Source organism: Sorex fumeus, unplaced genomic scaffold (assembly GCF_029834395.1).
Source record: "Sorex fumeus unplaced genomic scaffold, SorFum_2.1 ptg000047l, whole genome shotgun sequence".
Lineage (NCBI taxonomy): Eukaryota > Metazoa > Chordata > Mammalia > Eulipotyphla > Soricidae > Sorex > Sorex fumeus.
The window spans coordinates 14,905,438-14,970,779 of NW_026606104.1; the positions used below are offsets into that span (position 1 = coordinate 14,905,438).

Genomic DNA, 65,342 nt, shown 5'->3' on the forward strand with positions numbered 1-65,342 from the left:
AACATCAATTTATATTTTAATTTACCAAAACCAAGCCCATATTTTTCTCAAATATTTGCTATTGTTTTTTGACTATTCAAATAAACAATTTTAACTTCTTGATGATATTTTAATTACTATAAAATATTATAAAATATTTTGTATGACATTATATACAATGAGGTATCAGTATGAAAGGCAATCTTTGTTCATCATTTAAAATTTGTTATTATTTTAAATAGATTTATCATCATTTCATAATATTAAATAGTTTAGGGGTTTTAGCTTCCATTTTTCTCTATATCACAACTTATATCATATTTATCACATTTTATGGTGAATAGATAAAATTTTCAAAATTTAATTTTACTTTATAATTTCTCAAATACTCTTGGGTGTTTGAATTTAATAAAATTTTGCTTCAGTACTCTTAAAATTATTTTATGAGCTCAAGTTCAAAAGTGAATTCAGAAATTCATAAATATCCTTCACTTTTTTATTGTTGTTGCTGTTTTCTAAAACCCTGTACTGGGTCTATTTGAACTTCTTTTCCTGTTAATGATACAAATAGTGGTACTGACAATAATACTAATAGCTGCCAGAGTTCCAACCACCGCCAACACCACAGTAGAAATACTAATTCCAGAACTAGGATAATAATTTTCCTCTTGTTCATCATCTGCTTGAGAAATAAACAATGCTACTTGTGCAATGTTGAATATTTCAGATTGTTGACCGCTATCATCCACACTTTGAATGGCAAAGAACATATGAGTTGCATCTTCTCTTGCTACATTTTCTTGTTCAAATGCAAATGTTTCCTTGGAGTTGAAGTCCTTTGGTATCAGATTGTTAGTGCTTACTTGCATGGCACCATCAAAATTGTCTTTTAGATCAAGGATATTTCCACTTTTTCTTATGATATACTGTCGAACTAAAAAAAATGCATAAAAGTTAGAAACAGCATATAATACTAAATTCCCTTTTATTCATTCACCTCAAAAATGATCATTTAAGCAATGTTTAGTCCCCAAAGGCTAGGTTTTTTTATGAAAGATGAATTTTGATTTTATATCTTTGCCAGGTGATACTTCTGTGTATGAAAATTGCAGCTGTTAAAGTGTGCTCTGTTTTATTGATTCAAACATGAGTTTATATAGTAAATATTTAAAAAGATACCAATTAAAGACAGTTTTATTTCAGCTACTTTTACTCTTGTTTTTGAAATGATCATCATTCACTCCACATAATACTTCATCCTTACCTTTTCCAATATCTAAATCATCTCCTGGTGCGGTCCATGTTAAAGTGATCATATTCCCCTCACGCGTGGCCTCAAGATCTGTGATTTGACTTGGTGGGAAATAATATAAAGGGGAGCAATTGAAACTAGGTGGAATGCCTGAAAGTACAAATGTACCTCCAGCTGCCACTCTGCTGAAATTCTCCACCTCTGTTTGAATTTCCTTATCAGTCTCAGGTCTTGGTGTATTTCCTTGAATTTCCCCTGGAATAAGAAATTCCTGCTATTTTTTTTTTTAAATTTTTTTCCCTTTATTTTATTTTATTTTTTTTAAAGTTGTAGATTTACAATTTTTGTGCTTTGGTTTCAATTATACAATGATCAGATACCCATCCCTCCACCAGTGCCCATTTTCCACCACCATGGATAATATCCCTCCCACCCCCATCCCCCCATCCCCCCTGTCTCTGTGGCAGGGCAATCCCCTGTGTTCTCTCTCTCCTTTTGGGTGTTGTGGTCTGCAAAAGAGGCATTGAGTGGCAAACATGTTCAGTCCATAGTCTACTTTCGACATGCATCTCCCCTACTGGGAGGATCCTCCAAACATCCTTTATTTGGTGCTCCCTTCTCTATCTGAACTGCCCTTTCCTCTAGGATACCCGGCTGGCCTCTAAGTTATGGAGTAATCCTCCTGGTGCTGATCTCAGCTATTCTTGGGTATTAATCTCATACTTTGTTACTTTATATCCCCCAGATGAATGCAATCTTTCTATGTCTATCCCTCTCTTTCTGACTCATTTCGCTTAGCATGATACTTTCCATGTTGTACCACTTGTATGTAAATTTCATGACTTCATCTTTTCTAAGAGCTACATAGTACTCCATTGTGTAGATGTACCAAAGTTTCTTTAACCAGTCATCTGTTCTTGGGCATTCAGGTTTCTTCCAGTTTCTGGCTATTGTAAAGAGTGCTGCAATGAACAAACAAGTGCAGATGTCACTTCGACTATACATTTTTGCCTCTCTGGGATATATTCCCAGGAGTGGTATTGCTGGGTCAAATGGGATCTCAATTTCTAATTTTTTGAGAATCGTCCATACTGTTTTCCAGAAGGGCTGAACCAGTGGACATTCCCACCAACAGTGAAGGAGTGTCCCTTTCTCGCCACATCCACGCCAGCATCGGTTGCTTTTGTTCTTTTGAATGTGGGCCAGTCTCTGAGGTGTGAGATGGTATCTCATTGTGGTTTTGATCTGCATCTCCCTGATGATTAATGATGTAGAGCATTTTCTCATGTGCTTTTTTGCCATTCGGATTTCTTCTTTGAGAAAGTTTCTGTTCATTTCATTGCCCCATTTTTGGATGGGGTTGGATGTTTTCTTCTTGTGGAGTTTAACCAGTATTTTGTATATCCTGGATATCAACCCCTTGTCAGATGTGTATTCGGTGAATATCCTTTCCCATTCTGTAGACTGTCTTTGTATTTTGGTCACTGTTTCTTTGGAGGTGCAGAAGCTTCTTAGTTTAAGATAGTCCCATTTATCTATCTCTGTTTTCACTTGCTCGGCCAGTGGCGTGGCATCTTTGAAGATACCATTAGCTTCAATGTCATGGAGGGTTTTGCCAACTTTATCTTCAATGTACCTTATGGTTTCTGGTCTGATGTTGAGGTCTTTAATCCATTTTGATCTTACTTTTGTACATGGTGTTAGGCAGAGTTCTGAGCCTATTTTTTTTGCATGTAGCCGTCCAGTGATGCCAACACAATTTATTAAAGAGGCTTTCCTTACTCCACTTCACATTACTTGCACCTTTATCAAAGATTAGATGAGCATATGATTGAGGAGAGATGTCAGTGTATTCAACCCTGTTCCATTGGTCTGCAGTTCTGCCTTTGTTCCAGTACCATGCTGTTTTAATTATTACTGCTTTGTAGTACAGTTTGAAGTTCGGGAGGTTGATTCCTCCCATTTTCTTTTTCCCAAGAATTGCTTTAGCTATTCGTGGGGGCTTATTGTTCCATATAAATTTCAAGAGTGTTTGCTCCATTTCTTTGAAGAATGTCATGGGTATCCTTATAGGGATTGCATTGAATTTATACAATGCTTTCGGTAGTATTGCCATTTTGACAATGTGAAATTCCTGCTATTTAATGGATCAAATGTACAAGTATTTTTCAGAACCCAGTGAACTGAATTCCCTATTAATTCCACTTCCCTTTCATCCCAAATATACACAAGTAAAATTGTATTTGAGTTTGGTGACAAAATTGCAAATGTTTGTGGGTGGAAGAATCTTTCTTTAGTAATCTGACCAGGATTTTGTAGGAAGAAGTGCGACAGTGAATGTTGTCGCACTTTGGAATGAATGTTGCACTGAATCCCTACTGAATATATGCCTTTAAATTTTTCCTCCATGGTGCTTTCTATTACTTTTTCATTTGAGAAAGTTTTTCCTTGGAACCACTTGTGCCAGGCTCCTCTCTTCCTTCCTGTTACAAGTTTTAAGAAATAATTCTTGGTATTTTATTCTAATTGCTCTCAGAAATCCCCTAAAAGTCAGAAGATAAGGAACGAGAAATAGAAAAGCTAATAAAGAATGTATTCTGTGAGTTTTCAAGAAAACGCTGTGGCAGCATGCAGGATGCAAACAGGGACTCCAGTGTTCAGTGACCTAGAACAGCCTCCCCAGGCCGGCCCATGGTGGTGGATGGACGATGGGCAGAGAAATGGAGAAACAGGGACCTGAACTCCAGGCCAGTCAGTAGTCAGTTTATTTCTCTCTCCAATTGGCCTCGTCCGATCTCTCCCCTTTCTTCACGATCATGGTCATAGTTTGGTCATAGTCATCATTGTTCCATCATCATAGTCTCCTCGTAGACCTCAAAGTCCTCTAGTTCCAGTCTTCGTCATCACGTAGTCCTCCTTCTAGTTCCAAAGTCCCAAAGTCTCCAAAGTCTCCAAAGCCTAAGTTTTCATCCTCCTTCTAGTTATTGACTTTCTAGTCTTCAACATCTAGTCCTGACTTTCTAGTCCCCTCCTACCCCTTATAGCATTGTTATGTAGCAATCATGAAGGGTGGGTATATACAAAGGTGGGGTTGAACAGTATCATAATAACAAACAGAGGTAAAGTCATTCCTTCAGGAGATTAACTCAAGGGCAAAAACCTCATCTGAGGAGATTCATGGTATCGCTGTTATCCTGTTGTTCCTCAATTTACTGGAGCCAGTGCCAGTAATGTCTCTATTCCTCCCAGCCCTGAGATTTTAGCAGCCTCTTCTCACTCTTTTTCCCCCAGTGATTGGAGGCTCTTTCAGGATCAGGGAAATGAGAACTGTTGTTGTTACTGTTTTTGGCATATCGAATATGCCACAGCAAGCTTGTCAGGCTCTGCCCGTGAGGTCGGGATACTCTTGGTAGCTAGCCAGGCTCTCCAAGAGGCATTTTGTTGTCTACTGTCTGAACCCCATCAAATATGGTGTGGTAATTATGGAAAATGGGTAGGAAGTGTCTTATAATGTTTGTGAGGCCACTTTGTGGCTGCGTGGTCCGAAAAGTGGCCTGGAGCATCGTGGCTGTTGGGTAGTGGAGGTTGCTGCTTGGACTCGGTCCCTTGAGGCAGGGAGGGCTCTCACCTGGAGTCTGAGGAGATTACTCTAGTAGGAGATCTGCTCAAGGGCTGGATTCCATCCAGGGTATACTGCTTTTTCCTTTCCTCAACTAATAATCCATTTAAAGAACCCTAAAAAATTTACTTCTGGGGCATAGCGATACCACAGTGGGTAGGGTATTTGCCTTGCATGCGGCTGACCCAGGTTCGATTTCTCCATCCCTCTCAGAGAGCCTGGCAAGCTACCGAAAGTATCCCGCCTGCACAGCAGGCCTGGTAAGCTACCCAAGGGTATTAGATATTCCAAAAACTGTAACAAGAAGTCTCACAGTGGAGATGTTACTGGTGCCCACTTTAGCAAATCGATGAACACAGGGCAACAGTGCTACAGTGCTACAATAAATTCACTTATAATATTTCTAGTCATTTTGTATGAACACAGTAAGAGATATATTAAGCTTAAAGCTTGGCTCTTCCTGGGGACATGTTGCTATATATGCCAGACCACAGACCTTAGGCCAGGTAAGTCTTTCCTAAACCCAACAGGGTCCTTATTCAGTTGTTTCTTTTTAGGTCATGACAGAGTTTGTCCATGACCATGCTCTTAACTTATAGTTAAGTATTATGGTGCTAAGCCTGACCCATTTCGATGTCAGAGTAGCTCACAGCTTGCCCTGGGTCCATCCAGTCCCTCATCGGGACCCTGCTTTTGGAGGGCTGGGAGCTAAGGGCAGCTGAGGCTTAAGTCAAGTAAATATGGATGCTCAGGAGTAAGTATTATTTTGGAGTCAATTAACTTCCATGCTATAAAGCATAGCATGAACTGTCTTCCAGTGACCATACAAAAAGGACATTACTAAATAAACCATGCCAATGACATACAGGAAAGAGAAAAACAATATAGGATGATTAGTGCTTGATGGAATTGGGTGTGCCTCAAGGGCACTGTTATGGGAATGACTCAATAAAACTTAAGCTCCCTGGGGAAAAGCAAGGAAAACCCACTGTTATCCAACAGTATCCTTAATCTTTATCATAACCTTTCTCAATATATTTTTGTCCTGTAACTTAAAACACTCAAACTATGTTTATATTTCTGTATAATTATAGTATATTTAAGTGAAGTATAAATTTTGCATTGGTTTATATTTAAGCACATAATATAGTCCCCTGATTTCTTTACCTTGAACTGAAAATTAAGGACATTATTGATAATATAGTAGTATCCTTCAAACTAATGTAGCAATGGATTAGATTTATTCATTGATTACAAGATGTCATACAATTTTCCAATGATTATATCAAACTGGGAGGCAAATTCCTTTATGACTATGAACTTCATTATAGGAGATGAAAAACCTGCAGCTTAGTTATAAACTGTATGAAGCTATATTTATTTATTCCTTAAATTGTATTTTCTTTTTATAGTTTTTCATAATTTATTACAGTCAATACTGCAACACCAATCCTATCACCATTACAGCTTCCCACCACCATTACTTTGAATTTTTCCAAACACCACCAAAGACTGCCCCAATAGAGGGCTCTTAATAATTTATTTTGTATTGATTATTATGAATACTTTGCTAAAATATTCAAAATGTATGGCGATTTAACAATATCAACCTATAATTCTTTAAGTCAGCGTAAGATCTAAGACATTATGAAGCACTCACCATTAACCACCCAGCCTGGTACAAATGCTGCTGTATTTTGGAGATGTCTTAAGCTTCTCATGGCAGTTGCTCCTCCTTGAACCTTTACTTTTAAGTTATATCGGCCATCATTTTTAAAATCTATAAAATATCTGGAGTAGACCCCATCATTCTTTATAGAATCAGCACCTTGTTTTAGAAAAGAAATAGTGAACTACTTTTTTAATGAAAATTGTGCCTTTTTGAGTCAAACATTTGTTTATATTACAACCATTTGATTGGGTTCTGTGTGAGATATACATATATATATGTTATGTCTACTATAATGTTTAATGATATATTTTTACATAGATACTCACAGTATATTTGTTTAATATTACATATACTGATATTTTTATCTTAAACACCTTTATCTTACAAAATTATAAATAGATTATCATAAAACTTTTTACTATTTCTCAACCAACTGGTAAATGGCTTGCCGTCTGACTTTACTTAAACTTATTGAGGTGTCTGTTCAAATTAAATGAATTCCATTAAATGCTTATTTTTATATAGAATTTAATTCCCACTTTACTCATCAATATATTACTTTGACTTAAAAAAAATCTTCACTTCCCGATGACTGTGATCCAGTTAACTTCCTAGTCTGACATTGCAAAACTCTTACTTTTTATTAGAAACACTTTAGGGGGGAAAGTCAGAAATACCCTCTCATAAGTATATTTCTTGGTAATACAAGCACTGGAATCACTTGTTAAATGGCAAATACATTTCATAGAAGGATGATGATCCTGGAAGAAAAAGGTTCTTATGGTAAGTTTTTTGAACCTGTGTCCCACTGTGGATCATGGATGGAACACAAATTTCTCAGACCTCTCTGTGAAGGGCCCTATATAGTGTGTATTAAGAATCTTTTAGGGTTAGAGTATGTACTGAAGCACCTCTTTTGGCACTGTCCTTCAGCATTTTTCTTTACATAGGAAGTACCACAGAGTCCAGGTGGAGATCTCTGGGAGGATAGCATCACTGATATGTGGGCAAGTAAATTATAATGTGTCACAGAAGAATTTGGAAAAGAGAAATACTTTACTTTCTAAAGTTTTCAAAAAGCTAAGATGAGTCAATAATAGTTATAAATGGATTGAATCCATTACATTTCAAAAGACACTGATTGAAACTTTTGAGAAGTCATATGCTTATATTACATTTTATTTGCCTACTGACTTATTAGAAGAAAGTGAATTTCTGAAAACAATTTAGTGTCTTGTAAAAAAAAGTATGCAAGCACCGTTTATCCATACAAATCAGGATACAGAAGACAATAGTCAACACTCATCTTATTTCCTGCCAATCAGACTTGGTGTATGATACCCCAGGACTTTCCAACTCCCTTGTGGCAGTTCTGCTACCATTAGGCCTCAACACCCAGGATTATTTGTATTTTGTAGGTTGTATTTTGTTTCAGCTACTGGGAATCACTTTGCCTGTCCCTCCCTACCGAGGACTGAAGATTTACCCTTCGCCTCATATGACCACTAGTGTTTTATCCTTCTGTCTAGTCTTTCAATATGATATTTGAAACACTTAAAATATGAAGAAATACTTGTTAAGAATCTTAATTTTTTTTTTGGATTACACCCTGCAACGCTCTGGGGTCACTCCTGGCTTGCACTTAGGAATTACTCCTGGCGGTGCTTGGGGGACCATTTGGGATCCTCGGAATCAAAACTGGGTCAGCCTCGTGCAAGGCTGTGCTATTGTTCCAGACCAAGAATCTTAATTTTTTGTCCTCAATAGCCTGATGAGACATCATTAATTTAAAAGTGATATTGGTTGGGAACATAAAAAACAATGTCTATTCTTGTTATAGAGATCAATGCAAATGACATGTACAGAGTTTTTCTTTTTTAATGTAGGAGTACTGCTATTTACTCAGCCACTGATTAGCTGATTGATTTGGGCATGAACTTCACCTTACTTTTTTTCCCGTAGTTTTTATTTATTTATTTTTCTTCTTATAATTATTTATTGAATCACTGTGGGAAAAGTTACTAAGCTTTCAAGTTTAAGTCTTGGTCATACAATGATCAAACAGATAATTACGAGATTGGTTTTTGTACGTCTGGTGTTATGGCTGTGCCGGAGAGCTGCTCGTGGGGGGTAACTCATGAACTCGGTAGGGAGTGAAGGACGAGCTGCTACTGCCCCCCTTTCCATGAGACTGCAGTTGCCCTGTAACTGCGGGCTCATACCTGGCTTTCCTATAAGCTCTGAGGCGGTGGCCACCTTGCTGCAGGGGGGTGAGGGGGAGGCGGAAGGGAGCAACACCCTTTCCCTCCTGGGGAGGCATGGTGCTGGAGTTTAATGCATGGTCCATTTACTTTTCTGCCGCAAGCTGCCTGGCTCTGGACTAAGTCCTTTTGCCTCTGGAGCCATGGCCGTGCCAGAGAGCTGCTTGTGGGGGACAACTTGTGACCTCGGTAGGGCATGAAGGATGAGCCGGTACTGACCCCCTTCCCATGAGACTGCAGTTGCCTCATCACCACCGGCTCATACCTGGCTTTCCAATAAGCTCTGAGCTTATAGGAAAGCCACCTTGTATGTGGTCCAGATGCATTTCTGCCAAAAGCCGCTGGGTTTCAAGATTTGTTTCTGAACCTCTGGGATCATGGCTGTTAATCAGCTTAATCAGGAGCCAGAGAGGCTGTTTGTAGGTGGTGACCCGGGGTCCTACTGGAATGGGGAGGAAAGGGCCGGTTCCACCCCCATCTGGTGAGGCCCCACGTATCTCGTCACTGCAGGCCCAAACCTGACTGTCCTGTGGTCTCTGGAAGATGGCGGTCACTGAGCTGCCAAAGGGAACAGTCCAAGGCACAAAACCTATTCCTGCCTGGAGTGGCCCAGCCCCAGTAACCTACTGCAGGAACAGGACGCATTTCTGCCAAAAGCCTTTGGGTTCTGAGATTCGTTTCTTAGTCTGGGATCATGGCCATTAAGCAGTTCGATTAGGAACCAGAGAGGCCATGCCTCCAGTTATATAGCTGAGCCGGAGGTGGTTTGTGGGTGTGTCTCCCACATACCTAACTTTTGGCCGTTTACTTTCTTGGTAAACTTTGCCCCAAGTTTTTGGGGTCTGGCCAAAGGTACAGCAGCAATTTTGGGGTATCTGGAAGTCTGAAAGCATCATCAGACTTCTGCTGCATTCGCTTCACAGGTACAGATTGGCCTGCTGGTGGCACCATACCCCCACATTTACAGAGTTTTTACCATGTGTAAACTATATGATAGCCACTTACAGATTTTACCTAGATACACTTTTTTTGCATCTTCAATAATATTCATCAATTCTTATGGTGTTTGTCTTATTGTTCCTTAACATGAAAACATAAAAACACCTGTGAATTACCTGCACCATTTTCCAGGAGTTCCAAAGTTGTGGTTCCCTGGCTTGATTCAATGATGGCTGTCACAGAGGCTCCAAGAATGGGTGTAAAACCTTGTACAACTTCTGCATACACAACCACAGGGTTGGGGAAATCATATGTGCTTTGATTCATTTTAGCATTCACTGTGATTGGAGGCACAGAAGAATTTGCTGCTCCAGAATTTACTGTAATTGTTAGTATTTCCTCATTTGCTTTGGCTTGAAGACTGTAAGTCCAAATGCCAGCCTAAAAATTCAATGGAAATATGATAGGTATCCAAGATCAAGTTCTTTTATGCATTTCTATTTTCTTACTCCAAAATATACTTTACAAATGTGTTGCATAATAAATAGGGGGTTGAGAGTTTCAAAGATTGGAGGGTAAAATAGGATGAGATGAAAAATTTGGACAAGGTATAAGTTGTAACGCATATGCACCTTTATGAAACCTTAGGAAGAATAAATTTTTGAAAATTTACTATGTGTTTGTCCTCGACTTCCACAGTCTATGATGTGATGTTTAAGAAGTAATTTTGGGGGCTTGGACAAATAGTACAGCAATTAACGTATTTTCCTTGCATTTAGCCAACCCAGATGCAATTCCTGACAGCACATGGACTGCTGAGCAATGAACCTGGAGCAGTTGTGAATTCCACCAAATTGGTCCAATGCTTCCCACTTCTCAAAATATACACATAAATAGGTGTGTTGTCCATTCTTTTACTATATATATAGTAAGAAAGTTAGAAGGTTTTGGCTGCATATATATACTATATATATAGTTTCAGCTATTCAAAGTTCTCTTAAAATATTTTTTCTTACTTCTAATGCATGGGCTGGAGCGATAGCACAGCAGTAGGGCGTTTGCCTTACAAGCGGTCAACATGGTTGACCCGACTTCGATTCCTCCACCCCTCTCGGAGAGCCTGGCAAACTACCGAGAGTATCTCGCCCGCACGGCAGAGCCTGGCAAGCTACCCGTGACATATTTGATATGCCAAACACAGTAACAACAAGTCTCACGATGGAGACGTTACTGGGCCCGCTCGAGCAAATCGATGAACAACGGGAGGACCTTGACCGTGAACACTTCTAATGCATTAGTTCTTTCTTCTTTTTGCGCCACAATAATTTTCAGGATTATGTGTGTACAGCAAATGCTTTGTATTTCATCTTAATTTTTTGGATATGCTATAAGTATTGACACCTGTATTAATATGTGGAATTTTTCATCTTTGGAACAAATTTTAAAGAAAGTGTAAATACTGATTGATTACCTTTGCAATTCCTGGAATACTGAGGTAGGCCATATTGGAATCTTTATATTCTGTGAAATTTTCCATCTTTGTTCCTTCGGAATCGTAGAGGGAAACTAAGGGTAACTCTTTGATCCATGTGATGAAAAAGAATGTGTCCCTTCCCATAGTGCTATCAATGATTATAGTGTTATTTATCCAGTTACTTCTGCTGAGCGTTCTCACTCTGCTTTCAAGCCGTTTAAACAAAATTTTGAGTTAGAAACTTAAGAAGAGATTGCTTTCATTCATTTTCATTCTTTAAATATGTACTTTTAAATTTTTGGTCTCACAACAAACTTATATATAGCATGGCATACAACCTTAAGCTTTTGATTTATCTCACAGCTGATTATTATATGATGGGTGATAGAAAGCACACAAATATAGAATCTGAGGAGGGGGCAGGGTATGACAAAATGCACTTGAGCAGGGCCAGAGTCTCAACAATGAAGGGTTTCACCATGTTTTACGTTTCTTGGGTGTCATAGCAAATACCTACTTCAAGGATGAATTAGGTGCTATGTGTGTATGCATGTGTATGCCTGCGTATGCTATCATTGATTTACTTATTTTTATGCTCACTTAATACTTCTTGTTTGTGGCAGAGTATTTAAATAGAAATAAAATAAGGTAAGGAGTGGGGGCTCTCAAGAGGGCCATTAACACTACCACATAATGAGACAAGCACATATGGATATTTTATTGACTTGAAATCTTAAAATTTTCTCACATGGTAGAGTGAGTAACTGCACAGTAAACATATCCATTAAGTCTGGAATTTTGAGAATACCAGATATGAAAGTTTTCTCCTCAGGGCTCTTTGTAGGGAGATTTTTCAAGTCTGTGGATAGCTCTTAGTCAAGGAGAGCCAGTTATGTCCAATACCTAAGAACACACACTCTGCTCTTGTCACTTTAATGATGGGAAGTCACACTTCTGCAACTCAGTCCAAAACCATAAATACTTTTACCTAAGAGGTAACATAAAGGATGTGTTCTTTTTTTTTTTTTGCTTTTTGGGTCACACCTGGCGATGCACAGGGGTTACTCCTGGCTCTGCACTGAGGAGTTACTCCTGGCGGTGCTCAGGGGACCATATGGGATGCTGGGAATCGAACCTGGGTCGGCCGCGTGCAAGGCAAACGCCCTACCCGCTGTGCTATCTCTCCAGCCCGAAGGATGTGTTCTAATTGCATCATTGCTCACAAAAATCCTAGCCCTATGAATATAGCACTACTATCATATTATATGGAGATATAAATGACCATTATATGGAAGTATAAATGACTTATTTTAGACTTCCATTCAGAAAACTGTAAGAAAGTTAGAAAGTTTTGGCTGCATGGTAAACCTATGCAAAAATCACTGAATGGAAATTGGTTTGCTTCTCTTTTGAGTTCCCACGAACTCAGATTATTATACTTCTACGTAGTTATAATCTTCTTCAAAGAGCTACCCAACAGTTACATGAATTCTATATTTTTATTTCCAAAACTTTCTTCCAATTATTTATTTAAAAAGCTATTGGTATTTCAAGTGGAGAACAAAAACTGTCTTCCTGCCTGTCCCTTTCGTTGGTTCAAAAAATTTATTCTTAAAACATTAAGAATATCGCATAGACAAACATATCTTTTCTAGCTGATTTTTAAATTCTGGTCTTAGACTTTAAATTTTCTTTCAGATATTTAATTTTAGTATATTACCATCTACTCACATTTAAAAAGTTTAACAGAATGCAAAATAATCCTTAAAATCATTACTTTAGGGGCTGAAGTGATAGACCAGTTGATTGGGTACTTTCCTTGCATACAGCTCACCCAGATTTGAATACCAGCACCCCATATTGACCCCAGTGCCTGCCAGGAATGATAATCCCTGATCACAGAGCCAGGAGAAAGCCCTGAGTACTGCTGGGTGTTGCTCTCCCACATGCAAGTCACTTCTCTATTGCATTTTTTACTTGTTTATTCATTGATACCAAGGAATATCACTTACACCTGAACTCTGGTCAAAATGCAAACATACTATAAACAAATATTGATAATACAAACTCCAAAAATGTATTTTAAATATTGAATAAAAAAACTGACATTAGAGAATTAGTTAGAAAGACATTGTAGGGGAGCTCAGCCAAGAGCCGCCCCTGACCACAGCCACACGCCGATCCCCGCCGAAGGACAGCCTGGAGGCCCCGCCGCGCGTCCAGCTCTGTGGGACTGGCCCAGCAGTCCATTGCCCCCCCCATCCCGATTCCCGTTGAAGGACAGTGTGGAGGCCCTACCACGAGTCCAGCTCCGCGGGACTGGCCCAGCAGTTCATCGCCCCCCCCTCCAGGTGGGTAGGGGGAGCCCAGCTGAGAGCCGACCCTGAACCCAGCTGTGCGCCGCCCATCGATTCCCACCGAAGGACAGGGGAGGCTGTCCACCACCCTTCCTCCATTCCAGGATCCTGGGAGGGAGTGGCCTGGGTCGGGCTAGGGGCGTGGCCTCAAAGAAGGGGGCGTGGCCTCCAAAGTGGGTGTGGCTTTCTTCCTGGCCATCGGCGGGCCGCTAATGTGGCCGCAGGTATATCACTCACTCCAAGCAATCAGGACTTTCATCCCACAACTTGTCACCTAATATCAACCAAAAATCTCTTGTCACCTAATATCAACCAAAAATCTCTCACCTCTTCTACTACAATTTAACAACATCCCACTCGCCTACTCCATTTCCAACAAAAGTCCTGTTTGAAAATAGCTGTACAAGCTCAGTACTAAATAGCACCTCCTCCAAAAGTTTCACTCAATGTCCGTTATAAAACAAAGAATAACGCCTGATTGAGAAGAAGGTCAGACTCAGAAAGGTAGAAGAGGCCCATCTTGCAGCAACAAAGCTGAACGGCTCCTGGCAGTCTCTCCTCAATTAACCAGAATAGTAACAGTGAATGTGAAGGACTAAACCACACTGGCCACAATGGTAAAGCAACGAAATAGTCCACCAAACTTTCTTATTAACGAGGATAGCCCAGAAGACACCAACAGTATTGTAGTGTTAGACAACCTCTCTGACAAGGAATTCAGAAGGGAGCTACTTAGGATGCTTAGGGAACTAAAAGAAACAATGGAAAGCAATGCCAATAAAAGACAAGAGGATTTGAAGGCAGAAATGAGGAAAATGCAATCGGAAATGTCGGATGTGAAAAACCTGGTAGGCGAATTGAAAAACTCAGTGGAAGGCCTCAGCAGCAGAGTAACAGCTGCTGAGAACAGAATCAGTGAGCTCAAAGATGAAGTTCAGAGACTCTCCAGAAAAGAGCAGAAAATGGAAAAGAGACTCACAGTTCGGGAACAGATGGCAAGAGAAGATCGTGATGACGCCAAGAGGGGTAACATAAGAATTATTGGAGTCCCAGAGGGACAGGAAGAAAATCTTGATGAAGAAGAAACTGTCAAAGACATCATTGCTACAACGTTTCCAGAGCTGAAGAAAACTTGTGACCACATTCAGGAGGCCCGAAGGGTATACCAGCTAGAAGAAATCCAAATAAAAATACCCCAAGACACATCCTGATCAAAATGACCAAAACTTTAGACAGAGACAAAATTCTGAAAGCAGCAAGATCGAAGAAAGAAATCTCTTACAAAGGAGCATCCTTAAAATTCACTGCTGATTTTTCTGATGAAACCCTCATGGCCCGCAGACAGTGGTGGGACATAGTGAAAAAACTCAGTGAAATAAATGCCTCTCCAAAAACACTTTACCCAGCGAGACTCTCATTCATAATACAAGGAACAACACACAGTTTCACAGACAAACAACACAGACAAACAACAGCTCAGGAACTTCATAGACTCAAAACCATGGTTATAAGAACAACTAAATGGGCTACTTTAAGGCAAGACAGGCCCCTCAAATACACCAAATTTCAACAGAACAATGAGGCAAAATCCCATAACAATAATCTCTCTCAATGTCAATGGGCTAAACGCACCAATTAAAAGACATAGAGTGTCAGGATGGATTAGAAGATTGAAACCAACATACTGCTGCCTGCAAGAAACACATCTCAATAGTCAAAGCAAACACAGACTCAGAGTCAAAGGCTGGAAAACAATCCTACAGGCAAACAATCCCCATAAAAAAGCTGGGGTAGCCATCCTAATATCAGACCACATCGATTTCAGAGTGAAGAATGTCATAAGAAACAGTGAAGGCCATTTCTTATTGATCAAAGGATCTGTACAACACGAAGAACTTACAATAATAAATGTATATGCACCTAATGAGAGACCAGCAAAGTACTTAAAACAACTACTCATAGATTTGGAAAAAGACATCAATAGCAACACAATACTGGTGGGAGACTTCAACACCGCTTTGTCACCTCTTGATAGATCAACCAGACTCAAGCTTAGCAAGGACATACTTCATCTGAGGGAAACAATGGAAGAAAGGGACTTGGTAGATATATACAGGACACTTCATCCTCAAAAAGCTGAATACACATTCTTCTCAAGCGTACATGGAACATTCTCCAAGATAGACCACATGCTGAGCCACAAAACATACCTCCATAAAATTAAGAAGATAGAGGTTGTATCAACAATCTTCTCAGACCACAATGCGCTGAAATTAGAAGTAAATCACACACAAAAACAGAAAACTAAATCAAACACCTGGAAATTAAACAGTGCTGTATTGAACAACGAGTGGCTTAGAAAGGAAATCAAAGAGGAAATCAAAAGATTCCTTGAAACGAATGAAAATGAGAACAAGAGTTACCAAATCTTATGGGACACAGCAAAAGCTGTCTTAAGAGGAAAGTTTATAGCTCTACTAGCATTCCTCAGAAAGGAGGAGCGAGCCCAGAAAAATAAACTAACCTCACAGCTTAAGAACTTGGAGAAGGACCAACAAAAGGAGCACAACCCGAACAGGAGGAAGGAAATAATAAAACTCAAAGCAGAGATAAACGAGATGGAAACCAAAAAAAAAAAAAAAAACCCAAAAATCCGAAAGATCAATGAAACCAAGAGCTAGTTCTTCGAGAAAATTAACAAGATCAATAAGCCTCTAGCAAAACTCACAAAGAAAGGGAGAGAGAAAACCCTAATAAACCGAATCAGAAATGAAAAGGGGGTCATTACAACAGAAACTCCAGAAATTCAAAGGATCCTCAGGGAATACTTTGAGAAGCTTTATGCCACGGAACATCAAAACCTTGAGGAAATGGATAAATTCCTAGACTCCTACAGACTCCCAAGGCTGAACCAAGAAGACCTGGAATACCTGAACAGACCTGTCACCACCAAGGAAATTGAAATGGTAATAAAAATTCTCCCCAAGCACAAAAGCCCTGGCCCGGATGGATTCACTAGTGAATTCTTCCAAATCTTTAAAGAAGACTTACTCCCAATCCTCTTTAAGCTTTTCCACGAAATTGAAATATCAAAAACACTTCCGAACAGTTTCTACGAAGCAAATATCACACTGATACCAAAAGCAGACAGAGATACCACAAAGAAAGAGAATTACAGGCCGATATCCCTGATGAACACAGATGCAAAGTTCCTCAACAAACTACTAGCAAATAGAATCCAACTACTCATCAAAAAGATTATACACCATGACCAAGTAGGATTCATCCCAGGGATGCAAGGATGGTTTAACATTCGGAAATCAATCAACATAATCCATCATATCAACAAAAGAAAAGATAAAAAGCAGATGATCATATCAATAGATGCAGAGAAAGCATTTGGCAAGATCCAGCACCCCTGTATGATGAAAACCCTAGCCAAAATGGGTATAGAGGGACTTTCCTCAACATAGTTAAAGCCATCTACCACAAACCTACAGCAAGCATCATCCTCAATGGGGAAAAACTGAGAGCCTTCCCTCTAAGATCAAGGACGAGACAAGGATACCCACTCTCTCCACTGCTGTTCAATATAATACTGAAAGTACTTGCAATAGCGATTAGGCAAGAAAAAGATATTAAGGGCATTCAAGTAGGAAAGGAAGAAATCAAGCTCTCACTATTCACAGATGATATAATACTATACTTAGAGAACCCAATAACCTCCACCAAAAAACTCCTCGAAACAATAGACTCGTATAGTAAAGTTGCAGGCTATAAAATCAATACCCAAAAGTCCAAGGCTTTCCTATACAAAAACAGTGAGAGAGAGGAAAGCTACATGAAAAAAATCAATCCCTTTCACAATTGTTCCCCAGAAAATCAAGTACCTAGGAATCAGCTTAACTAAGGAAGTAAAGGACCCGTACAAAGAAAACTACAAAACGCTACTTCAGGAAATAAAAGAGGACATGAGGAAATGGAAAGATATCCCCTGCTCATGGGTCGGGAGACTTAACATTGTCAAAATGGCAATACTACCGAAAGCATTGTATAAATTCAATGCAATCACTATAAGGATACCCATGACATTCTTCAAAGAAATGGAGCAAACACTCCTGAAATTTATATGGAACAATAAGCCCCCACGAATAGCTAAAGCAATTCTTGGGAAAAAGAAAATGGGAGGAATCAACCTCCCTAACTTCAAACTGTACTACAAAGCAGTAATAATTAAAACAGCATGGTACTGGAACAAAGGCAGAACTGCAGACCAATGGAACAGAGTTGAATACACTGACATCTCCCCTCAGTCATATGATCATCTAATCTTTGATAAAGGTGCAAGTAATGTGAAGTGGAGTAAGGAAAGCCTCATTAACAAATTGTGCTGGCATCACTGGACGGCTACATGCAAAAAAATGGGCTCAGAACTCTGCCTAACACCATGTACAAAAGTAAGATCAAAATGGATTAAAGACCTCAACATCAAACCAGAAACCATAAGGTACATTAAAGATAAAGTTGGCAAAACCCTCCATGACACTGAAGCTAATGGTATATTCAAAGATGCCACACCACTGACTGAGCAAGTGAAAACAGAGATAGATAAATGGGATTATCTTAAACCAAGAAGCTTCTGCACCTCCAAAGAAACAGTGACCAAAATACAAAGACAGTCTACAGAATGGGAAAGAATATTCGCCGAATACACAAGGGGTTGATATCAAGGATATATAAAGTACTGGTTGAACTCCACAGGAAGAAAACATCCAACCCCATCCAAAAATGGGGCAATGAAATGAACAGAAACTTTCTCAAAGAAGAAATCCAAATGGCAAAAAAGCACATGAGAAAATGCTCTACATCATTAATCATCAGGGAGATGCAGATCAAAACCACAATGAGATACCATCTCACACCTCAAAGACTGGCCCACATCCAAAAGAACAAAAGCAACTGATGCTGGCGCAGATGTGGCGAGAAAGGGACACTCCTTCACTGCTGGTGGGAATGCCGACTAGTTCAGCCCTTTTGGAAAACAGTATGGACATTTCTCAAAAAATTAGAAATTGAGCTCCCATTTGACCCAGAAATACCATTCATTCATTCATTCATCATCCTGTTATTCGTCAATTGCCTCGAGCTGGCCCCAGTAACGTCTCTTTCATCCTAGCCCTGAGATTATATTCAAGGCTCTTTAGGAGAATGAGACCCATCATTGTTACTGGTATTTGGCATATTTGGTACGCCATCGGGAGTTTGCCAGACTCTGCCCTGTGGGCAGGCTACATTTGATAGCCTGCAAGTTTGTCCAAAGTAGGAATGAGATAATAAGATGTCATAAAAAGACGTCCTGATAAGATGTTGGTCGGCCGCAAATGCGGCTGCGCGGTTCCGGGAGCTGGATTTTATAGTCTCTGAGTCTTGGCCGTTGATGTGATTACACGGCGCCAGGGGGCCAGGTGGTGGGTTTGATCCCCGCTTACTGGAATTTGGAGGATCTGGGTGGAGGATGCTCGACTCAGCAATACCACTCCTGGGAATATATCCCAGAGAGGCAAAAATGTATAGTCGAAGTGACATCTGCACTTGTTTGTTCATTGCAGGACTCTTTACAGTAGCCAGAAACTGGAAGAAACCTGAGTGCCCAAGAACAGATGACTGGTTAAAGAAACTTTGGTACATTTGCACAATGGAGTACTATGTAGCTGTTAGAAAAGATGAAGTCATGAAATTTACATACAAGTGGTACAACATGGAAAGTATCATGCTAAGCGAAATGAGTCAGAAAGAGAGGGATATACAAAGAAAGATTGCATTCATCTGGGGGATATAAAATAACAAAATATGAGATTAATACCCAAGAATAGCTGAGATCAACACCAGGAGGATTACTCCATAGCTTAGAGGCCAGCCGGGTATTCTAGGGGAAAGGGCATTTCAGATAGAGAAGGGAGCACCAAATGGAGGGTGTTTGGAGGATCCTCCCAGGAGGGGAGATGCATGTTGAAAGTAGACTGTGGACTGAACATGTTTGCCACTCAATGCCTCTTTTTCAGACCACAACACCCAAAAGGAGAGAGAGAACAAAAGGGAGTGCCCTGCCACAGTGGCAGGGGTGGATAGGGGGGAGGGATATTATCCATGGTGGTAGAAAATGGGCACTGGTGGAGGGATGGGTATTTGATCATGGTATGACTGAAACCGAAGCACAAAAATTTGTAAATCTACAACTGTACCTCATGGTGTTTAGCTAATAAAAAATAAATTAAAAAAAAAAAACAAAAAATTTTAAACAGTGCTTTTAGAAAAGAAATAGTCTTAAAGGAAATGGAAGAGCAAAGGCAACAGAATGAAAATAAAGAGCTTTTATGTAGAAGAAATAAAGTGGCTTAAAATTGAAATGAAAGCACTTCAAAAAAAAGAAAGACATTGTAACAGTAATTCCAAAATATTTAAAATATAATGAGAATGTTTTTACTACCAGCTGTAGACTACCAATTACAGCTATCAGCTACCATTTATTAAAGAGCATTAAAGAAACCCCATAAATTGTTAAGCTCTAAATTGTTTTTATTAGTGAGTGGTATCATCATTTTCTTAGTCAACTGTAGGATAACACCATTTTGTCCTTCCTCAGGTAGCTTAGGTTTGTCAGGTCACACCCATCTAAGGACACTGAACTTGTATTGTAAGCAATGTCCTTTCTGTGTGGACACAGGAAGACAGTTAATATTATGCTTTGTAACTTGGGAGTTGATTGACTCCGAATCATATTTACTCCTGGGCATCTGATTTCTTGACTCAGTTGCCCTTAGTTCCTAGCACCCCAAAAGCAGGGTCCCGACGAGGGACTGAATGGACCCAGGGCAAGCGGTGAGCTACCCTGGCATCGAAATGGGCCAGGCCAAAGAGCCACGATACTCAACTATAAGTTGAGGGCATGATCATGGACAAATGCTGTCATGATCCAAAAGTAAGTAACGATGAGTCTAGGACCCTGCTGGAGCTAGGAAGATTAACCTGGCCTGAGGACTGCGGAACGTATAGTGAAGTGAGATGTTCTCAGGAAGAACCAAACTAAGTTTATATCTCTTACTGTGCTCATACAGAATGACATTGCTAGAAATATTAGAAGTAGATTTATTACAACTATTTAAGTAGATTACTAACTGAGGGAAGAACACACCCTTGTTGATCCCACCCTTGAGCAGATCTCCTAGTAATCTGGAGTAATCTCTGTAGATGAGATTTTATCCTTGAGTTAATCTCCTGGAGGAGTGGTCTTACCTCTCTTTGTTGATTCATCAATATTCAACCCACCTTTATGTCACCGCCTTATGCGACTGCTATATAAACTAAGACTGTAAGCTCGGGCAGAGGAGAGTCAGAATGAGAGGGACTCAAGTTTGAGAGAAAGAACAGCCGTCCTGATCCAGGCCACACACAGGACTCAAGAGCACTGAATGCAGGCGGTGAGAAAGAGCCATCCAGTGAGCCCGTGAACACACAACCTTCGGCGTGTTAAGATTTTACAATCAACCATGTTGAAGCCCTCAGAAATGAACTTTGTTCTCTTTCAGTTTCTTCTCCACCAAATTCAAAGCTAGATCTCAGAAACTATTTTAATCTGTTTTGTAGGATATAGGACATCTCCAAACCAATCTGTACCTTTAGCTTATCTCTGCTTCCTATGGCTTCAGTGTTCCTCTCGATTGGAAAGTAGAGGAAAATAAGCTTGTTTGGGTGATCATATCTGTTTTAATGTAGGTGGTGACTTGTAGGTAGAGTTAGAAGTCAGGATTCTTGGCATAAAGTGACATGACATGGAAGGTGTAAATGCATATTTATAAATATGAAAATTTATAAAAATATTTTAAGGAAACAGGCTGTGGACATTTTATTTGGGAAATGAATAAAGAAGAATCTGGGTTTGAAAATGCTGTTATTAAATGCCATTACTAAAACATAGTAATTACTAAAACATAGGTGCAAAAGTTGAGTAAAGAGAGGAGAATGAAGTGAAAATCAAGTGAAAAATCTCACTAAATTAGGGGAAACATAGGCACATATCTCTATATATCTATATAAAGTGATATATCTATACATAATGATATTTTTTTGCTTCTGTGATATATTTCTTCGACTTTCAAACCTTGTCCTTGTGTTTATTCATTTAATTGAATACATTTCATTGTAGTGAAGCATGGAGAAATTTTAGAAGTATGGCATTTTTTTACATATTGAAAGAAAACAGTGCTATATTTTTGGAAAAAGTCCATTTATTGTTGGGAAATTTAACATACTATTTATTACTTTACTAAACCCAGTGGGAAAGGAGAAAAAAACTATACACCTCCTATTTCATCACTTAATTCTGTACTTTTAGGGGACATATATACAGAATACATACATAATTTTAGGTTGAAAATTGAAAAGTGAAAATTTACTTTGTCAAAAATATATAGCTTAAAACCGAAAACAAATTATTATTTTTTTTGATTAATACCATTACCAAACAAAATGTCAAAGAATAAGAACTCTGACCTGAAGAGACTTTTCAGAGAGAGGAGTGTTTCCAGATGTAAGGGCTGAGAAAGCTTCAATAAGGCCATTTGCATTCCTCCTATAATAGAAATACAAATTAGAGTGATTCCTAGAAGATGTGTAACTGTGAGTGATATTTCAGTGGTTAATAACATAGCAGAGTACACACACCACAGTTTGTTTTAATATGTGTTATTAGACCCCAATGAGTAAGAGAAAAGATTGATCTGAGGCATTAAAAATTTTTTAGCTAGAAAGTATAAATTATGTTTGTTTTTCACTTACAGAAACTGGAACTAGTTTAAATATACCAAATAATCATAAAATACAAAATAATTTGTTGTAGTTCATTGCATTAAACCTTATAGATTCCATGCAGCCCTTTGTGGGACTTATTTACTTTTATTTAAGATACAAGTCTGAGACCTTTGGTTTTTAGGTTTTTTAGCCAGTGCAGATCAATATCATAAACTAGAAAGATTAAGGAGATGATAAGTTAAGGTAGGTATGCTGGTAATAAGGAGATAAAAATGGTAAGAATGGAGAACTTTTTTTTCAAAACAAACAGACAGACAAACAATTAATTATAGAGTCAGTTCAGTGGGTAGGGAGCTTGTCTTGCACATGGTTTCAATCACTGACATCCCATATGGCTTCAATTCCTGACATCCCATATGGTCCCTGAGCACTGCCAGGAGTGATCATTGAGTGTAGAACCAGGAGTAACCCCTGAGCATTACTGGGTATGTCTCCCAATTACCCTTAACTTCCTCCTTATATTTCTACTAATTGCTAAGGGGTGTGATGAGGCAGAATGCTTGGGGAAAAATAAATAAGTAACCATCAAATCACCTTGAAATGATTGGAGTATGTACAATTAAGTATTAAAATCACGTATATATTTGATAGATTAGAAATCAACCTCATGCATTCATTGACATTCATGGTCAGTATTTTCTACTACGTTTGAGGAACTGAAAACATGTTTCATCGCAAAGCTAACAATTTTCATAAAATTAAATTAGAAACAGCTACTTAGGTCTGTTCACCCAGTTCTTCTACTAATCTCATCCCCCTACCCTGCAGCACATGCCTTGATCTGATGATTTCTCATAATGCTTCATTGTTATCCCCACCATATTTTTTCTTATTCTTTGATTTATCTTCTTTTATGGTATTTTCATCCGAAAAAGGTAACATCTTGTTTATGACTCTACTCAGAAATCACCTCATCTTTGATGTCTTCTTTCCTAACTATAGAGCGTGGGAGAATGGTCTTTCTCAGTTTACATAGTACTTAATTCCTACATAACCTTATGTATGATGGGAAGGTTATTTCATTATACTATCTGTGATCTGATAAGTAGTTTTATTTGTCTCTCCAGTCAGCTGTTGTGAGCACCTTGAAAACAGAGAATGGTTTTTCTTTATCTCTGATCCTCAGCTCTGGCAGTACTTACAGAGAGAGCTTTAAAAAAATGATTGAGTTTTCTGCTTCTACACTTACACACTACTATCCAGGGAATAAAATATATAGATCATATATTACCTGTTCGACTGCTCATTTCAATGGCATTTTTGTCAGCATTCGGTCCCAAAGCTATTAAATGAAGGATGGCCCCACTTTGTACCATTTCATCAACACAGTCTATTGGAGTGTTATTCTCTCCATCAGTCACCAGTACTATTTCAGATCCATTTATTTGGGGATATACAGATTTAATTTCCTGGAAACATAACCAGAAGGTAATTACTTACTGTTCCTAGATCAACTGGATTTTGGGGAATTTATGGAAAAATGCACAGAGACGAGTAAAAATATGCTAACAAGAAAAAGATATCTAGGTGTCTGTAAGAAAGTATAAAGAAAACTTATCTCAGAATAGTAATCTTATTTCATCTTCTCTGACAACTATAATAGCCATTGTTTTTTTTTTTACTTTAGCAATGCAAACAATTTAGTTATATTTAGGAGAAAAAATATTACAAATATTAGTGGTTTTCATGGCCTTGAGGTGGCAGTATATGCAGAATTACAATGTAGAAGATTTAGAATATCAAAATTACTAAAAAAAATTCTTAGAAAACAATTTGACCAAATTTATTTAAAGTCTTAGGTAAATAATGATTGCTTGATCACTTGACATCCCGTTACTCATCGATTTGCTTGAGCGGGCACCAGTAACATTTCTATTCATCCCTGTCGCTTGCTAGTGTAGCCCAATGCCATCTGCTTGTTCTAGGTACACGAAGAGTATCAAACCAATTGTTCAGAGTCTTAACGAAGAAGTATGACCATGTCGTAGGTGGGTGGCCACTCAATCTTTTGACGTCCAGTGGAATCCAGTCAGTAATGACTCTAGTCCAGCAGTCGTCTCCAAATTGCATTACGTGTCCAGTCCATCTGATTTTCGATGCCTTGACAAATGAGACAGTGTCCCTCATTCTTGACCGTTGACGGAGGTTGAAACTCCAGATTCTTTCTCTCATTTGAGTTAAGCTGGTTACTCCAAGCAGAGCTCTTTCAGTTCCTCTTTGGGAGACCCAAACAGCGTTCTCATCCTGTTTTCATGGGCCCAGTTCTCTGAGGGGTATGTTAATGCAGGGAGAACAGTGGAATCAAAGAGAAGTGCTCGGAGCCAGAGGTTCTTTTTCCTCTTAGCTGTTTCTTTGATGCTTTTGGAGGCGTTCCAACTCCCTTCTTCCTTGTGCAATTCAGGTGCCAGGTCATTTGTCATGTTGACTTCTAGACCTAGGTACACATAACTGTTGCATTCGGAGATGTTCGTTCTGTTGAGCATGAATGGAATGTAAGGAATGAGACGATTTCTCATAAACATTGTCTTCCTGAGACTCAACTGTAGTCCGACCTTTCCATACTCATGGTCGAAGTCGGCCAGCGTTTGTGCCGCTTGGCTAATGTTTGGTGTCATTAGAACAATGTCATCAGCGAAGTGGAGGTGGTGTAGTTGCCGACCATCTATCTTCACTCCCATTCCTTCCCATTCCAGTCATCACATGATGTTCTTGAGTTTGGCACTGAAGAGTTTCTGTGAAATGGTATCACCCTACCGAACTCCTCTTTTGACATGGATGATCACTTCTTTGTAGAATGGTGAGATCCTGGTAGTGAATCCGTAATACAGCTCACGTTAGATCCTGATGTATTGAGTTTGAGTGCCTTGTTAGCTAGGACTTTGATGACTACTTCAGTCTCAACAGAATCAAAGGCCTTCTTTAAATCAATGAACGTTAGACAGAGCGGCATCTTGAACTCCTGAGAAACCTCAATGAGCTTGGTTATCGTGTGGATATGGTCAATGGTGATGAATCCTTTGCGGGATCCAGCTTGCTTGCATGGTTGTCCTTCATCTAATGTTTTGCCAATCCTATTCAAGATGACTCGAGTGAACAGCTTGTATATGACAGACAATAGGCAGATCAGGCGATAGTTGCCAATGTTGTGGATGTTTCACTTCTTATACAGTAGTACAGTCCTGCTGGTTTTCCATTGGGATGGAAACTTGCATTCAGACAGGTAGTGTGTGAAGAGCAAACCAGTGTATTGATGAGCACTTATGACAGATTCTTCAGATGTTCTTCTCTGACCTTGTCTGGGCCAGGTGCTGTTCGCTTCTTTACTGACAAAATGGCATGTCATATTTCGGAATGGGAATGAGCAGGAGGGCCGCTGCAGTGAGCCTTGAAGCCTATGGCGTGGGCCCAAGTGGAGCCGCCACAGGTGCCAATCTTGGTGGTAGTAGCAAATATTCAAAGGAGAACTTTGAAGGCCGAAGTGGAGAAGGTAAATAATGAATGTTAGTAAACTTTAAAACGTGTGAAATAGTTGCTAATGTATATTAAAATGAAACTGAAAAACAGAACTTACCTTTATACATTTGTAGCATTTATATCATATCCTCCCTTACCCCATCATTTTCTGCACATGAGCTCAATTTAAGATACAAAGTAGATGAAGTAGGTTTCTTTCCCCTTTCTTTCTTTCTTTCTTTCTTTCTTTCTTTCTTTCTTTCTTTCTTTCTTTCTTTCTTTCTCTCCTTTTTCTCTCTTTCTACTCTTTCTTTCTTTCCTTCCTTCTTTCTTTCTTTTTTTCTTTCTCCCTCCCTCCCCCTTCCTTCCTCCCTCCCTCCTTCCCTCCCGCCCTCTCTACCTACCTCCTTACCTCTCTTTCTTTCTTTCTTTCTTTCTTTCTTTCTTTCTTTCTTTCTTTCTTTCTTTCTTTCTTCTTCCCTCCCAACCTCCATATCTCTCATCCATCCTTCCTTCCTTCCTTCCTTCCTTCCTTCCTTCCTTCCTTCCTTCCTTCTTAATTTTCTTGTTTGTGCTGGCTGGAGCAATAGCACAACGGGTAGGGCGTTTGCCTTGCAAGTGACCAACACGGCCAACCCAAGTTGGATTCCTCTGCCCCTCTCGGAGATCCCGGCAAGCTACCAAGAGTATCTCGCCCCCACGGCAGAGCCTGGCAAGCTACCTGTGATGTATTCAGTATGCCAAATACAGTAACAATTGTCACAATGGAGATGTTACTGTGCCTGCTCGAGCAAATCGAGAACAATGGGAGGACAGTGACAGTGACAGTTTGAGCCACATTCAATGATACTTAGAGCTTCCTCCTTATTCTACACTCAGGGATCACTCCTGACTGTGCTCCAGGAACCATATGAGTGCTGGGGATTGAATCATGGTCAACCACATCAAGATAAGCACCTGCTCACAGTACTATCTCTCCAGTCTCTTCTTTTCTTTTCTTTTACTGATATGTTCAGATCACATCAGTGAGTTAGTCTGTTTTGACTGCTGTGTAGGCAGTACAGTTTCTTCATTCATATAAAGAACTGAATTAAAATTTAAAATTGTATTGAGAACTCTGTGAGAGACTTATATATAGAGATGAATAGAAAAGATAACTAATTTCTTCCTTAGTTCACTTTAATTTCTCCATTTCCTACAATTTATTTTATTTGGGGAGTTGTATTCTTTTTTTTTTAAAATTTTTATTAGTGAGACACCATGAGGTACAGTTGTAGACTTACAAATTTTGTGCATGGTTTCAATTATACAATGATCAAATGCCCATCCCTCCACCAGTGCCCATTTCCCACTACCACGGATCCCAGTATCCCTCCCACCCCCATCCCCCCATCCCACCCTGCCTCTGTGGCAGGGCATCCCCCTCTGTTCTCTCTCTCCTTTAAGGTGTTGTGGTTTACAAAGGAGGCATTGAGTGGCAATCATGTTTGGTCTATAGTCTACTTTCAGCATGCTTCTCCCATCCTGGGAGGATGCTCCCAACACCCTTTATTTGGTGCTCCCTTCTCTATCTGAGCTGCCTTTTGCTCTAGCATGTGCGGCTGGCCTCCAAGCCATGGAGCAAACCTCATGGTAAGAATCTCGGCCATTCTTGGGTGTTAGTCTCCTATTTTGTTACTTTATGTTCCCCAGATTAATGCAATCTTTCTATGTCTATCCCTCTCTTTCTGACTCATTTTGCTTAACATGATACTTTCCATGTAATACCACTTGTATGTAAATTTCATGACTTCATCTTTTCTAATCGCTACATAGTAGGGAGTTATATTCTTAAAGCATAAATATATGTATCTGATACGTAAAGCCCTTGCACATACTTCTGTTGTTCTTAAATGATAAACCTTATATTTTTTAAGCTTTGAGATATCTAACCATTTTTCCCCCTATAAATCCAGCACTCCTAATAGTGCAGGTTCTTTTTTAAAATTTTTATTGAATCACCATGATATAGTTATAAGCTTTCATTTTTGGGTTTACAATCACACAATGATCAAACACCCATCTCTCAACCAGTGCACATTCCCTACCTCCAATATTCCTGGTATAACCCCCTTTTCCCACCCTCCCTCTGCCTCCATGGCAGACAAGGTTCTTCATAATCTCTCTGTGCTTTTGGGCATATGGTTTGCAATACAGACCCTGAGAGGTTATCATGTTTGGTCCTTTATTACTTTATGCACACATCTCCCATTCCAACCAACCAATTCCTCCTGCCATCTTTTTCTTAGCGATCCCTTCTCTATTCCAGCTGCCTTCTCCCCTTTGCTCATGAGGCAGGCTCCCAGCTATGGAGCAATCTATCTGTCCCGTGTATCTACTGTCCTTAGGTGTCAGCCTCATGTTACGTTGTTTTATACTCCACAAATGAGTGCAGTCCTTCTATGTCTAGCCCTCTCTTTCTGACTCATTTCACTTAGCATGATACTTTCCATGTCTATCCATTTATAAGCATAGTTCATGACTTCATCTCTCCTGACAGCTGCATAGTGTTCCATTGTGTAGATGTACCAAAGTTTCTTTAACCAGTCATCTGTTCTAGGGCACTTGGGTTGTTCCCAGATTTTGGCTATTGTGAACAGTGCTGAATAAACATATAGGTACAGATGTCATTTCTACTGAGCTCTTTTGCATCCTCGGGATATATTCCCAGAAGTGGTACTGTGGGGCCATATGAAAGCTCAATTTCTAGTTTTTGAAGGACTGTCCATATTGTTTTCCAGAAAGGTTGGACTAGTAGGCATTCCCACCAACAGTGAAAGAGCGTCCCTTTCCCCCACATCTACTCCAGCACTGGTTGCTTTTGTTCTTTTGAATGTGTGCCAGTCTCTGTGGTGTGAGATGAGATATCTAACCCTTTATCTGCAAAATACATTTCATATATTTGTAAAAGTTCACAGACCTTCAGTATCTATCATTTCTTCGAATAATCTAGTCTTTTTACACTCTTTCTCAAAGAATATTACATGAGCTCTCTACCTGAACCACTGACTTGTCATCCTTCAAATCTTCAATGTTACCTTCATTGAAGTGATGTACGCTTTAGTGAAGTGTGCTGGGCCTCCCCTTTCCCTATCACATCACCCTGTTTGGTTCTTCACAAAACACTGTGCACAATAAAATTTATTATTTTTATGTATGCTATATCCAATGAAATTCTCTGGTATTGTAAACAAGCATTTTTCAGAAATCATGAAAATCACTGATTTACTCCCTTGCTTATGGCTGCTGACCTATGGGCCAGGATGAAGGACAGGTGCAGTTCATAGTGTAAAAAGGATGTAAACTAATTAAAGTAATAAAGGCATTTTTTAAAACAAAAATTTCTAGTGACTTTTCCCTGTTTTTGGTTAGTCCTATGCTTTGTAGGATTATGAAAATAGGAATCACATGAAAGTTGAGGTTCAAGTATGTGAAACAGCAGTTAACATTAAAATGTTCTAGTAAAATATAGAAAGGAAAACTAATTTGCCACTGTAAAAATCACAGTGGCAAATTAGTATCTCATTAAGCCTCACATCTTTTTTTCCTAGGTAATTGCGCTTGTTCTAAATCTTTTCATTGGATTTTTTCCTCCAGTCTATTAAGGTAAACTAACCTTGGTACCTCTTTGCAACACACACACACAAATTTTTTCTGAACTCTCTAGAATCAAATCACAACAAGAAATTTCTTCTATATCATATACAACAACCTAATTTGTTGTTCAACTTGGCTGTGCCTGTACTCTACCTAGGGAGGGGTGCTTATGCTTATCTTCTCCCAATGAGAAACCTCATCTTTCCTCAGTGGCACTACCCAGAACACTTTTCTGATAGTGTCTAGTTCTTTTTGGAGCTCTATGCCATTATGGATGGTTTCATTCAGCCGTATCATTCTCAGCCTTTTCTAGTAACTATTTCTCTTTTGTTAAAGACATTATTTCTGATCCTCAGAGTGCTATGCTGTGTCTTAAATGTATACTCCTTCTGGGCATGGTAAGATGTTGTTCATTCACTTCTATTATTTTTTGAGTCCCTGTATATCATAAGATCTGTTCTAGACAAAAGAGATACAAAGAAGAATAAGATAATTTTTCAAGTTTGTTTCTGAGTCCTAAAGGAGTCCCCTGTCCACTTTTTAGGACATAAATGTATGAGTTTAGTACAACGTATTGTAATTGAGATTTGCATAGGTAGTTTTGGGAGACCAGAAAAAGAACTTTTCTTACTCCAGTTTGGAAAACAAACTCATTCTAGATGAATTGGATGCCCGCACTAAACTCTGAAAGATGTATAGGAGTCAAGAGAGAAATTTTTTTCTAACTAAATTTTTCTGGAATAAGAGTTTCTATTTCTAGAGTCTAGTGCAATGTTTACATTGTACTGAATGTGGGTAGAAGAAATAAATGGCTAGATCTAGCCATATCTTCCTTATAGTGTTTTTGCTTATGAACACAACCAATGTGTTTAGAGGTTACTCCTGGCTCTTGTTTGGCAGTCCCTGTGGTTCCAGTAATCAAACCCAGACTTTCTGTATGCAAAGCAAGTGCTCAGCCCATTGAGCTATCTCTCCATATCTGGTATTGCTTTTTGTCTATTTCTTTGAGAACAAAGAATTCATTTGTTAACTAATTCCAATAAAATAAATCCCTATTAAAATTCTCTGGTTGGTCTTAACTCTTGACTTTGAATAAAACTACAAATCCACTCTCTTCTTGTGTCTATCAAGTATTTCCAGTAGATAAAAGGTGCAAGGTTAGGAAATATTCCCATATTTCTATATGTAGTTCTGAGCCAACAAAATATTACCAAAGGGTTTCAAGTTTCTCTCAATCAACTCCATTTTCTAGAAAGAACAGATTCACATGGGTTATGTCTTTTCAACTCTACCACCAACTTTTTTCTTCATACAGTATTCACTGATTCTCTTGAGGTCATGATTACAGAAATTGATTGCTGGTATGAAGGTTTGGTCAAAACAGATGCAGGTTAAATGCTGACCATTTAGGCTTTGATACTTCTGTCTCTACATAGCAAAAGTGAGCCCACACACTTACCCCCATGCTTCCAGACTTATCAAGAACTAAGCACACAGTTCTTTCACCGACCCTCAGCAATGAGAACACAGGTAGAGGGGGTGGTGCCATCATAGGCATTGTGTTCTTAATATCCTCAGAAGTGCTGATCACTTCCCATGTGCTTCTGCGATTACACTTTTTATTTTGTAGGTTTGGAGCTTCTTTGTTATGGTTCTTTTCATTACAGAATTCAATGACCTAAAAGTTCAACAAAATGAAAAAAATTGCATAAAATGCATTATTACAACTAATAAAAATGTTATTATTTACTTTATCATTTTATTTGCTCAAAAACATAAAAACCTTTTAAAGCCCTTTGTAAATACATTTTCTAATGAAATATAAAGAGTTACAATATCAAATCAAATTTTCAGTAATAGTCGAAAATATTAGTTGAGTGGTTATTATGTGTTAATCATTGTTGAAAGAACTCTGTATTAATCCATGCAGTCTTTCAGGTTACCCACATTAAATATTTTTTTTAATAATGGAGGAGTACTGCTATTTGTTCAGCATTGATTATGCTGATTGAATTGGGCATGAACTCCACATTACTTTTTTATTTTATTGTATCACCATGAGACAGAATCATGAAGCTTTCATGTATGAGATTCAGCCACTCAATGATGGAACACCCAACACTACACCAGTGCACATTTTCCACCACTAATGTCCCAAGTATTACCCCCACCCCCGACACACACAGACATATACACATCGTAGTCCTCATCCTGCCTCTATGGTAGACAATTTCCCCAAAACTCTCTAATTTTATTTTATTTTATGTTTTGCTTTTTGGATCACACCTGGCAATGCTCAGGGGGCCCACTTCTGGCTCCGCACTCAGGAATTATTCCTGGCGATGCTTGTGGGACCACATGGGATGCAGGGAATCAAATCCAGGTTGGCTGCGTGCAAGGCAAACGCCCTATCTGCTGTGCTATTGCTCCAGTCCCTTTCTCTCTAATTTTGGGCATTAATTTTACTCAAGTTTTCCCACCAAAATTCAAGCCTACCTGCCAGGGACAGATGCTAGATAATATATTTTCCGTAACTCATTTCGAATATCATGAGAGCTTGCATGGCTGCAATTGTGAATGTAAATTTCTAGATTGTAAGTGGTTGGGTTCCAAAGACATCTCTGTATGGCACCATTTTGGAATTTAATTGGGAGTCTCTGGGCCAGGGCTATTGGTGTGCTAAGATGGAATCTGGAGGCAAATTATGGACATGACAGCCAGTCTTCTGGGTGGGTGGTGACCTGGGGAGGGACAAGCATGGATCCTCTGCTGCCACGTGGCCCAGAGATTTAGTCCTGAGCCCACATACCTGGGCCTTGCTTGTGAAAGCTCTTGGTCACTGGGATTCCATCTGGAGTGGGTGGAATCTATACCTGCTCCAGCTGGGGTGCCCTGGTGATATTGGCTCAATATGGGGCCCAGGGAGGTCTCTGGCACTGTGATGTTATCTGGGACTTGCTGCTGTGCCTCTGAACCAGGGCTTTTGGTATGATAAGATGATGCCTGGAGGCTAGTTGTGGCATGACAGCCAGTCTTCTGGGCAGGTGGGGACCTGGGGAGGGAAAGCCCAGGTCCTCTGCTGCCATGCAGCCTGGAGATTTAGTTCTGGAACCCGCATACCTGGGCCTTGCTTGTGGAAGCTTTTGGTCACCGGGCCACATGGACATTTTATAATTACAATAACATGTAATTTGATTATAAATATGCAACTTGAAGTGACAGTTGGTATACTTACAGAATCTATACCTTGCATAAACATTATTGATGTTTTTGCAGTTTGCTTTTATCAGGGAAGAACTGACAAGCTTTTTCATATAGTTTTGTGGTGGAATTAAATTTGCATGGTCTAAGTACAATTGATGGTCCTTGATTCTTATATATTCTATTTGAACCAGTAATCCCTTGGGAGCACCTGAAAAATATTGACATTAGCCTTTAAATAAATCCAATTAACCATTGACTAAAAAAATCTTGTGTTTATATTTACATTGATTCTTATATTAAAGTTTTTTTATAACATTTCTGTGGTTGAGTAACACTGTAGTGCTTACTTCATGCTTATGATCACTGTATCACTGTATCACTGTCATCCCGTTGATCATTGATTTGCTCAAGCAGGCACCTTTGTGAGACTTGTTACTGTTCTTGGCATATCGAATACATCACAGGCTGCCTTGTACAAGGCAAACGCCCTACCTGCTGTGCTATTGCTCCAGCCCATAGCTTGATAGACATAATACACAAATGATTTGACACAAAACGAACACAAGTGCTCCACATTTTAATCTGAAGCTCTGACTATGGGACTGAGAATTAGCAGGAAGCGTAAGCCCCTGGTAATAGTTTGGAGCATGTAGGCAGCCTAACAGATCTACCCTGTGAGAAAGAATCAAAGAACATTATAGAGAAGATGAACTTACACTTATATCTGAGAAAGCCGAGCCCCAAAGGTCATGATGTTTCCTGAGAAGCTGTCAGCGGTGTCCTCACCAGCAGCAGATCTCATCACTATGTATACGTTCACCCTTCCACTCACCACCCAATATGGCTGTGAACCCCAAAACCAAAGACGCTCTTTAAAACTCCACTCTCTTTTTATGTCTATCCCTCTCTTTCTGACTCATTTCGCTTAGCATGATACTTTCCATGTAGTACCACTTGTATGTAAATTTCATGACTTCATCTTTTCTAACAGCTATATAGTACTCCATTGTGTAGATGTACCAAAGTTTCTTTAACCAGTCATCTGTTCTTGGACACTCAGGTTTTTTCCAGATTCTGGCTATTGTAAAGAGTGCTGCAATGTACAACTGTACCTCATGGTGTTTCACTAATAAAAATTAAAAAAAATTAAATTAAAAAAATTAAAGGTTGTATGGTGCCGCCAGCAGGTCAATCTGTACCTGTGAGGTGACTGCATCAGCAGCCTGATGGTGACTTCAGACTTCCAGATACCCCAACATTGCTGCTGTGCCTTTGGCCAGAGCCCAAAAACCTGGTGCAAAGTTTACCAAGGAAGTAAATGGCCAAAAGTTAGGTATGTGGGAAACACACCCACAAACCACCTCCGGCTCAGCTATAATATTGGAGGCATGGCCTCTCTGGTTCCTGATTGAACTGCTTAATGACCATGATCCCAGAGACTCAGAAACAAATCTTGAAAAAAGAGTGGCTTTTGGCAGAAATGCGTCCGGTCCCTGCAGTAGGTTACTGGTGCTGGGTCAACCCAGGTGGAATAGGTTTCGTGCCTTGGCCTGTTCCCCTTGGTGGTTCGGTGGCTGCCATCCTTCAGAGGCCACAGGACAGTCAGGTTTGGGCCCCCAGTGACGAGACATCTTGGGCCTCACGGGATGGGGTGAGGGGAGCCGGGCCTGTCCTCCCCACCCCAACGAGACCCCAAGTTATCGCCCACGAATGGCCTCTCTGGCTCCTGATCAAGCTGCTCAACGGCCATGATCCCAGAGACTCAGAAACAAATCTCGAAACCCAGGGGCTTTTGGCAGAAATCCCTCCAGATTTAAGTGTTAAAATTTCGGAATTTCAAAATCACATGGCCCTACTGCAACCACGTGACATCATACATTATTCATAACCAGCAATAGAACACAAATTGTCAAAAAAATTAAAAAAAAACTCCACTCTCCTCAGACTCCATGTCACACTCCGTGGCAGTCACTGTAACTGTTTAGAAGATACCTCGGATATTTTGTTCATCTGAAATCCTTTTTCAGCAATAGCATGTGGGAATCAACTCTGAATTATGTATGTGGTTATTTTTATGGTTACATAAAAGACACGATTTTGACTTTGCAGTGCTGGTAGAACTTTAATTACTGACAACTTTAACTTGGTTCTTACTCACAATGTAATCTATAATTGACTTCAGATTTGTCTCAGTGTTCATGTTGAAAGCCCAAGTAACTGATTCTGAAGTTTTTGTGGAAACTTGATTGGTGTTTTAGAAGGACTAGGCTTAGTTACAAAGTATGTATCAGGTGTGGCTACATCTCATATTCCTCAGCCTGCCTGGGAGTCTGGGTCTTTTTCTGATGAGAGAAGGGGCCATTTGTTGTCTTTCCAAATTATTTCAAAATTTAGGAATCGAGAGAAGAGATTCTTTTTGAGTCTTTCATTGGCATTTGTTGTGGAACAGGCAGGTAATGAATATTCTTTCCCACCTTCTGTTTTGTAATGATCAGGTCTGTGATCCTGGGGGTCCCTGTGGTCAGTGTTAATTTCCGTGAGCCCCTCAAAAGGACTGTGTGTTAGAATAGGTTTTAGCCTCCTTTTAAAAACCTGGTTGGGGCCATTTGAAATCTCATCACCTTTCAGCATGGTGGACTGCCATGTTTTAGAAGTTGTGTAGTTTTGTGACAGGTTTCAGAGTTGATTCTCATGCTTATGATATACAAGGTTATTGGTCCGCCACCACCACTACAGTGCCAAGATCCTCCATCAGGTTTAATTCAGATTTGTATATCAACTCATTCTTTTTGACAGTAAAGTTTAAGTGTCTCTATAGGGGAAGTTACTTTTTTCAGAAATCTGAGGCTGAAATTTTAATTGATTTATTTATTTGTGGGCACATTAGGGTTACACAGAGTAGTGCTCAGGGGGTCTTCTTGTCTCTGTGCTCAGGGATTATCCCTGGTGCTACTCAAGGGAAACATGTGGTGCTGGAAATTGAACCAGTTCCCTGTGTACTCTTCCTCAGATTCCACCAGAGGAAACCTTTAAATGGTATCCCCAGAATATGCAAAAGTTTAGTGTGCTGCTGGCATGAAAGCTGCTGCTGACCAGGAAGACCTGGCATGTGCCCTTAGATTAAGGGCTGCAGGTTCCCTTTTGCAACATATTTCTAGTAGCTTTGCAGTAGTAAATGCATTGCAGGTATCTAAACTATCATGAAAACGTTTATTCTTGGAATAACTATAGCTTCAAGTTCTTTGTAGATTTCAAAGATGATATTCCCAAAAGAACGGGAACTGCTATGGGGAGGCATTTTGATAAAGGTATTAATGCATGAAATTGGCCAGTGGTTAAAATAAATAAGCTGGGATTGTAAATATATCCCATATTTCCAATGTTGTTCCAGTTCAAACCAGCAATACAAGAAGCAATTACTTAAGCAGGGAGATATTACAGTGGTAAGGGTGCATGCTAGCCTTTCCAAGATTCTATTCTTGGTGCCACATGGTCCCTTAATCACTTCAGATAGAAAATGGTGCATTGAACCACAGGGTTAGTTGACTGAGAATCACAGATGTAGTCACGATTACCAGGAGGTGGTCTAAGTACCACTTGTAAGGCTTCCCCTCTTCTCCACCGAGAAGAAGAAATAACTTGATGTTATTTAGTCACTTAGGGAGTTAGTTTACTCCAGTCATATGTACTTCCATTGCTCCACTGAGGCATGATGATACTATACATATTTATTAGCCAAGGTAAATTTTCTTTAGCAGATATTAGAAATTTTGTGAAAACATGGTATAAACATATAAAATTATTTTAATGTGTCCTAGAACAAGTGCTTTCAGGTCAGTGAAGTCTTCATTATACTCCTCTCTTTTGTTTGTCTATTTTTTATCCAAAGTCCAAAACCCTAGCAGTGCATTTGAAATTAATTAAATTGATAGCACCTATACTTGGATTTCTTTTCCTAATTTGCCTCTCTTGCTTTTAGAACCATGAGGGGTGTGCTTTATTAACTGTGATGTAAGATAAGTATTTTTAATTTTTAATTTTTTTATATTTCAGATACTTTTTAAAAAATTACTGTACAGTACTAATGTATTAAACATTAAATGTTTACTGTCTAAAATGTTTCATAAGGGTGGGCAGAGTGAAAGTATAGTGGTAGGGCATTTTTCTTGCACGTAGCTGACCCGAGTTCAATCCCCAGCATCCCATATGATCCCCCAACCACCCTGCACGGCAGAGCCAGGAGTAATTCCTGAGTGCAGAGCCAGGAGTAACCTCTGAGTATCGCTGGGTGTGATCCAAAATGCAAACAACAACAACAACAACAACAATAATAACAAAAACCTTCAAAAGGACAGCTAGCATCTTAAATGAGGTTATTTCAAAATAATTTGTAATATTTATCTGTTTCTGTTGTTGTTGGGGCCAGGGTGTCCTAGGCATTGCTCAGAAGCCCCTGGACCCTAGGCCAACAGTTCAGTGGCCTGGATCTGTGGCTGCAATGTTGCTTGGGTCCTGTAGTGCTGGAAGTACCTGGGCCTACAGGCTGGTGCTGGGTGCCTCCAGGGCTGTATCTAGAGATGCTTAGGGAATATATGTGACTGGGAATTGAACGTCGGTCTATCTCAACACTGTACTCTCCTACTCCTAAATTTGCAATGTGTAGGTAAGTTCTGTTTGGAGGTTCTAGCAGGGGAGCGCAGCTACTCCTATACCCTCGACCAAAGACCGGTTCGTCTCTATTAGGGGAAGGCCATCCTCTTCGACTCAGCACGCAGCTTCGGGAGGGACGCACATGGAATGGTGAGGGAGGAAGGGAACACCCTCCCAGCCAGCCAGATCAGCCGAATCAACCCTGGTGATCAATGGGGTGATAGATGTTGCAGCCAGATAGCACAGCGGTAGGGCGTTTGCCTTGCACGCAGCCAGCCCAGCCGAGCTGGGTTTGATTCCTCTGCCCCTCTCGGAGAGACCTGCAAGCTACCGAGAGTATCTTGCCCGCATGGCAAAGCTGGCAAGCTACCCGTGACATAGTCTATATGCCAAACACAATAACAAGAAGTCTCAAAATAGAGATGTTACCGAACCCGCTCCGAGCAAATTGATGAACAACGAGAGGACAGATAAATTCTTAAAAAATGATAAATAAAAAAAAATTTCCATTTGGCATTTAAAGCTGTTGATCTTTTACTGAGCCCACAGTCACCATTACTTGCTAGTACTTCTTATTCATTCTTTTGTAATTCCATTTTGGTCTCCTAACATATAGTACAACATATTCCACAGAGCACAGTTTCAGCACAAATGAGTTCTGCCAGCTATATTGACAAACTACAAGCATTCTTGAATTTATGTGTAACTTAAATGGCCCACCAGCTATTTTAAGATACATTTACAAAAATAAAACCAGCTTTGGTGAACAGCCTATATGATCTATTGTTAAATGAAAATAATTACCATTTAAAAGAAAATTTTAAAAAGAAGGAACAACCTAAAGACAGTTAAAAAATGTAAATGGTCATACCTTGTTGCTTCAATTTTCTTGTTTGAAGCAGCATAGAAAGGCTCATCATCATTATACTCATCAAACATCAAACACTCCCCAGCGGAGGTGAGCCCATTCATGGACAAGCAGTTGACCTGTGAGAAAATATTCCAAATAGAAGATCAGAATTCAAGTGGCAAAAGTAGTCCATCAAATATTTTTTAATTTTCAAGAAAATATCGATGTTCTGGTTTTAAATAACCTAAGCAGATTTTTAAATAAAAATATTATGCTATATTATACATAATGATTTATTATTAAGTCACTGTCACTGTCACTGACCTCCCGTTGTTCATCAATTTGCTCGAGCGAGCTCAGTAACGGTCCATTGTGAGACTTGTTGCTACTGTGTTTGGCATATCAAATACCTCATGGGTAGCTTGCCAGGCTTTGCCGTGGGGGCGAGATACTCTCGGTAGCTTGCCAGGCTCTCTGAGAGGGGCAGAGGAATCGAACTCTGGTCGACCAGGTTGGCCGCATGCAGGGCAAATGCCCTACCTGCTGTCCTATTGCTCCAGCCTTTATTATTAAGTATATTATATTTTATTTAAAATGTTAAATCAATGAAATATTTGTTTCATATGTGACAAGGGCATAGAGACTGGGCTTGTGGTTTGGTTCTTGTAGAAAAAAATATCATAAATATTAAAATGATTTTTGGTTCCACAAAACTCTCTCCAACCAAGAAAATAGGCAGATATGCAATATACCAGTAACACTAAAACTTCTGACAGTATAAATTAAATGTTAAAAACTGTCTATATATGTTTCCTAAGGGTTTGTAATAAAAAATATGGAAAAAATAGCTATAGACTGTATATATAATAATTTCATAAATATCTAAGTGAAGTAATTATTGTTCTTAAATATAATCATTTGTAACATAAAAATTATTAATTGTATATATTCAGCACCATGTTTGAATATAAAGTTGAGTAATATATAGTTCGTGACAGGAAGAAGTTTATTTATTTTTTTCAGCTAATCTATTTTTATTTATTTATTTATTTTTGGTTAGTATTCTTTTCTTTTTCCTTTTTTAAAAATTTTTATTAGTGACACACCATGAGGTACAGTTGTAGACTTACAAATTTTTGTGCTTGGGTTTCAATTATACAATGACCAAGTACCATCCCTCCACCAGTGCCCATTTTCCACCACCACAGATCCCAGTATCCCTCCCATCCCCATTCCCCCATCCCACCCTGCCTCTGTGGCAGGGCATTCCCTTTTGTTCTCTCTCTCCTTTTGGGTGCTGTGGTTTGCAAAAGAGGCATTGAGTGGCAATCATGTTTGGTCTATAGTCTACTTTCAGCATCCTTCTCCCATCTTGGGTGGATCCTCCTAACACCCTTTATTTGGTGCTCTCTTCTCTATCTGAGCTGCCTTTTCCCCTAGCATGTGTGGCTGGCCTCCAAGCCATGGAGTGAACCTTCTGGAACTTACCTCGGCTATTCTTGGGTATTAGTCTCCTATTTTGTTACTTTATGTTCCTTCAGGGAGAAGTTTAGATAGAGGAAGTCAGAATAAAAATCTGTTCCTAAGGATTATTACAGAGTAAAGGAAGAACAAAGGTAAATTCATAGCTTAAAGACAGAAAAAATGTGGTGTTTTAATCAATAGTAGCAAAAGTAAGTAGCAATGGAAAAAATTAGGAATGATATATGTTTAGTTGCAGTGTATTACTGTAATTGCTGAGCTCTGAAAATAGAAGGGGGAAGGTGAATAATGTCATAAAAATCATATGTCAAGATTTTAGCTTTTGATACTCAAGTGTTTGGTGGACTGGTAGAGAGTTTTTTCAGTCAAGGTATATTTTAATGAATGGGAATGAAAAGAATAAGAAGAGAGCAATCTGAAATGCAGATTGATAAAGAGGGTTGAAAAGAAATATGTAAAAGTATTCTTGAGAAGTGTTGAGGCTTCCTTAATCACTGAAATGTGTGTTTTGTATTGTTTTGTTGTCATGGTTTTGTTATTTTTTAAAAATCTTGGAAGCATATTAAATGAGCCAAAGAAAACTGACTGGAATTTAGTACTAAGGATTGACAAGTTGAATCAAAGAAAGATAACAGTAGTGAGGAAGTTGGAATTTTTATACTTAGAGTTGAAATGACTGACTTTACCAGACATGCCAAGTGGGAAAGATGGATAGCTAGAAAGGTGTAAAGGGAGACAGGTGACAGGAGAACAAACAGGGTGTTGCATAAGGTATAGTGGGGAGAAAAAGCTTGGGATGTGAGGAAGGACATTTTAAGACAGTTGGAATACAGTTCCCAATAAAGTTGAGGACCAGGGCTAGATGAATATTCAACAGATACAAGGGATTTAATCAAAGCTACTGAAGGGGCAGTGGAAGAGGGAGAGGTGTAAATGGATACATGGACTCAGGAAAGTTTTCTTAAACATAGTGACATTGATTAAAGCCTTCTTAAACAACAAGGTGCATTTTCATAAGAAAAATAATATGCTTTACTTCTTTTGAACTAGTGATCTTAACTTGTAAGTTGAAGTAGCTGAAATTGCCTTTTTTTAGAGCTAAAAAGGATCTTTTACTTGGAAAATTCATCTGATTCAAACAAACAAGATGAATAATAATATCAGCCACTAATAGTACCTGAACATTTCACCTGTGCAGAAATATGAATCATGGCAGATTTCAGCTATCCTCATGCTGCCTTTCATGGAGGCAGCAGATGATTGATTATAGTCCAGTTGTAGAATACTGATTATTCAAGTCCAAGAATGTCTAGAGAAATACATTTATAATTTGCGGCTCTATGGTCAACTTTCCATAAATACTATACTGCATATAATTGCATGAGTTACCTGATATTCTTAACAATTTTGAAAATCAGAATTCCTCTATTTAGGATAGGCAAAGGCAAAGGCCCTCCCGTTGATCGTCGATTTGCTCGAGCGGGCCCAGTAACGTCTCCATTGGAGACTTTGTTGTTACAGTGTCTGGTATATCGAATACTCTCGGTAGCTTGCCAGGCTCTCCTAGAGGGGTGGAGGAATCGAACTCGGGTCGGCCATGTTGGCCGCTTGTAAGGCAAACGCCCTACCTGCTGTGCTATCGCTCGTAGGAAATAAGTACAGGGAGGCTAGCACACTTTTCTAAGGACACACAGTTTGTTTATCAGGAGTTAGTATTTAAACATTGTACATAGCTGGCTTTTTACTCAATTTTATTAACTGGAACGCTTACCTGGTGGCCCATATTCACTTTGCTTGTTTCCAAGTAGAAAGTCAGGGGTCAAATGAATGAATTCTCCTTCTTCTCCACACTGTGAAAAGTGTCTGGTGTAGGGTTCATCTCTACCTGGCAATGCAGGTGGTGCAACTATGACAGTAGCCTGATATAAAATTATTTATTAAACCTTAGAAATGGAAATGATTTTGTTTATTCTGAAATAATTAGTTTTCAGTAAAATTGAGGAAGAACAGAAAATATTTTTTCAGAAAATACCATTTATAAGAGGAGTTTTACTGAGCCTTACATGTTTGTAGCTTTCATGTCTTGGCCTCATATATTCAGGTTTTTGTTTCCAGGTGTCTGGAATTAATATATTTACTTTTTTTTTAATTTTTATTAGTGAAACACCATGAGGTACAGTTGTCGACTTACAAATTTTTGTGCTTGGATTTCGGTCACACCATGATCAAATACCCATCCCTCCACCAGTGCCCATTTTCCACCACCAAGGATAATATCCCTCCCCCCCATTCCCCCCAATATATTTACATTTTTAAAATATGTTCTGTTTTCTGTGGCTTTAAACAGGTAAGTAGAAGCTTCAGTCACCATGTCCTATTATTAAGAGGAAAATATGGCATGGTCAAATGACATGAATTTAAGGAGCAGGGATTCATGACAGACATTTCCCAATTTAAAGCAGTGAGAAAAATCAGAATCTCAGCCTCAGAATTGCTACTCTGCCATCCACACTTTGCTACACAAAATTTATTTCTTGATCTTGCACACTTAATAGTTTTTACCGTAGGTATGGAGAGATAGTACATGACTTTAGGTGCTTGCCTTATGCATGGTCAACCCTGGTTTGATCCTCACCACATATGATATCATGGACAGTTCCAGCAACACCTGAGTACTGTTGGCTGTAGCCCATCCTCCATTCCCCTTGCCTCCTAGAGCTTCCAATGTCTCATAATCCTTTATCAAATGCTTCTGTTTCATGTTCAGAAAAATTTTATGATATGCTAAAGACAAAGAATTTAGAATCATCTCCTTGGTTCTCATACTGGAATTAGTACTTCTTGGGTGATAGATCTTGCCAATTTATGTCATGCTGAACCTCAATTTTCTCATATCTTCACTGTCACTATCCTCCTGTTGTTCATTGATTTGCTCGAGCGGGCCCAGTAACGTCTCTATTGTGACACTTGTTACTATGTTTGTCATATCGAATACATCACGGGTAGCTCGGCAGGCCTTGCTGTGGGGGGAAGATACTCTCGGTAGCTTGCTGGGCTCTCTGAGAGGGGCGGAGGAATTGAACCTGGGTCGACCAGGTCAGCCGCATGCAAGGCAAATGCCTTACCCGCTGTGCTATTGCTCCAGCCCTTCTCATATCTTAGATTACTTTATAGTTCCAGGGATTGAACCCAAAGTATCACAAGGCAAGTATTCTACCACTGAGCTATATTTCAGCCCTTATTATTTACATTTAAGGACATTATAAGGATGAAAAAAACTTATCTACTTTTTTTACCTCTAAATGCAAAACTGAGGTTATCAAGAGGGCGGGATAGTGGGGGGAGGGATGGGTAAGTACAGGTGTGATTCAGAGACATTGGTGGAGGGTATTGCAGTAACTTTGTTCATTAAAACCTCTCAAGATAATTCTATTGTAACCATTTTACCAAAACAATACAAAAATATATAAATGTGGAAAAATTTATAAAGTACTCTAAATGTATACAATCATAAAACTGGTTGATATCACTACTCTTAATTTTAGGATCACAAAAGACATTAAAAGGAACAGATTAGCTAATGTAAATGTAGCCTAAGGGAATATGCCATATGAGAGATTATGTTCATTATAATCTCACTCTCTAGAAGAGACTTGCTATAATGCATTTGCATGGGAAGCATATTATACAACTCTGACCCTTTCTGTTTACTTTGTACTTTTAATAGCTTCATACAACTTGGCAATGGAAAAATTTCAAAGAAATTCTCTGTGAAAGAACTACTGTGACCTCTTAAGGTACAATATGGTGACCAATAATGGTTCCCAGGAACTTTTCAGGCTAAATTTCTAGAGTTTCATTTTTCTCTCTTTTTTTTAAGCTCTCTCTCTCTTTCTCCCCTCCTTTCTCTATGGATTTAGTTGATTTTATTTACAACTTTGCTTTAATACATTTCTAAGCATAGAACAATTACATTTCTTCATTTTTTAATTTCAAGATACGTAAAATGAAATTTTATTTTATACTTAGGTTTTTTGGGTCACACCCATCAATGCTTAGGGCATACTCTTTGCTCTGCACACAGAGATTACTCCTGCTGGTGGTGCTTGGGGATGAGATGGGATACCAGTGATCAAATTTAAGTTGGTTTCATGCAAGGCAATTGACCTACCCACTACAATATATTTTCAGTTCCTTAGAATGGAATTTAAAATATCAAATTAGGTAATACAGAATGCAAGTATTAAACATTTGAAAATTGATTTACAATGTGAAGTGGTGTTTACTGGGCCATATAAAAATTTAGAACAGCTAAACAGGATAAATTTGATCAAATTTAGCAATAAACTATATATATCCTCCCAAGCCAGAAGTTTTAATAGTTTTGTTAAGTAATCACTGGATATATGATTTAAATTTAACCAGCCTTGACAATCTTAATAAAAAATGTGAGCTGTTTTCCCAGTATACATTTAAAAAGCTAATATTCTCAGTTTATCAAACACCTTGTGCATCAAACTCTTGTCAATATTCACACAGAACAGCTAACTGTTCATAGATTAAAACACAAGTAGTTATGAAAGATCTACCCTGTTCTTCCAGTTAGCCAATCCTTAGTGGAACCCCAAGTATCAACCAATATGTGTAGTATAGATGTGCCTATTCACGTATGTCTACAAACACCTATACATACACTCATAGTATTGGGTATAAGTAGTACTTGGTGTAAGTATGGCTGAGTACAAATAGTACTGGTTATAAATAAAAGTTCCTGAAAACATTCATCTCCAGTTGAGGCTATGACTCTTGTACCTTGGGATAGATTTTATATGTCAAAACTGAAAAGTAGTGCTAAAATATCACTTTCCTCAAGACAGAACTTATATCACTTATTCCTCAGTATTAAAGCTTAATCTCTTCAGTATAGAAATGGTTATAAGGTCAGCCAAATAAATAAATTTCGGCAAAGTGATACAAGGCCTATTTTCTTCTTATTAAATTTATTCTCAAAATTCCTATAATGACTGAACTGGATCGAGATGAAGATATTGACACTTCTGAAAACAAGCACCCTCAAACCCAGACACATAAAAATAAAAGAAATAAGGAAAATGGACAGTTGACATCTCAAGACATAATTAAGAATTAATCCAGTATAAAAATTTGATTCAATAACACTGCTAGTTGAGGATAATTCAATTGATGATAATTCCATCTTCTCCAAATGAGCAGGCCAAGTTACTTAAATTCTTAACTCATATCTTTGTCATATTCTCCCCAGCACATATATATTAAAATCATCTGAAAAATTGTCCATGATATCCTCAGAATATGTTCAGATCATGTCACTTGAGTTCTCTCTCCTATAATATACTGACACTAAGTCAATATCACTTCTCAATTGTAACAGCCTCCTACCCCCTGTCCTGCTCCAGCTCTGTGGTCACAGAAAGTGTGACATGTGGAAGCACCCTCATCCTCAGAGTTTTGTTCATGTTAGAGGCAATAGCTTCTGTACATGCAGGAGAGAGAACACCCCTTCTCTGCTCACACCCATCCCTTTCATGGATTCCCATTACACTCAGAGTTGTTCTAGTGACCTGAGTGTTGCAGCCTCAATATCTCTTCTTTCCCCACCCTTTCACCTGCTCATTCTCAGTTGTTTCGCAGGTCATACCAATCCAGCTCTTACCTCCAAGTCTCTGTTCCCTCTTCCTGGTTTTAAGTGGGGTCTTCTTTCATGTCTCTCAGCTCTCAGTTTCAGATACTATCTCCAAAGTGAAGCTTTCCCTTGCTATCAAATATGAAATGTAACCATATTCTCTCCTTTCACAAGAAATGCCAACATTTTCCATTCCCTTTTGCTGATTTATTTTTCTTCATAGCAGTTTTCTAACATCTGCCTTGCTTTTTGTTATATATTATTATCTATAACCTGAGAATAAAATGCATTGCCCAATAGCCATCACTTAAAAAATTCCCTAGTGTCCCCCTGACTATCAAGAATTCCTTTGGTATTTTTTTAGAAACAGCAATTCCAACTGCTGAGGTTATAGATAAGAAACCGAGGCTCAGGAAGAGATACACCTCACATTTGTTTGATCTTTAGTGAGACAAAACAGAACCCTTCTTGCTCCTCCAATTCTCATGGCCCACTATAGCATCATTTTCACTGCATCATGCTGCTTTTAAGTTTCTTTGAGAGTTCAAAAGTCTTTCTAATAATAATCACTAACATGTTTTCTTATTCTTAATTCAAGCAGAATTCTTACCTGTATTTCTGTAATTAGAGCTTCATTTTCTGGCACATCAGGGTTTATAGCAATGATAATACCTTCATAGCCATTGCCTTTCAGTTGTTCAGGAATTGCAATCCTGAAGCAGGTATAGAACAGAGAGGAAGACAAAACTCCTGAGTCTTCCCATCCTTTCTGTCTCCTCTCTCCTCTCTTTCGAGAGAAGAACCACCTTCTCTTTCACCTTATTTCATTCATTTATATATATTGCTAAGTATTACCAGGTGATAATAGGTCCATAGGATCATACAAAGTTCAACATGACAGATATGAGGAAATATTGTACTTTAGACACCTGTTTCATTGTATTCTGAGTATTACTGTATAAAGTAAGGAAATACAGTAAAGTACTGTGTTCAGAGGCAGGAAATAAGGTCTTTTTAAATAAAATTATTACATGCTTCTTATTTAGGAAGATTTTTTTCAACTTTCTAATTTGGGTTGATTTCCTAAATAAAGGTATCTGTTTTGTAAATTCTGTCCAGGAAATATGAAAAGTAATTTTTTATAATGGAATGAATAGAAACAGTAATGCTAATGTCATCAGTTTTACAATGTCATTTAATTATCTTTTAAATTATTTATTAACGTGTAATGGTGGTCCATTGGAGAGTTCCTTCTGTTCCTCAGATCCATCTCTATCTGTAAAAGATATTTGAGTGTGTGTATGAAGAGAATATTTTTTCAAATTAAGAAAATACATACCAAGTTCAAATTAGCTAATTTTGAATATGTTAAGAATATTGTAGAATAGGGACATGGCAATAAATCTACAGTTGGTGTGAGCATGCATGAAGAAAGAGTACAGTTTCATAGAAAATATTGAGTTTAGCTGAAAAATTTCTCATTAATGAACACACATATGTATTTTGATTGGTTTCCAATTTGGGAATTATATAATGTGAGTGAAAGTTTTATTATAAATCTTTACTACCCTTAGAAATTAATTTTGATTATTCCATTAGACAATGGGCCCTAATCTACACTATGCATGAGTTGTCTCCTGGAAGAACCTTCATTTATAGTAAGTTATTTAAATTCTTTACCTTACTTCCTTATGTCTCCAACATTTTGTTTCATATACATTTGTATCAATAGCAGTTTTACAAAAACAATAGCCAAAACAGTTTTGAAATTTCTATGTTAAATTTATTACTAGAGGTAAAGTTCTTTACATTACAGAGGGACAGATATAGCTAAGTAAAGAGGATAAAGGTAAAGGTAAAGGCCCTCCCGTTGATCGTCGATTTGCTCGAGCGGGCCCAGTAACGTCTCCAATGGAGACTTTGTTGTTACTGTGTCTGGCATATTGAATACTCTCGGTAGCTTGCCGGGCTCTCCGAGAGGGGCGGAGGAATCGAACTCAGGTCGGCCATGTTGGCCGCTTGTAAGGCGAACGCCCTACCCGCTGTGCTATCGGTCTAAGTAAAGAGGAATGGAATATAAATTTTATATAATATTTTCCTGCTAACATTCTATCTCACATTTCTTAACATCTCTGTAAATTTAACAGAAAAACACTGAATTATTCACAGATAGAGTCAGTCTTTTGATTACCATATGGCAGAGGTGTCTCTTGACATTGGATTTTTAGTCATAAGTGGATCAAATGCTAAGAGTAATAGCCAGTTTGCTTCCTTATGGGAAAATAGTTTGTATTATGATGATGATTCAGGAAAACAGAGGATGATTTCCCCCTGGGTTTTCTAGAAGGAATGATACTTATATTCTTTTAAAAAAACAAAGGGAGGAGAAATATTACGGTGAGCAAGATACTTTCCTTGCACACAGACAACCTAGACTACATTGGGCATCCCATATAGTCCCCTGATACCCTCCTGCAGTGATCTCTGAGCACAGAGCCAAGAGTAACCGCTGAGAACTCCTGGCTATCAAAACTAAAGCACAAAGAATTTAAAAGAGAAAAGGGCCAGTAGTACAGCCGTTAATGTGCGCTCTTAGTGGACAGTCAACTGAGTTCAACTGCTGGCACTGCATGGTGCTTGATCATAGCAGGACACAGCTTTGGAGGTCACCAAAGTGATATTGCTGTTATTGCTTGGTTAGTTCCTCCAAGCCAACACCTGAGCAATGTCAATCCTCTGGCCCTTGCATTAAACAGCCAACCTGTGTCCTGGAGACAGTTCAGTACTTAAGCCACTTGCCTTGCATGTATCTACCCGGTTTCAATCCCCAACACTGCAGATGTTCCCACGGGCACTCCCAGGAATGATTCCTGAGCATAGAGTTAAATGTGAACCCTGAGTACAGTAACCCCAAAACAAAAGAGAAATGCTATTTTCTAAGTTTAGAGCTGGTTTGAAAATTGGCAAAAAGTCAGGCAGATCAATACAATGTGTCACTGATGAAGTTGGACTAACGAATATGCCTTGATATGAACATAAACACATTTGTTAGTTGGACTAACAAATATGCCTTGATATGCTTCTTCTGAGAGTGATCTTTTCTTAAATGTGTTGTATACTTGTTGAAGGAAAGAAAGAATGGGTTGCAAATCTTCCTCTGAATAGAATGACAGGATCCCATTAAGTACATTGAAGACAAGGTCGGTAAAACTACATGATATCAAAGCTAAAGGTATCTTCAAAGATGACACTCCACTGAGCAAGCAAGTGGAAACAGAGATAAACGAACAGGGCTATCTTAAACTAAGAAGCTTCTGTACCTCAAAAGATACAACGACCAAAATACAAAGACAATCTACAGAATTCGAATGGATATTCACCCAATACCCATCTGATAAGGGGTTGATATCAAGGGTATGCAAGGCACTGGTTGAACTCTACAAGTAGGAAACATCCAACCCCATCAGAAAATGGGGCAATGAAATGAACAGAAACTTTTCAAAGAATACAAATAACCAAAAGGCACATGAAAAAAATGCTCTTCCTCACTAATCATCAGGGAGATGCAGATCTAAACAACAATGAGATATCATCTCACACTACAGAGACTATTCAATATTTTTGGTATTTTACTCACGGCCTTCATTCATATAACACTCGCTATTTTTAATTGCTTTTCTACTCCTCATCCTCTTGATTTCACCTCAACCATTTGGCATTTGCTCTTCCTTACTAGAATTTCCTTTTTCCCTATTTATTTGTCTTTCAAGATTTATGTAGGCAAGGTGCCATTTCTCCTGCATGCTTCTTTAATTAAATGACACCTCTTCACTTTATGCTTAATTACATGTTGTCTTCCTAACAAAACAGCAGGCTTTTGGAAAAACAGATGCTAGTGGTCCTGGCCTCCTTCATAGTTCTCAAAAATTAAATCAACCAAAGTCAAAAAGAAAAGACTGTCTCAGATGCTAGATGGTGCAAGAATCAGAACAACAGATAGTTGGTAATATATTTATTATATAAAATTTACAGTGACTGATTTATTCAGCTGGAAATAGAGATTTAAGGTAAATGAATAAATTTCTTAAAAAGAATTTTATGAGTGTTTGAGGTTGGGGGTACTACTAGTCTTTGGTGGCATGTGACAGAAAACCACCTGAAAATAGTTAATACACACATATTTGTGTCTGGGAGAATAATGGGCATATCTCACATAGCACTGCCATGGTGAGATTTGTCTTAGAGTTCAGGCTCTGTTTCAGGGTATATGAACCTAGACTCACATCCCCCTTTATCTTAAACTCATCATCCCATTGCCAATTTCTTCTTTCAGAAGGAAATAATTGGTTAAAGAATATTCCTGAATTGCACAACACACAACTTTGTTTCATAGATATATTATCTTCCCTATTTCTGGCTCAAAAAGTGCTAGAGATCATCTCAGTTAAACTCATTCTGAGTAGGTTCCCATCCTGAATGAATCAACTCTAGCAGGATAAGATGCTGCTCTTCCTGAGAGGTGCTTGCCTTGAGTGAATCAACAGTAGAATGAAGGGTGGGGTTAAAGAGAAAGGATATGAGAAGGAGGGGAAAGTCTTTTGAAGTTAACTGTTACTCCAAGTTAGTTCTTCTAGCTTTTTCTGGAAGTATTGTAACTGAAGAATTGTGACCCCCCGAATGCACTGAATCAGAATTTGTATATTAACCTAGCTTCCAGGTGATTTGGATATATACACTGAAGATTGAGAAGCACGGGAGACATTAACCAGGAATGATATTCTTTGCTTCTTCTGAGGCTGGGAAAATTAGCACTGTTTTTAAGTGCCCAAAAACCAAAACCAAACCAAAACAAATACCCTGAGCACATCCAAGTGTGTCCCCCAACTCATGCAAAGCAAAACAAAAAGTTACTTAAAATATTTACTCTCATTAATATTTGAAAAAGAAAAATAAGATTATGATTAAAGATAGGGTTCAAATATGGTTTGAACCATGGGAAAATAACAGGGGTGATTAGAGGCCGCCCCAAAGGTCTCTATCCCTCTCAGAGAGCCTGGCAAGCTACCAAGAGTATCTCGCCTGCACGGAAGAGCCTGGCAAGCTTCCGTGATGAATTCGATATGCCAAAATCAGTAAATACAATGGGTCTCATTCCCCTGACCCTGAAGGAGCCACCAATACGGCAGCATTGAGAATGTGGAAGGAGAGGCTAATAAAATATCAAGGCTGAACTATGCTGCCAAAACAAAGACAGACAAAAATGATTGTCTGTACTTTGAATGCACATACGCTGGCATCAGATGGCATCAAGGACCTGATGTACAAGCACAAAAGATCAAGTACATTGGTCTGACCAAGACAAGAAGGCATTAATAACATCACGCAGTTTTTGGCACTGGAGAAGAACTGTTCTTTGGAACATGCGACAAAAAAGGCATCAGTGGTGTCGGTGTCCTTATTAACATGAACTTGGCCATGAGCATTGATTCATTCGAATGCCTAACAACCCGAGTCAGATGATTGCACTTGAATAGATGTGGCTCACTGCTGGCAGTTTCTATCTTCGTTGTCTATGCACCAACATCCAATTATGATGAAGGAGAAATTGAGAAGTTCTACATGGAGCTGGAGAAGTTCTAGAAAGAAGACCACACCTTCAACAAGATCATTGTTGGTGATTTTAATGCCAGGATAGGACCGAGAAGATCAGCAGAAGAACTCCACATTGGGACACATGGCCTAGAATGGAACGAACAGGGTGAGAGGCTGTCTGAGTTCATCATGTCGACCAAGACCATTCAAGGTAACTCACAGTTCCAGAAGGCCGAATCTAAATGATGAACATGGGAGTCTTCCCATGGATGGTTCCACAACGAAATTGGCCACATCATATTCAATCGAAGGTTTTGCCTGACTCATGTCGCTCTTGTCCCAAAATTCCAAATGGAATTGGACCACCGTCTCCTTCATGCAAAATTCTATGTCACAGAGCAGGGAGAAAGGGCTGCAAAGTTTAAGAAGAGAACTCCCAGAACGACCACCAACTGGGAACTCTTTGGCACTAATGCTGCAACATGGGAAGATGCCATTGTTGACAATATTGACGAGGAATACGATTGACTGGTTCAGCACCTTCATGATTGTGCGAGGAACGCCAAGAGAGAGATAGCCACAAAAAAATGCCTGTCTTCAAAAACTCTAGATCTTATTTACCAACGTGGTTTGGCGCATGCCTCAGGCAACCACGATTGAATGTCCAAGCTCAAAAAGCAGTGCAGAGAAGCAATAAAGGAAGACCTCAAAGAGAGAAGAGCAGCAGTGCTAGTAGATGCAGCAGAAGCTGGGAAAAGCATTCGCAATGCCCGCCTGTCCTTCGGCCAACTACAAGACCAAGATGACTGCCTTCTGACATCCTGATGATCTATCACATTTTCCAGAAGGGCAATGGAGAAGATTACCCATGACTTCTACTCAGATTCTCTTTGATAGACACGTCCGCCTGCCCACATACCAAATTCCGCAGGATGGAAATGTCGTTCTCCCTTCTGAAATCTGACACTCCATTTTATCCGTAAAGAAATGAACAGCACCCGGCCCAGATAAGGTCAGACCTGAAGAAACTGCCGTTGGCGGTCAAGAATCAGGGACGCTGTCTCATTTGCCAAGGCGTCAAAAATCAGATGGGCAGGACATGTAATGAGATTTGGAGATGACCGCTGGACTAGAGCCATTACCAACTGGATTCCACAGGACATCAAAAGACTGCGTGGCTACCCACCTACAAGATGGTCAGACTTCTTCGTGAAGACCTTGAATGATCAGTTGAGGCTCCTTGTGTTCCTAGAATGAACAGACACAATTGGACTACACTAGTGACGAATGGAGATGTTACTGGCACCTGCTCAAGCAAATCGATGATTAACGGGAAGCCGGGTGATGAAGTGATTAAAGATAACCATGCATTACATCTTACCAAATGAAATCTTTAATTACCCATTAGTATATATTTACATTATTCAGATCACTTTTGTGTTTAATTTCATAGACATTTAAAACTGTACACATCACGATTATATTAGAAAACTTTGGAATGAGGATTGAAGACAAAGTAGATTATAAAATGTTAGTAATGACTTAATGATTCATTTCTGCCGGCCACTGTTCTTACCACTTTATATATTCATTACAGTAATCATCACACCCATCCTATTATGTAAGAATATTGCTGTACAGTTATAGATAACCAAACTATGCAACAGATTTAATTGACTGCTCCAGTGTTTTATAAGTAGATATATTCCTTAAATCATTTTTCCTTACAAATAGTTTTATTGTGGCAGGAATGATAGTACAATGGGTAGTGTGTTTGCCTTGTTGTAGCCAGCCATTCCCAGCATCCCATATGGTCCCCAAAGCACCACCAGAATTTATTCCTGAGTGCAGAGCCGGGAGTGATCCCTGAACATCACTGGGTATGCCTCCCATGCCCACCCAGAGTTTTATTTAAGAAATATGAGAGGAGTTCCATAAAGTAAAGAAGGAGATATTACACCTCAAAGGGTTGAGATATGCACTCCAAACTTGAATGTGGGTGATTCCTAGAATGGAACACATCTAGAGCACTTTTTTGTCAGTAAAATTTTTCATCTATTTGAAAATACTATTTTAAATGAATAGAATTTCATCACATAAATATGTCCTAATTTACTGATTTTTTTTTTTTTTTTGCTTTTTGTGTCCCAGCCGGCGATGCACAAGGGTTACGCCTTGCTCATGCACTCAGGAATTACTCTTGGTGGTGCTCGGGGGACCATATGGGATTCTGGGAATTGAACCTGGGTTGGCCATGTGCAAGGCAAACGCCCTACCCATTCTGCCATCGCTCCAGCCCCTATTGTGATTGTTAGACATTGAGATTGTTTCTGGTTTGAATGTTTTTCAAATGACCATGTTGCGAATATTCTCAGTGTAAGTTTAAATTTATTTTCTTATGAAAAGTATCACTGTATCACTGTCCTCCCTTTGTTCATCAATTTGCTCTAGCAGGCCCAGTAACGTCTCCATTGTGAGACTTGTTACTGTGTTTGGTATATCGAATATGTCACGGGTAGCTTGCCAGACTTTGCCATGCAGGCGAGATACTCTTGGTAGCTTGCCGGCTAGTGCCTGGACATAAATACATATGTCAAAGGATAAACACTAATAAGGCCCTTAGCAATTCCCAGTTGGTTTCTAGAAACAAAGCATCTGTTTATTGTTCATGAGACATTCTATGAACATATATACCTCACCGTGCTTTAGAAGCATTAACATTTAAAGATAATTTTATTTTGAAAGGTAAAATTAGTTTTGTGCAAGTATTTTAAATTTTACATCATGGATTTTTGTGTTGCCATTGCTTTTGTCACTTTGAGTTGCTTTGTAGCATATAGAAAAATAAGACTGAAAAACATTCTCCACTTAAGATGAAGAAATTGGGGTCAGGCCAGGTAGAGTGATTGTCTTGTATGTGTCCAACCTTATATGGTTTCCCTGTACCCACCCCCCGTATTGTCAGAAGTGATTCCTGAGTGCAGAGCCAGGAGTAAGCCCTGATATCACCAGGTATGACACCCATCCCTTCTAAAAAATACTTCAACAAAGAAATAGAAACATGAGGAAATTGGATGAATGAATGCATCCTGGTGTTTATTCAAGTCTTCTGTTTCTTAGTTCCACTTGTCATTGCTTGCCTCATTCACTACTAGGTATGCATATTTTATGCATGAATTTCTGTGTAGATTCAGTCATATTCAGAAGTAAAACTAAACAATTAAACTCTTTAGAAACAAGATTACGTTATATTGGTGAACTCCAACTTTGTGCTGTCTTCAACATTACACTAGAAACAAACAAGCAAACCAGGAAGTAAACATTGTTTATTTCCCCTGGTTTCCCCATCTGGGATATTCCCAAGATACCTAGGAAAGTACACAGGGCATTAGATAAAGTAAGTACATAGGGCATTAAAATAAATCGGAAATATTTCTTGTATATGATATCAGTCGTACAATTTTAAAAATTAGGTCTATAACAGACACATGATAAATTCTTTTTTGAAAACTAAAATGCAAGAGGAACTATTAAGTTTTGTGAGATTTTACTTATGTCTATGAAACTAAAATGCATTTCAATTCTTCTGTACTGTTATATTAAAATATTCATTATCTTCGTGGAATTTCAGGAATTTATCATTATTCATTAATATATGTGTGTCACCACCCTCAAAATAAATAAAAAAGAGAAAAGAGAAAAGAAAAGAAAATGCATCATTTTGTCTGGGCCAGTGGGTTAGTTCCATTTGTCTGCAAGGAGGTCTTACTAGTACAAGGATGAATTTCTGTTATAGAAATGACTGCAGATAGAGGAAATGCTTGTGTTCATGCAGACTTCGCCACTAACTAGCTTTGTGATCTTATTCATTTCGTTCAATCATTTTCTGTTACACTTTACTGATGTGAATAATGCCGTTACTTGGAGTTGGAGGGATAGTAGAGTGGGAGGAATACTTGCCTTGCCTGTGTTCCACCTGGGTTAGATTCCTGGCTGAGTCATCCAGGAATGACTCCTGAGTCCAGAGACAGAATTAGACTTTGAGCATAGCCAGATATGGCTCCAAACAAAATAAAACAGAAAAACAAAACAAAAACAATTACCATCACCAATTTTCTGCAAAGAAAACATGAAAAAATATAGGAGAAACCGTTGAAGAAGTACTTGGCATAAAATAATTAAAAAAATTTGCAATTCTTATTATCATTGATAATCAATATGGACACTTGTAGAATAACACTAGTTTATCCTTTCTGCCTTGCCACAGGGAGCTAAAGTTTATCAGGTTACTCCTGTCACAGTCCTCCCATTCCTCTGTGTTTATTTGTAACTTTTTTCTTTTTTCTCTTTTCCTTAAGTCCTTTGCATAGTTAATTCAGAGCAAAGTCCTTTTTGTATAGACACAAGAAGAGAGTTAATGCTATGCTTTTGTAACTTGGGAGTTAATTGATATTTATGTCCTGGGCATCTGTTCTCTCGACGTAAGCCTCAGTTGCACTTACTTCTAGCACCCCAAAAGCAGGGTCCTGATGAGGAACTGGATGGATCCAGAGCAAGCGGTGAGCTATGTGCTACCCTGGCATCGAAACGGGCCAGGCCAAAGTGCCATAATGCTTAACTATAAGTTAAGAGCTTGGTCATGGACAAATGCTGTTGTGATCCAAAAAGTAATAGCTAGATTCAGACCCTACTAGAATTTTAACACTGTCCTCCCGTTGTTCATCGATTTGCTCGAGCAGACACCAGTAACTTCTCCATTGTGAGACTTGTTGTTGCTGTTTTCAGCATATAGAATATCCCACAGGGAGCTTGCTAGGCTCTGCCGTGCAGGTGGGATACTCTCGGTAGCTTACTGGGCTCTCCAAGAGGAATGGAGGAATCGAATCCTGGTCGGCTGCATGCAAGGCAAATGACCTACCTGCTGTGCTATCACTCAAGCCTGCTAGGCTTAGGGAAGATTAATCTGGCCTGAGCAGTGTAGTCTGAGTCTGTGGCAAAATTTTCCCAGGAGAGCCACCTTTCAAGCCTCAATGTATCTCTTACTGCGTCTCTTACTGTGTCCATACAAAAATAACTAATATTAAGAAGTAGAATTAAGATGTTAATTAAGATGTCTATAAAGTTATTGGACTAAGGAGAAAAAGAACACCCAGAGGTGGTGTTTCCACCCTTGAGCCTGATGGACAGTCAGGAAGGGCTTTCTTATGTTGATTTTGCTACCAGACAGGGTGTAGTCAGCCCAGACTGCTGGACTTGGGGAGAGAGGAGAGAGTTGGAGAGAGATGAGAGAGAGAACAGGGCAGCAAGATGGAACACAGAGAGTCTAGCAAGGGGGACAGAGGGAGGATAATGTAGAAGAATACAGGAGCAGGCACGTGGAGAGAGGAGAGTCCAGACAGCAAGATGGAGTGCAGAAAGATGAGTGGGAGAGACAGGAGAAGACGGGGATGAAGGTCAGTGTGAGACTAGAATGAGGGGCTCAGAGAGACTGGAACAGGTACAAGGGGTAATGGAATAAAAGGCATCTGATCAACCAACCATCCTGACCCTCATTTCCTGCTCCTTCCGCCCCATGGCCTGGCGACCTCGGCTGGGAAATCAGCCGGAGGTCGACCCAACCGAGGTGGTGAGGCTGTAAACAGAGATAGACAAATGGGATTATCTTAAACTAAGAAGCTTCTGCACCTCCAAAGAAATAGTGACCAAAATACAAAGACAGTCTACAGAATCAGAAAGGATATTCGCCAAGTACACATCTGACAAGGGGTTGATATCAAGGATAGACAAAGTACTGATACAAAGTACACAAGAAGAAAACATTCAACCCCATCAAAAAATGGGGCGACGAAATGAACAGAAACTTTCCCAAAGAAGAAATCCGAATGACTAAAAGGCACATGAGAAAATGCTCCACATCATTAATCATCAGGGAAATGCAGATCAAAACCACAATGAGATATCATTTCATACCACAGAGACTGGCCCACATCCACAAGAACAAAAGCAACTGGTGCTGGTGCGGATGTGGCGAGAAAGGGACCCTCTTTCACTGCTGGTGGGAACACCGACTGGTTCAACCCTTTTGGAAAACAGTATGGACGATTCTCAAAAAATTAAAAATTGAGCTCCCATTTGACCCAGCAATACCACTCCTGGGAATATATCCCAGACAAGCAAAATAATATAGTCGAGATGACATCCGCACTTGTTTGTTCATTGCAGCACTCTTTACAATAGCCAGAATCTGGAAAAAACCTCAGTGCCTGAGAACAGATGACTGGTTAAAGAAACTTTGGTATATTTACACAACGGAGTACTATGTAGCTGCTATAAAAGATGAAGTCATGAAATTTACGTACAAGTGGTACTTCATGGAAAGTATCATGTTAAGCGAAATGAGTCAGAAAGAGAGGGATAGACATAGAAAGATTGCATTCATCTGGGGAACATAAAGTAACAAAATAGGAAACTAACACCCAAGAATGGTCTATATTGACCAGGAATTTTGCTCCATTGGAGCCAAATTGGAGGCTAGCAACACGTGCTAGGGGGAAAAGGGAGCTCAGAGAAGGGAGCACCAAATAAAGGGTATTGGGAGGATCCTCCCAGGATGGGAGAAGCATGCTGAAAGTAGACTATAGACCAAACATGATTGCGACTCATTGCCTCTTTTGCAAGACACAACACCCAATAAGAGAGAGAGAACAAAAGGGAATGACCTGCCACAGAGGCAGGGTGGGATGAGGGGGATGGGAGGTTAGAGGGATACTGGAATCCATGGTGGTGGGAAATGGGCACTGGTGGAGGGATGGGTATTTGATCATTCACTTGATCACTTGACTTCCCGTTAATCGGCGATTTGCTCGGGCACCGGTAACGTCTCCATTTGTTCCTGTCGCGTGCTAGTGTAGCCCAATGGTGTCTGCTCATTATAGGAACATGAAGAGCCTCAAACTGATTGTTTATGATCTTGATGAAGAAGTCTGACCATCTGGTAGGTGGCAGCCACGCGGTCTTTTGACATCCCATGGAATCCAGTCGGTAACGACTCGGATGGTTTTGTTTGACCAATGTCGCTGTTGTCCTAAAATTCCAAATGGGATTGGATCACCATCTCCATGCAAAATTCTACTTCACAGAGTGGGGAGAAAGGGCTGCAAAGTTTAAGAAGAAAACTCCCAGGACTACCACCAACTGGGAGCTCTTTGGCACTATTGCGGCAACATGGGAAGATGCCATTGTTGACAACATTGATGAGGAATATGATTTACTGGTTCAGCACCTCCATGATTGTGCGAGGAACACCAAGAGAGAGATAGCCACAAAAAATGCCTGTCTTCAAAAACTCTTGAGCTTATTCACCAACGTGGTTTGGTGCATGCCTCAGGCAACTGTGAGCGAAAGTCCGAGCTCGCAAAGCAGTGCAGAGATGCGATCAAGGATGACCTCAAAGAGAGAAGAGCAGAAGTGCTGGTAGATGCGGCAGAAGTCAGGAAAAGTATTTATAACGCCCGCCTGTCCTTCACCAACTACAAGACCAAGATGACTGCCCTCCGACATCCTGATGGATCTATCACATATTCCAGAAGGGCAATGGAGAAGATTATCCATGACTTCTACTCAAATCTCTTCGATAGCCATGTCCACCTGCCTACATACTAAATTCCACAAGATGGATATGTTATTCCCAATGTTCTCCCTTCCAAAATCTGACACACCATTTTGTCAGTAAAAAAACGAACAGCACCCGGCCCAGACAAGGTCAGATCTGAACATCTGAAGAACCTGCCGTCAGTACTCATCAATACGCTGGCTCGGCTCTTCACACGCTACCTGTCTGAATGCAAGGTTCCGTCCCAATGGAAAACCAGCAGGACTGTACTACTGTACAAGAAGGAAGACATCCACGACATTGGCAACTATCGCCCGATCTGTCTATTGTCTGTCATCTACAAGTTGTTCCCTGGAGTTATCCTGAATAGGATTGGCAGAACATTTTAGATGAAGGACAACCATGCGAGCAAGCAGGGTTCTGCAAAGGATTCAGCACCATCGACCATATCCACATGATAACCAAGCTCATTGAGGTTTCTCGAGAGTTCAAGATGCCGCTCTGTCTAACGTTCATTGATTTAAAGAAGGCCTTTGATTCTGTTGAGATGAAGCGGTCATTGAAGCCCTAGCCAATCAGGTCATTCAAACTTAATACATCAGGATCCTCTGTGAGCTGTATTACGGATTCACTACCAGGATCTCACCATTGTACAAGGAAATAATCATTGATGTCAAGAGATGGGTTCGGCAGGGTGATACCATTTCACCGAAACTCTTCAGTGCCACCCTCGAGAACATCATGTGTCGACTGGAATGGGAAAGATAGGAAGTGAAGATAGATGATCGGCAACTACACCACCTCCGCTTTGCTGATGACATTGTTTTAATAACAGCAAGCATTAGCCAAGCGGCACAAATGCTGGCTGACCTCGACCATGAGTGTGGAAATGTCGGACTACAGCTGAATCTTACGAAGACAATGTTTATGAGAAACCGCCTCGTCCCTGACACTCCATTTGCTCACAACGTAAAGACCATCTCCGAATGCAACAGTTAGGTGTACCTAGGTCGAGAAGTCAACATGACAAATGACCTGGCACCCGAGCTGGGCAGGAGGAAGAGAGTGGCTTGGAATGCCTTCAAGAGCGTCCAAGAAATACCTAAAAGGATGAAGAACCTCTTCCTCTGGGCACATCTCTTTGATTCCACAGTTCTTCCTGCAATAACATATGCTTCAGAGACCTGGGCCCTATGTAAACAGGATGAGAATGCTATTCAGGTCTCCCAAAGAGGAATTGAAAGAGCTATGCTTGGAGTATCACGTTTCACTCAAATGAGAGAAAGAATCCGGAGTTCCGACCTCTGTCAATGATCAAGAATCAGGGACTTTGTCTCGTTTGCCAAGGTGTCAAAAATCAGATGGGCTGGTCACACAATGAGATTTAGAGAGGACCGCTGGACTATAGCCGTTACCGACTGGATTTGATCATTGTATAACTGAAACCCAAGCACAAAAGTTTGTAAGTCTACAACTGTACCTCATGGTGTCTCACTAATGAAAATAAAAAAAATAAGAATTGTGGCACTTCGGCCAGGCCCATCTTGATGCCAGGCTAGCACATAGCTTACTGCTTATACTAGTTTCATCCAGTCCCTCGTTGGGACCCTGCTTAGGGGGGTGCTAGGAAGTGAGGGCAGCTGAGGCTTAAGTTGAGAAAACAGGTGCCCGGGAATGAATATTATTTGAAGCCAATTAAATTCCATTTAACAAAAGCATAATATTAATTGTCTTCTTGTGTCTATACAAAAGGACATTGCTTTAAAGTAAACTATTCAAAAGACATAAGGAGAGGAGAAAGGTAATATTAACTTATAATACAAGTTCAGTGTCCTAGAAAGATCTGATTTTACAAATTTACAGAATCTGATTAGGGGAATAAGCTGATTAACTGTTTGGGAGAAGAGAGCATAGAGAAGTAGTTACAAATAAACAAAAGAGTGGGAGTGACTCGGGAACATTGGGATGGGTGTGACCTGATAAACCTAAGCTCCTTCTGGCCTGGGAGAAAGGACAAAGCAATGCTGTCCTACACCTAAACTCACCAAAATAAAGGTGAACACAAGAATCTGAACAAGCCTGATGTAAAGAAACACATCCCCTGAAGCCACACTAGAGGCGCCACATAAGTCACACAGGAGCACCAAAGAGGAAGTTAGTATTCTTGAAGGGGATAAAAGAGACCACCATTGACCGAGCTCGTCCAGATTACTCCCATGCAGAGAGAGGGGACCACTGATAATGAACTGGAGGGATGCATCTCCATACTACCACAGCAACATAAAGAAACAGCACAGATCCCCACCTCCCCATCCCCAGATGGATGAAGAAAAAAGCCCAGATGCCTCAACAGTGAATATCCATATACATAATCTACCTGAAAAAATTTTTTTCGCTTCCTACTTGCTGCCTTTATAATAAATAAAGAATGATTTATTATGAGGCTGGAGAGATAGGAAAGGGATAATTTTGTTCTTTTGCATGGGGCAAACCTGGGTTTAATCCCCAGAACCATATATTGTCCCCCAAGCACTGTCAGGAGTGATCCTTGAGCAGAGAGCCAGATGTAAGCCCTGAGAACTGCTGGGTATGGCACAAAATCATCCCTCCCCCAGAGGAAAAAAAAAAAGCTAGGATTATTTATTAAAATTTCTTTTATTGTGTAAACTCCAAAAGACAGCAGCGTTCTAGCTCTCCCTGCTGCCCGCATTCGGTAGTCTCAGGCCGTTTCCCCTACTCCGGGGAGGTCGACGGCAATGGGCAGGCGAAGGAAGAAAACCAGGGCCAGGCTGATTGGTGTCAGTTGCAGTTTATTCCATTCCCATCTCCATTCTCCTCTGATTCTCCTCCTGCTTCTTCCTCCCCCATGCTACTTTATTCTCCTTCTCGATCCCCCTTCATCTTCCTTCTGTCTCTGGAATCTGGATCTGGATCCCCCTTTTACCTTCTGCCTCTGGACTTTGGCTTCTGGTCTTGATCCCCCAACCCCCTCTGACAGTCCAGTTAAATCCCCTCGCATGAGGGGTTGGGGCTTACAGTCAATAGGGGTAAAGTTCTTTCCCTCAGGGGATGCTTCTTCTAGAGCAGATACACAGTAAGAGATACATTAAGCTTATAGAATTGCTCTCATTGGGTGATCTCGATCTCAGACTACAGTGCTCAGGCCAGATAGTCCTTCCTATCCCTAGTCTCGTCATTACTTTTGGTTCATGACAGCATCTGTCCATGATCAAGCTCTTATAGTTAAGAATCGTGGCACTTTGGCCTGGCCCATTTCTATGCCAAGGTAGCTCACAGCTTGCCCTGGGTCCCTTCAGTCCTTCGTCAGGACCCTGCTTTTGGGGTGCTAGGAATAAGTAAGGGCAACTGAGGCTTAAGTCAAGAAAGCAGATGTCCGGGAGTGAATAATATTCAAAGCCAATTAAATCATAAGTTACAAAAGCATAATATTAACTGTCTTCCTGTATCTATACAAAAAGGACATTGCTTTGAAGTAAACTATTCATAAGACAAAAAGAGAGGAGAAAGACAGTATTAGCTTGTGATACAAGCTCAGTGTCCTAGAAGGATCTGACCTTGCAATTATAACATACGTATATAATTTATATGAATATGTATTTTAATATATTCAATATAGCTACTTTAGTTGTAATTTTTATTATTTATCTGTTATTAGTTTGGGGCAGGCTCTACACACTTTCATCGAAAGAAATTCCTCTTTATGCCACAATTTTACCACACAGAGATCTTTGATATTCAAATTCACTTTGCCAGGTCAGCTTGGAGGTACTAGAATTACATCTCTGAAAAACTTATTTGGGGTTATTATTGGTCAGAAGAGAAGTTCTTGACGTGGAAGGGCAGAAGTAAAGTAAAAATGTAGTCGTAATTGCTGAGGTGAGGTAATAGGAGGTGAAGAACAGATGCATATTGTTGGCATCTTTGTTTTTTTCTACCCGTCAACTCTTTTCCTAAATGCTGTCCTGTCTGATCTGTTGTGCACCCATTAATGTATGAGAGCGCACATTTTTTAGAGGGGAGAGTTATGTAATACCTTTAATGCACAAAGATAGTGCCACTGGCAAATTTTTTCCCCTTTATTTTCTTTTTCCCACATATTTATTTAATCTCAGAAGCATCCAGGATTCTTCCCATTTCGTTGTTCGGCAGTGATGATGCCATCTGAATTATGTGGTTTTCTGACATTTATACATTGCATGGGTAGGGCTGTATCCTTTCAGAACAATGTTCTTTACCCAAAGCTAATTCTTTCTTTTCTGTATCCTTTTCTGATGCTGGGAGGTGGCAAGGTAGTAGGACTGGTGGGTGACTTGTAGTAAGTCTTTAACTAACCCCAGTACCTCTCATTTAATGGTAAGGAGAGTTGTGACTAGCAATATTCTAATTTTGGAATCTGTGACATATGATAACTTTTTATTCTCTGCTGTGAGCCTGAATTGTTGATTTTAAGAAAATGTCATATAGGTGATTTCTATATCATTTTCCTTTGATTTTATTTCATAGCAAGACTCCTGTTCAGGATAAAAACTGTACTCCTGGGAATCTGAATATGAATAAGGAGTCAATGTTCTGAATAGGCAAATGTCTTATTTGTATGATGGCTTAAGGAATACTATGAAAGATAGAGTAATGGATAAAACCAGAATGCTTTGGAAACATTTTACCATCAGGTCCTCAATGGATACATCTGATGCTAGCGTACGTGCATTGAAAATACAGAGGATCATTTTTGTATTCTTTTGTTGTGGCAGCCTTGTTCGGCCTTGAGATTTTATCGGCCTCTCCTTTCTCATCCTTCTCAATGCTGCCATATAGTTGAAGCCTTCAGGGTCAGGCGAATGAGACCCATTGTAATTACTGGTTTTGGCATATTGAATACACAAGGGATAGCTTGCAAGGTTCTGCCGTGCGGGCGGAATACTCTTGGGAGCTTGCCAGGCTTTCTGAGAGGGATAGAGGTTTTTGGGGTGACTTCTAATCGCCCTCGTAGGTGTTACCATATTTGAACCCTATCAAATATGGTACGGCAATTTCGGAAGATGGGTAGATAGTGTCATAATGTGTTGCGTGGCCACTTTGCGGCCGCTCGGGTTGGAAAGCGTCCTGGAGTGTGGCAGCTGCTGGGTAGTGGAGGTAGTGTCGATAGTGGAGGTCTGCCAGTGAGGTATTTATCTGGTCCTGGTAGGGATGGGGTGGGTCTTCTGTGCGCAATCCAATCCCTGGGTCTCTGGTGGTTGGTGGAAGCAGACAGGGCAGGGTAGGGTGAGGCTCTTGATTATAATTTCTTTGTTGCCTGTGGTTGGTCGGAGCAAGCAGAGAATCTCTGTCCCTGGGTCCGTTGAGCCTGGAGTCTAAGGTCTCAGAGGATTCCGCTTATCTTGTTCTGTGAGGCTTCAGTCGTGTGTGAGTCTCACTACCTCCACTACCCAGCCGCCACCACACTCCAGGATGCTTTCTGGACCTGCGTGGCAGCTCCAGCCGAGACTTACGCACGACTGAAGACCCACAGAACAAGATAAACAGAACTCTCTGAGACCTTGGACTCCAGGCTCAACGGACCCAGGGACAGAGATCCTCTGCTTGCTCCCACCAACCACAGGGGACAAAAGGGATTATAATCAGAAGCGCCACCCTACCCTGCCCTGTCTGCTTCCACCAACCACCAGAGACCCAGGGATTGGATTGCACACAGAAGACCCACCCTACCCCTACGGGGACCAGATAAATACCCCACTGACCGACCTCCACTCCCAGCCACCGCCACACTCCAGGATGCTTTCCGGACCCATGTGGCTGCTTCGGGGCCGAGCAACACATCATAAGACACTAAATACCCATCTTCCAGAATTGCCGTACCATATTTGATAGGGTTCAAATATGGTAACACCTATGAGGGCGATTAGAGGTAGCCCCAAAAGCCTGTATCCCACTTGGAAAGCCTGGCAAGCTATCGAGAGTATTCCGCTCTCACGGCAGAGCCTGGCAAGCTATCCGATGTGTATTCAATATGCCAAAACCAGTAATGCCATGTGAAGTGTTTAATTTTTCTACTAGATACTAGCCTTTATGAATATATGAAATTTTTGCATTATTAACTGAATTAATAATTTATAATGCTGCACATTATAAGAATACAGTTTCATGATTGTATAAATATACGTTCTTATACAATTCCACCACCAAAATAAAAGTGCCACTCCACAAAAGTCCCTGAAACTTCTTCTTCAACATTGTTTATATTTCCCCTTCCCATTTTGGTAACATTCCTTCTGTTGCCACAAGCCAAGGTTTTCTAATAATTTGGTTTTGTCAAATTCATTTATTTGATTCTTTTTATATATTTTTTACTTTTTTTCTGCCACATCGGTCAATTGTTGAAGGTTTCTCTTGGCTTGGTGCTCAGGGTCACTCTCTGAAAGTGCTCCCGGGACCATGTGGTACCAGAGAACCATCCAGTCTAGGCCTCTACCGTGCAAAACATGTGTTCCAGCCCTTTGAATATTCTCCTTGCTACTGATTTTTAAATAGACTATATGTAACATATGTGAATATAATATAACTTCTCTTTCTTCTAAATTTTTTCGCTCAGCATGACTACCTCCTTTTCACTCTTGATGTTGCAAATGGAAAGATTTCACTCTTTCTCTTCACGATTGAGTAGTATAGCGTTGCATATATAAAACGTATTTTCCTTAGCGACTCATTTATTGTTGGGCACTTGGGTGTATTTCCTATCTTGACTAGGTAAGAAAAGCTAGG

At 39.7% G+C, this 65,342-nt stretch overlaps 1 protein-coding gene across 1 annotated transcript; it reads right to left on the reverse strand.

Moving 5' to 3' along the window:
- Nucleotides 1-494: 494 nt before the first annotated feature.
- Nucleotides 495-46,122, reverse strand: LOC130031502 (calcium-activated chloride channel regulator 4-like). Its single transcript, XM_056122850.1, is given in 17 exon segments — nt 495-913; nt 1,244-1,486; nt 6,511-6,678; nt 9,899-10,163; nt 11,194-11,398; nt 22,104-22,182; nt 23,653-23,830; nt 30,970-31,188; nt 32,746-32,792; nt 32,795-32,922; nt 38,236-38,300; nt 38,302-38,351; nt 41,468-41,615; nt 41,760-41,834; nt 42,005-42,070; nt 45,969-46,059; nt 46,061-46,122. Coding segments are annotated over 17 exon segments (2,508 nt in total).
- Between the last annotated feature and the right edge of the window lie 19,220 nt (nt 46,123-65,342).